Raw genomic sequence first — 72,089 nt, forward strand, 5'->3', positions numbered from 1 at the left:
ATCCATCTATTTTGGCTGTCAGATTTAAGAGCATCTGTCTCTTTCAACACTCAATTAACCGTAATGGCTGTTCAGATGCAATACTCAAATTAGCACAGTCTTTATTTCAGCAGTGTAGGATATCATTACAGTCTGTTAAACAAATTGTATGGTTTGCATCTTGCCTGCTTTCCGTGACCTGTCAGAACAGACCTGAGACCTGCTGTATATTCTGGGCCTGCAGTGAAAGGCTCTGCTGTACGTGATAAGGCTGTGAAATAATGTTCCAGCAGGAAACGCTGTGGGCCTCAGATTACTTTTCACTTGGTAGATAAACTTATAAATGCTCATGCATAACAAACACATCCTCTCTGCATCATAATGATGTGTTTGTGATTCACTAACAATAAGCCTAATAAAAATATATAGTAAACAAATGAAACAGAGTGAAATGAATGACTCTAAAAATACAATGTCATCAGTTAAAATGTAATAACATCATTACACATACACACGTATTTGTCATTTTTATTGTTTATTTTTTAATATGACTGTTTATTTTTTTAAATCACTTCTATATTTAATTTTTTTGTTATTTTAATACTTCAAGTTAAACTGTATGTGTGTGTGTATAAACAGTATGTATATACTATAATATATAATATAAATATATATATATATATATATTATAATATATATATATATATATATATATATATATATATATATATATATATATATATATATGTACATGTTATACTGTATATAAGGGTTATATTATAAAAAATATTTTTTAATCAATTTCAATTTTCAATCAACAATTGCTAGTAAATTTTTTAATTCAGTTTTGATTCCACTTTTTTTTCTTTTTTTTTTAATTCAAGAAATATTATGGTTTTGATTCCAGTTTTTTTTTATTATTTTTTATCACATTCTCATTAATGAGACTATAGAGCATGATCAGTTTCTATATTAATAGACTGAAGGAAGTGAGGTCATGGCTGTTCTGTGACTGAGCGCTTTCTCGGCTCTTCAGGGAGGACTGTGGTTGCTTTAAGGCTTGTTGTGTGATTCATGTGAAGAAGTCTTGTTTTCTAGTCTGTTATCTAGACTCTCAAATAGACCGCAGCGTCTAAAATGTCTGGAGGACTGCAGAAGAAACTTTCTTTCAAAGTTTTCAAAGTAGGAGAGTTAGACTTGGGATTTGATCTAGGACTGTTGTGTAAGTCTAACACATGATAGACCCATCTGATGACTTACTAGACTCTCTATAATTAGACTTACTAGACTGTACTATAAAATCTGAGAGTACAGTATACAGAGACCACATCATACCAACCAGATCATGCTGTGAATAAAGCTCGCTGAAAGAGCAAAACTAAAGGATAATCTCTATAAAATAGTTTTGTATCTGTATGGAATGATTTTTATCAAACCATGCTGAAAAAAAATGCATGCATTAAATACACTGTTAATTCCTATGAAATGCATTAATGCAACTATAGGTGGGCGGAGCCTGAACAGGAAGTGGCTGAAAACAAAACAAAACAAAACAAAACAAACATTGCATATATCAAAAGCATTATAAAACAAAAGTAGTGACAGAACACTTCTTCTGTATTGAGATGTATGTCTGTGTGTAATATTTTGAAAATGCAAAAATGTAGGGTGGGGTTTTGGTTCAGTGCAGCAGTAGTTGATTGGATGTTGGCATAAAATGGAGGCGGATGAACATGAGCTTGCTGGGGCGGGGCTTAAGCAGACTACATAAATGAAGAAGTCCAGTACAAGTCTGTCAGTTCACCAGAAGAGCCAGTTAAAACAACAAGGTCCAAACATTTTGAATTGGACTGTGAGTTCATCACAATAAGATTTATAACATGCATAAAAAAAAGCAAACAAACAAACAAAAAAAAAACAGAGGGGTTGAATTTTCATTTAATGCTATGATGTCAAACATAGTTGTTATATAGTGCATTAACCAATTCATAAAAAAAATATGTTACACAGTAAAGTGCAACAACTGTACACAGTATATGTCTTCTTTTATGGGAAAATGTAAGTAAAATGTGAAAGCTACTCACACATAGGCCTGTTACTTACACATACAGAGTGGTTAAGGAACATACATTAAGCCTTCTTCAGATGTGGTCAAAATCCATCCCTGAATGTGTTTCAGTAATCAGATTTTAGTAAGTGTGTCTTAATCTGACTTTAAATGAGGTCAAGTGCTGTTTGACTGTGAATGATTGTAAATGCATGTTAATTGCAGGTGTAAGAAAGCCTAGACTCTCAAATGATCCCAGATATTACAGCGTTTGCACTCACAATCCCGTGCAGAATGACTGTGGATTTCTTTCTCTTGCCAACTTCAATTCACACAAACAGCACTAACAATTCTGCTCTCCACGTTTCAATGCATTTCTTAACAGTGCATGATGTCTTCACAGTGCTCTTTCTCTGCATTTAAATTCACTTTGTTTGCTTTGTTCAGAAAAGAATGTGTTGCATGTTATCTAAAACAAGAATTGACATTGAAAGTATAATTTATTTATATAATGTTTGGATTGTTGTTGCTCAATTTATAATCAATCTAATGAATATTATTGTTATTCAGGTGTATTCGCTATTCGTTTCTCATGACCAAATATGGTAATGATTTAGGAATTGGGAATGCCCTCGTCGCTGGTCACTAATATTTGTTTTGAAACATTGAGAAGAGAAAGGAAGACCAGCGTGATCTTATGAGCAGTGAGGCATCCATGTATACAAATCCATATTGATTGTGTAAACATGTACATCCTGACACCATTGTGTTTTCATATAAATATATACCTGTGAAAATGAGAGGACATATGTATACGGTACGGTAGCCCCGTACTCAATAGGGAAGTATAGGTTTGTTTGGTGAACATCACTTCAGAAAACCAGGTCAATGTGTAGAGAAGTTCTAGGAAGGTTTATTGCACTTAATTGTGTCTACACCATGGTAAAATCATTATAATGCACAGCCTCAAGCTGCTTGTTTTTCTTATAAACTTATTATACTGAAGGATTATACTGCTCATTTGAGTTTCATAGGCAATGTCTCTGATATCATACACACCGATGAGACATTATGCTATTTTATACTGTGAGCCATCTGGCAACTGAACCATTGCATATTGTTCTTATTGGTTTTATTAAACTGTTTTATTTGTCGTTAAGCAACTTTCATGGAGCATGAAGACGGATGATGAGGAATATGCCTTGTGAGCATCAGTTAAACTCAGAGGTATTCATAAATTGATATGTGGTCTCAAAGCAGTCAGCTGCGCTCAGGTGCATCTTCCTCAAAGGAACTTCTTGCACTTACAAAAAGCACGAGCGATAAATTTAGACAAATGTAAGTACTTTTTTGTGTCCCGTTTTCTGCAGATAATTAATTTCTGCTCATCTCTGAATAATGCATATGTACCGTGGGCAGAAGGAGCACTGGCTTGTAACATATGGCTGGAACAAAGCGTATTGTTTAAGAAAAACATGAGAACTACACCATTCAGAGCCAAACAGAAAACTTCTCAGCATCTGCACCTGTAATAAATCACATTTTTCTTTAAAGTTTCAAATTTACACCAAATTTAAATATATGTGTGTATTATATATAATATATATATATATATATATATATATATATATATATATATATATATATATATATATACAATTTCCTATAGTTCTCATAGAACCCAAAATCTGGCATCGTATTCAATGAATTTTTTGTTGTCTATTCAATGATTTACTTGTCTATAAATCATCATCATCATCATCATCATCATTTTCCCTGATATAACCACAAACTTTGCTTCTTGTATTTGACATTGCTTTTTTGGGCATTTTAGTCTATTCCCCATGTACTGTACAAAACACAAAATCAACCAACCAACCAACCAACCAACCAACCAAAAAACAACAGTATTCCCTTATAAGTTTCTTTATTTATTTTATTTATGTAAATAGCCTGCATATAATATTATTCTGTGAAAATGACTTGTCATAGGTGAGTTTCCTTTAAAATGCATCTTTAAATTACTGCACCATTGTCTCTGTTGTAAATGGAGCTCTCCTCTCACCGTAAACCAGAATTTAACTGTACAGTTTTTGTAGAAAGTGTTTGAGTTTTTGAAGTCTGCATGCCTTAGAAAATACCCTGTTTAGAAAGTATGTAGAACTTGCCTTAGGGTTCATGCTTTGAAACAGTTCTTCGGACAACTTGGAAATGAAACTGACAGTCTCACGCGCGTGGCATCAAACTTGCACACAAATCAAATGTGATAGAGACGAAATACGAGTCCAGGAGCGTGGACTGGGCAAGATGCACAGAGACAATGCATGTGCGATATTTCCATTCGTCGGCGTTAATTTAGTGCACTGCAGGTTTTCAAACAGTACATCTGCCACTGCAGCGTTTGTGCTTTAGTCTGGTGCATTTTCCAGCTTCCATCTTGCATCAATTTCAAACACATGCACTTCGATATGAGGGGGGAATTGATAAGTATAGTGCATAATTATAATACAGATAAAACATACAATAGAATAGCTTAAAGAAACCAACGTCGCGGGCCTTCGCCGTGGTTAAAGACGCAAGCGTTGTGTTCGGCTCCTAAGAGTCTTTGCATTGGGATTCTATTAAAGCTGATTTGCTATGGTTAGATTAAGGGGTTTGACCTCTGGGTCATACAGTATATGGCTACTATTTTGTCCTTGAGGTACAGGGCGTTGACTGATACCATGAAAACCTGCACAACAGAGTTTATAAAGCTAAAATATGTGTAGTATGTGTAGGTGTATAAATATATATGGATTCTCATCTGTTTGTGCGTCTAACCTCGATCTACACATCAGCTCGGCTTTCTAGAGGAATCGGGGGTCGTATTGCATGGCTATTGCAAGGATATTTCTCCATGCGAGGGGAAAGAAGCTTGCCAGTCTCTACAGACTGAGTCCTTGAGTCAATTCAGAGCAGGGTTTCCCTCAAGGGTTCTTCTCCAAGCGGTTGGCAGATCCGTTGTTGGTCTCTGCAGGCTTCTCGCCGTCCTTCTCCCGCTCATCCTGTGTGGTTTGGGTGGAGAAGGGGTCTGTGTGCTGCCTGAGGTCAGGGCTAAGGAGCGGCAGGTGAGGGAGGAGTGGACTCTCTTTTAATCGAGCGGACAGTTCTTTAGCACTATAGGTTGGGGTGTTGGTCTCGTATATGTCGTGGAAGTTGTTGTAGTCGACTTCGTAGAAGCCCTTTTCCAGAGAAAGCACCGGGGTGAAGCGGTAGCCCCACAGCACTTCCGAGTCCAGGTAGGAGCTGCGTGCTTGACACGTCATGCCTGGATACGTGGAGAACAATATGGGCACAGACACGCAGACACATGCAGGTACGCACAACAACACATGAACACGTGCACACGGTTATTTACACACACACACACACACACACACACACACACACACACACACACACACACACACACACACACTCACTCACACTTACACTCACACACACACAAACACACACACAAACACACACACACAAACACACACACACAGAAATGAAAGAGGGGAGAGAAGGAGAGAAATAAATAATTTATTAGGCTCTCAGTGTTTACAGTGTTGTACAGGTCAGTTTATATTGGAGTTATGGGGCATATCAGTTCGTTAGCTGCATTTCACAATACTGAATTACTGTATGCCTTCCAATATATATATAATGGAAAGAGCTCAGAATATCAGTAAGGTGGCAGAAAACAATGTTTTTTTTATGTATCTCAGTTACCATAATTCCAATAATGTAACAATGATTTCTTCTATCTGTAATAAGTTACTTATAAAATAATTCAAATAAATAAATAAATAAATTTTATTGTTGTTATTTATTGAAATTTTATTTTTTTTTTTTTTTTTTTTGTTTATTAATATGGAATTTTGCTGGTTTATGCAAATGCAAATATGCAAGTAAGTAAGACTTGGATATATCTAATCTCAATTCCCAAGTCTTTTGCTGCATATTATTTGCATCTTCATAAATCAACACAGTAAAGGTTTAATATATATTATTTATTTATACATGTTTATACCCACCAAAAAAGACTCTACAAAAACAGGGACATTCTAATAAAGCAAGACTTCAATAAATTATATATATATATATATATATATATATATATATATATATATATATATATATATATGAATTATATATATATATATATATATATATGAATTATATATATATATATAATGATTCAATGAATAACAAATTCTCCTCATTGGTTGTTGTGTTTGCTTACAGTTTTCAGACTCTTATCCAATTGTGAGTTTGTGCCAAAGGGAGATGAATTTGTTTGTAAGGCTGAATGTTTTACATTTCCTTTTCTGAGTGGTTTTGGGTGTGTGACATTATGTAGCATGAGCTGGAAGCCAAAGGGATTACAATGATCAAACGGCATATTTCATTTTGTATTTGGTACAGTGAGTAACTATGCGTGTCTTCAGTTATTTGGACACAGGGTGATACAGAATAGTTGCCACATGACTTCAAGTTGTCATGTAAACCTGAGTTAATGTGCTGTGTGCTGCCCAGTTCCATATCCATCATGTCCATTTTTCATACACAGGATGCAATAATAAATAAATAAATAACCTCAAGATGATCATTATCTTTTCACGTGAGCAAATTATACAAATCCTCTGAAACAGCTAGAGGATGAAATGAAATTCCCCAAATTTGTATTCATGTCTTGAGTCTACTTTGTAACAGCATTTTGTGTTTTACCCTGAAAGGGATCATGGAAAATCAAAATCATGCAGTAATTTTAGTGCAGACCTGTAATTATGGAAAAGTTCTGGTTATTAATCACTGCATTTATGTTTTAGCAAAACATGAAGAATAATATGAGACTAAAATATCATGCTTATAGGTATAATAGTCAGTGGTGCCATTTATTATAGATAAAACTGTAATTACAGATTATGGAGAATTACACCATTTCAGCATTTAAAGCCAACAGCATCACAATCTACGTCAATGCTTCTTAACGGGTGTGTCACAACAGTAAATACATCTTAAAATTCAATTTTAAATGTAGGAGACTCTTAACAGATTATTTATTGTTGATGTCAAAGGTCATGTGTCCAGTCACACTTTATGCTATTGTGTTGGAAATTCATCTGTAACTTTATATAAAATAAAGCAACAAGGCAGATGGTAATATGGACAGGTTGAGCAATATCACACAAGTAGCAGTGCGATATGGCTATATATCAGCACAGCTGTGATTCGGCCATAGGTAATCACATCATCATCGAAATAATCATTGTATCACTCCGCTTGCAGTAATTCTTACAGCGAGTGTGATGGCAGATGCCCAAATCTACTATCATTTTATGTTTTTGTGTCACGGAATGTAGTTTCAAGATTTTTTTTTTTTTTTTTTGCGGACAATTAGTTCAAATATATGCTTTGTTAATAAAGATAACATCTATTTGAAAATTGGTTTAGAAATTAATTTTCGGGGATGTGAGCTTCAGGGCATCAGCGGCCATTCAGCGCTCATGAACCCGCAGAGAGAGCGGCCTCACCTCAGCCAGATGGAATTTGCCTCTGGCTCTGATGTCTCTATAGTGGTTAAACGTTAGATATAATTAGTTTTGGGTGGATTTAATGGACAGTCTTTGGTCTCATTGATCTATTATTTGTTCCAGAACAAATAGTTTTGGCTGAGAGCAAAATCTCATAACGTTATATATTTATGTAAATTTAATAATTCTCTATATTACAGTGCTGCCTTTGTACTTTTGATTGAATTACTCAGCAACTTTTATGATGGCTGTTGTTGTTTATAAAATATTATTATTCAATAAACAATATTTATATAAATAATTGTACTATTTATTAAATTGCTTATTGAGAAATGGTGTGTGTTCATGATGGTGATTTTAGTTACATTGTTCCACCATTAGATGGTGACAAGAGTCTTTTTTTATGAGATCAGTAGTAAAGAATTTTATATTGAAAAAGACTGAAACTGTTGGAAACAAGCATGTTGATTTTACTTTAAGCAACAACTTTTAAGATGTAGCCAACAAATGCAGTGAGCTATCATTTTAAATCACATTCGGTATAAGTATTGTACGACAAAGATATCGCTTTCCTCTGTGGACATTTAGACTAATGTTTTAGTGTGAATATGAGACTGAGCTGAAGAATGAATGCTGAATCAGATGGAGGTAATCTGGCTCAATCAATCTTTCTCTCATAATACTCTACTCCACATAATATTGTGAGCTTTAAATAAAGAAATTGTATAAGCTTTTAAACTGTCAAACTGATATATACAAACCCGATTCCAAAAAAGTTGGGACACTGTACAAACTTTGAATAAAAACAGAATGCAAGGATGTGGAAGTTTCAAATTTCAATATTTTATTCAGAATACAACATAGATGACATATCAAATGTTTAAACTAGTGGTGGGCATTGATTATTTTTTTTTATCTAGATTAATCTCACTGTATCTTGGAATTAATCTAGATTAATCTAGATTAAAATGGCTCAACTGAATTCTGCCGAAGGCATTCAAATTATGTTCAATAAGATGTACTTGTTAGTACTGATAGAGCTGTGCTGCACTCAAACATAGTAGTTTGACGATGACTCTTCCCCTGCGCTACATTGCTTGGCCTGGCATCTTCAAGGGATGCTTTGCGTTTAGGTGGTACTTGAGACTGGAAGAACTCCTACAGTAAACTAATTTCGCATTGCACAAGTTGCAAACAACCTTACGCCTGTTTCACACATACTCCGTCTGCAATGCCTATGCGTTGCATTTTTTTTTTTTTTACGCATCCATGTTAACGGATTCCAGCTTTCTCGCGGTTTCGGCCCGTCAGTGCGTTCCAGGAGCGGTGCGTCTATATGTTTACGTACCGAGTCTATTTTTGCTGTGCTGCATGCGCTGAATTAAATGACGCGCATTGTTCGTGGTAAAAATTAACATGGATTGACATGGAAATGCAGTAATTTCACAATAAATGTATACTAATTAAAGCCTACTGTGTTTCACACGCAACACATGGGTTTTTGGCTAGGTTTTAAAACAAGAAAAAGAGCACTTTTAGATAAACGAGGCAACATGATATAGGCCTATGCACTTTTATGGAAGCAGAAAAACAAAGTTCATTAAAGTTATATGGGGTTATTTATTATTATGATATGAATGAGGCAAAGTGATATGGGTCGACTGTTTCTATCAGTGGTGCTTTAATTTTAAATATTTGCGATATCCCAACAAGAAAAGTAGGCTAATTGTTGTGTTTAAATGTTTTGCCGCTTGCTTGAGCAGCTTATTATACAAACCTAAAGGTTATCCATGAATAATATGTTGTTTATATTTATTAAGTGTATCACTGGTCTATGATGAGTCTTTTTTTTTTTTACATGGTTTGAAATATAGAATAATGAAAAAATGTTGTGTTTGTGGACTAAACAGCCGCGGATCAGTAGCGGACTGCAAACGCGTCCTGTGTGAAAGCACAATGAGTCCGTGCTGCTTCTGCACCACATACATAACACACACGGACTGCATACACACTGCAGAAGGAGTATGTGTGAAACAGTCTTGTCGAGGTTTTTTTTGGGAAGTTTGGTAATTTCACAGTAGGCATACACGCAGGTTCGAAGACTCGTTCTCGCCCCCTACAGTGCAATTCGTCTAGGTATACATCCACGCTAAACTATCATGGTGAAAGTCATCATAGCTTGCGTAGTATAGACCCAGCTCCCAACCCAACTTTGAGAATAGATTAACGGCGATATTTCTTTTATCGCCCGATAAGAGTCTCACGTTAACGCAGCACGTTAACGCCGATAACGGCCCACCACTAGTTTAAACTGAGAAAATGTATCATTTTAAGGGAAAAATAAGTTGATTTTAAATTTAATGGCATCAACACATCTCAAAAAAGTTGGGACAAGGCCATGTTTACCACTGTGTGGCATCCCCTCTTCTTTTTATAACAGTCTGCAAATGTCTGGGGACTGAGGAGACAAGTTGCTCAAGTTTAGGAATAGGAATGTTGTCCCATTCTTGTCTCATACAGGCTTCTAGTAGCTCAACTGACTTAGGTCTTCTTTGACGCATCTTCCTTTTTATGATGTGCCAAATGTTTTCTATGGATGAAAGATCTGGACTGCAGGCTGGCCATTTCAGTACCCGGATCCTTCTTCTACGCAACCATGATGTTGTAATTGATGCAGTATGTGTTCTGGCATTGTCATGTTGAAAAATGTAAGGTCTTCTCTGTAAGATACGACGTCTGGATGGGAGCATATGTTGTTCTAGAACTTGGATATACCTTTCAGCATTGATGGTGCCTTTCCAGGTGTGTAAGCTGCCCATGCCACACACACTCATGTAACCCCATACCATCAGAGTTGCAGGCTTCTGAACTGAGTGCTGATAACAACTTGGGTTGTCCTTGTCCTCTTTAGCCCGGATGACATGGCGTCCCAGTTTTCCAAAAAGAACTTCAAATTTTGATTCGTCTGACCACAGAACAGTTTTCCATTTTGCCACAGTCCATTTTAAATGAGCCTTGGCCCAGAGAAAACACCTGCGCTTCTGGATCATGTTTAGATATGGCTTTTTTTTTTTTTTGATCTATAGAGTTCTATAGAGCTCCACTATTTTTCGCTGCACCATTGGGGGAATTGGTGATCCTCTGCCCATCTTGACTTCTGAGAGACACTGCCATTCTGAGAGACTCTTTTTATACCCAATCATGTTGCCAATTGACCTAATAAGTAGCAAATTGGTCCTCCAGCTGTTCCTTAAATGGACATTTAACTTTTCCGGCCTCTTATTGCTACCTGTCTCAACTTTTTTTAATGTGTAGCTCTCATGAAATCCAAAATGAGCCAATATCTGGCATGACATTTCAAAATGTCTCACTTTCAACATTTGATATTTTATCTATATTCTTTTGTGAATACAATATAAGTTTATGAGATTTTGTAAATTATTCCATTCCTTTTTTACTCACAATTTGTACAGTGTCCCAACTTTTTTGGAATCAGGTTTGTATATGTATATTCACACATATTAGCTAAAATGCACTTATAGTAAAAAAAAAAAATAATAATAATAATAATGTTATTGTACAAGTACTGTACATTTTTTGCTTACTTTTGTATAAACAAACTTGGCACAGTATTGGTTGACCCCTTGATGTGAAAATGGATCCTGAAGCAAAACCAAATGAAAACCACTGATCTACATTGTAGCACGGATTGAAATTGAAATGAACTCAGTTATCTGAGAATCTCTCTGACTCCCTCTGCTTTTGTGTTTTTTAGGTCAGAAATGGTGTGTGGGTTTGAGTGTAACACATTTAGCATTGCGTTATACTCTCTCTCTCTCTCTCTCTCTCTCTCTCTCTCTCTATCTCTCTCTCTCTTTCTGTATGTGTGAGTGAAAGAGAAAGACATGGAGAGGGTGTGATGATCTCAATAACCTAGTAATGGCCGGTTTCATGCACTGATGCTTTTCAAATCTATAAATAAGGGCACAACACCTCAAGGCCAGGGGTTCCTTAGTCCATTTCTGGAGAACAACGGTGACACTGAAATCTGCTGACACATATGAGTACTATCATTTCTCCTAGGATAAGAAGCACCATTATGGTAACTGCTGTGTTCCCATGCAGGAAAACCTTGCCCAATTCTCCTTGTCATTGTCAGTTTCATAATTTAGCTTTAACATACTACATTATGCATTATATGCATGTTGAATTCTTCGTCTCACTGTGCATGAGTTAGCACACTTAAAAAAGCTGTTTTATAACAAATAAAATGTAATACGCCTGGGTAATTAAACATCTTTTAAAAAAAAGTTGCAGTCCACTAATGATATGATTACCAAGCAAGCACTTATCTAATGCTTCTAGTGCAGCAAACTAGAAGTAGAACTGAAAATCACTGCCTTCAGAGGATGCCAGAATGCTCTACAGGTTTGTTTGAACTTTAAACGGAAATCCAGCACTAATAGTTAGTGTTAAAATTTAAACTGCTCGAGCACACATCAATAACCTTCAAATTGCCTCCACAGGTCCTCTTAATCAACTCACCACCTCATAAAGTTGGCCTTTAAAAATCTATATTAGTTATAGAACATTAATTTGAAGCAAGTTCTTATCTATGGGTTTGAGACTCATTAATAGCAAAATGAATGCAAAGTTAATGGACGCTACTGAAAAACACAGATAAGCCTATCTTAATGCCACCGGGCATATTTAGTAGATGCCGTTAGTTATGAGCACTCAATGGGCTGCTGTTTCAGGCATTCATCATGTTGATGGGGAGACAAGCAGGTTATTTTTCACTAATAGGGGTGCAGATCTTTGATCACTAACACCAATTGATTTTAAATCCATACTGTTAGACATTTGTGACCTGCTTTTAAACTTTCAGTGTTAACTGTACTGCATAATAGCTAGTTTGGAATAACCAATCTGTAAGCAAATCTGTGCTTCATAGACTTATTTCAGATTCACTTTGAGACTTGACTGAAAGTGTTTGATATGTGGTAAAATGGTCCGAAAAGTATTTGCATGTTTCTGAAGAGTTACTTTTACAATCAGCATTTCATTGCAATGCATTTTTCCTTCTCAGCAATTTGACTCCAATGCTTCCAAAAAAAGGCATTTTAGAAGGTAGCATAATCAAAGCGCCTTTGCTTCAGAAATGCCCGTGCTTTATGATTCTGCCCATGTAGTCAGATCACTAGCTTTTGGAACAGAGTGGATCAAATATGTTTGCATGTCATGTTCTTGCCCAGTAGGAATCTTTCATTAGGGAAAAGCTGTTGTTCATGATTATATCACTCAAGATCAGGCATTTCAAAAATTAAAACTGCTTTTGTTGCAACAATTAAATGATGCAAATTACATTTGATTAACCATCATCAGAGTCTCATCACGTTCATGCAAATTGCAAGTAGTACTCAAGAGACTTAATATAGAACTTCTGACCCTCAGTACTGGAAAAATAATAGACTAGACCAATGTGGCTATCCATCATACCTGACACATGCCAGGGCTAAATTAAAACATTGCTATACTCTACAAATTAGACATCAGGTTGTTTGTGACCTTACTGCACTCATGACGTCATTATCGCTCTACTGCACATCAAAAGGAAGCCATCAACACTCATTAGCAAGTGGGAGTAGACTTCGATCTGAGAGAGGCCGGCAAGGCTATTTGTAGGTTTATCCTGGCCTGTAGAACCCTAATCTATACCTGGTCATGTGTCAAAGGCGTAATTTACAAGGCTTTAGTAGATCAAATGCATCATAGCCCATAGCTATTGACATGTGCTTGCGTATGCATATCTCCACAGTGGAAAACATTTCAAAGTGATAGGAAGGTTGAGGAGACTGCTGATATGTCATATGGCATCTAGGGCACAGAGCACAAGGTTAGTGTAAGATTCAATTCTCTCCATTAGGTCCTTGGATGCTTCAGTCATGTTTGTGGTACAAAAAGTTCTAAAGTTGTGTTTTTTTTTTTTTTTTTTTGCATTATATGTGAAGAAAATTTCATCATATAATGCTTTTCACCTTTTCTTTGTTGAGTCCTCATTGGTATTCACTGCAAAACAAGCACAAAACAGGATGCCTTCACAGGGAAGCATGTATAATGAATTGGATTTAGATTAGCAGTGCAAGTTCTCTTTGGAAAAACGCCCAATAAATAATTTGAATTGCAAACATTCACCTGAGATATCTGATAAACCATGGGAAATGTTTCAGCCTCGGAATAAATCGACAATTAGTGTAGACACTTTAGACAATGGAGGACTCTTTATTCCCTCAACAGCCCTGAAGGAGAATCCCAGAAGGAGATCTACTTGAATCAATATTGCACACAGAGTTTTGCAAGGTCAACCATATCTAGATAATCAATTCACTTTCATTTATTCAGATCGCATATTTGCTGCTAAAGCACAGGTATCACACTAGTATCGGTTAACTTTGTACAGACTGTGCTTAAATGTATTTGCATTTAATTATGTAAAGTAGACTATGACTAGTTTTTAAGATAATGGACTAAAAATTAGATGCAGATTGAACAAACTGTTACAGTAAATCAACATCAACGGCGTTATTAATAATCAATTTGAATGGCACACCACCCTGGGCTCTCTGTTGTTATGGATTGTGTATTAGTCCAAATGTCTTGAGGTATAATACCAAAACTGTGTTCTCAAAGACATTTTAAAAACAGTTCTTTCATTGAACTGCCTGACCGTTATTGAGTTTCACTGACCTGAGAACTGGAACAATGTTAATTAAAATGAAGAGTGGAAAAATAAACTTTTTTTTGCTCCAATAAGCTTTCCAAAGGATCCCCTCCAGCAGAGTGGAACATACCCGGAGTGCTTTCATCACCTTTCACCTCTTTCCACAACTCCAGCCTGGACAGGTTTGCAAGGACATGGCTAGCCAGACAACAATAGGCTCTCAAGCCCACCTTGACTCATGTGTTGGAAAAATAGCCTTAGCATCAATATTGAAACATTTATCTTCTTGTCAGTTCTTGAATGTTATTTCTTGTAGTCAACATGCTCAGGGAAGGGATGACTCAGCACTGTCAGAAAATGAATAATGTGTTGCAGTTTTGTATATTTAAATGACTGACCTCTAAGTCTCTCGCTTGCCACAAAAAAATCATGGAAAATTCATTGAGGTCAACTGCTCTACAGAGCTTGGCAGTTAATGCGCAACTTGCTCCTTGAAGCCATTGTGAAAGACTGATAGTTTCTATGGTTAATGCAAAGCTTTAAACTGTCATTTCTTACTCATGGACACTATGACACTTTCAGGTCAACAGTTGAATTGCTTGATGTCAAGGAGAACATACCTGTCGCTTCGACCATGCCCTCCAAGATGACCACAATCTCAAACTCTTCCTTCTCCATCTGTGCTCGGGACATCTCCCAGAAAGGACTCTTCTCATTGATCTCGTGGGAGATAATGAGAGGTGATACCAGGAAGAGGCGATCGTCTCCTGTGTCAAAGCCAATGTTGATGTCCGTCTGGTTGAGCGGTATGAACTCGCCCTCCTTTGTCTGCTGTGAACGAATGAGCTTGGCACGGATTGACGCTTCCACAATGTGCGAATTCCGCAGGTCACCCACTCTGAACATCAGGCACATCTTGTTGTCCCTCACCGAGATGACAGCCTTGTGGGAGAACATCAGTGTCTCTGCTCGGTTCTTAGGCTGCGAGATCTTTACGAACATGCAGCCCACCATCATGGCATTTACAATGGACCCCAAGATGGCCTGCACCAGTAGAAGTATAATCCCTTCTGGGCACTTCTCCGTGATGACACGATACCCGTAGCCAATGGTTGTCTCGGTTTCGATGGAAAAGAGAAAAGCTGAGACAAAGCTGTTGAGGTTTTCAACACAAGGTGTCCAGCCCTCTTCATCTGCGTGTAGAAGATCTCCTCGTATTAGCGCAATAAGCCACCACAAAAACCCAAAGAAGAGCCAGTTGACCACGTAGACCAAGGTAAAAATGAAGAAACTGAGGCGCCAACGTAAGTCAACCAGTGTTGTGAAGAGGTCGCTGAGATAACGATAGGTCTCTTGAACGTTTCCGTGATGAACATTGCACTTGCCGTCTTTCTGTACGTAGCGCTGGCGGGGTTTCCTAACAGGATCAGAGATGAGGTGGGTGCGATCTGTGGGGATTTGTGCTTCCCTCAGGTGCTTGGGGAGTTTTTTCACCTGCTGTAAGGAGGTAGAGAGAAAAGGAAGAAATTTGGTTACAAGATCAGTGTGACAGAAGCTCTGTCTTCTTGGATAAGGACTCAATTCAAAATTATGATGATGATGAGAAAATGGTTTACAGTATCAGCAAGTCTGAACCTGTAGACCTGTATTAAGCATCAGTGTTAGGGAGGCTGCTAGGGAAGCATAATACAAGCAGGATGTGATGTTTCCCACAGGTCCTCTGTTGTTGCAATCTAGTCCCATCAGAATCATTCAACATATTTCGCAAGCCAGATCAATAGCTTCCATCTGCCTCTTCTATCTCTTCACTAAGCTGCTGTAAGCCAGACAATAACAGTTTGGATGGCACAGTTGCCAACATCAAGAAGAGGTATGTTCACACTGTTCCCTTCTAACAATGGAAGTGCTCTGATATCTTTGCAACTGTTATGACATTGTCACAGTACGTCTCAGCACGTACAGGGGTGAGCGTGATTTCAACAAGTACAACATGTTCCTGGATCAACATCTTTGTTGATCCTGGAACAACATTCCAGGCAACCAATCAGAATTTAGATATAACTTTTCAGGAAATATCTGTTTTAGCCTTACAGTGTTAGGTGCTTGTACACCCTTGTTAATCTGCTATAATTTCCCACTGATTTTAGGAATAAATTATGGGTAGGGTTAGGTTTAAGGGTAGGGATTGGGTTATGTCTATATTTTTGGACAGTAATGTTGATCCAGGATCATCAAAAGATGTTGATCCAGTTGGCAAAGTCACGGCGACCCATGTTACAGGACATGTAGATTACTGCAACGTAAGAGTACTGGTGGGCTTTTCTTTTTTCTATTGCTTTTTTTTTCTCTCCCATGACTCTCTATCTTGGCCCTAGTCCATTTCTGATACCTTGTTCTACACCATCTCCATGGGACACTTTCCCCATTACCTTCCTCTTCCCCATGGGACACTGGCAAGCCCAGATAAGAATCTTTGCCCACTCCCAAGTCCATAACACAGTGCCCTCCACATGAGACAAGGACATATTGGCACATTGTCTTTCCATTTGTGGAAGATTGTGCTTGGTTGTTAATTGAAACCTGGTATCAAGTTAAAGTGATGGCAGTCAATTATAGGCAAGCCTTAAAGTTCTTATGAGAAACTGGAGCACAAGGAGACCCCCGCTGCGTACACACCGGCGCCCCCAACACCCCCCCCCCCCATTTTCTGTCAGTTAAAGCCAAATATTGGGCAAAAAATAAAACCAATACTACAAAAAACAAATATCTTTATCCAGTATTTGGTGTGCCTCCAGATTTGTTCTTCAAGTTAGCTATTCAGTATTCCTCATCATTCAAGTCAAAAATATGCATTTAGCATATATTATATGTTTAAATAAATCATTTCAATTTATACATTTAAAAAAACTATACATAGCATATTCACTTTTATAAATATATAAGTATAGTATCTAGTTATTGCACAGCTCCCTGAAATACTTGACTGAGCATTGTGTCATAAGTTGTTTTATATAATGAGCCTTACATAATATATTGATGACTATACAATGTCCTGGTTTTCAATGAGAATGTAAGCAGAACACACAAAAAAGGTTTGATTAAAAATGGTATTTAAAGTTACAATTATTGTCTGAATTTCAGTTAATTAAGCACTTTACATCATCACCCATTGGTTTAGGGTTAGGGTTCCTTTAGTTTTAACTTCCCACATTATGATTTATATGAAGGCCTGCTGTTTTGATGGATAAATGATTAAAAAATATTTTAAAAATGAAATAAATACAATAGAAATACATTTCTCCTTATTATTGCATATTCTAAATTCTCAAGTGTAGGTGTTCTATTCCATGGTAACAGTAGATATTAATTGAACAATACTGAAGTTGAAAGTGATAGTGGAGACTACTGACCTCTCTTGGAGTCACTCCTATCTCCATGTCGTGGTCCATGTGGACGCGAGAATCTCCTGCCATCCTCAGCTTCGACTGCAAACCTGAAATTCAGATAAATAACACAAAAGAATAACAACCTAATCGCTCTTACTTACTGTATAGCAAATAACCATGCTATGATTTTAAATATGTTTCACTTTTAATGAGCAGTGAAAACTACTGAGTGCACCTTTAATGAATGCTCATTCAATGAACCTTGGGATTTGCCACTCTAAGCCTTGATACATTACCCTTATCCCATTCAGATGGATAAACGTCATTACATGGATTTATTGTGCCCTATAGGAATACTGAATGGTTTGTTTTAGGATTACCACTGTTTACAGATTCACACGAGGAAACAAGACACATTCAAAATCAGGGTTAATCTGATCAGCTAATGTCTCACCCTCTCTCAATTAGGTGAGTAAACATATTTATCGTGTCAAACACCACGGGAAAAGCGGTTCACCATGCTTGTCTGATTTTCTAATGGGCAAACAGAAAAACTAAACATGACTGCTCAGGTTCTCACATTAAATAGAGTGTCATTTTAAATATGACTTGACATGACTTCGAGATGGAATAAAAGTACACACACAGACACCTTTGGGGGAACATCTTCGATGGTTACTTGAAGGATTAATTCAAAGCTCACAGGGGAGATGTACTTTCTGAGTGTGCGGATTGAGTTTAATTTGTGCCTAAAACAGACTGGCAGTCTCAGCTGTTCACCGTTCCCTAAAGACTAACTGCATCAGCACCATCACGCCACGAAAGCTGCTGCTGTCTCCGTCATCCAGTCAAACTCTCCCTCATGCACACAGAAGAAACGCCAACCTGGGTGAGCACCTCTGCATGCTCCTCGCTGCCTCTGGCAGCTCACTATCTCCATTCTGACACATTTAGTGTTCACCTGTCAAATCTTTTGAGCCGGGCTCTGTGCAGATAGGGCCTGAAAAGAAAGTACTGCTGTAGCGTAGGCTCAGTTTCAAAACCTACTGAGCTGTCTTGCTGTTTACAGCATCCAAACTGAAATGGAACCTCATAAGTAACCGATTTGGAAAGGTAGAGTTAGGGCAGCAACTCTGAGTCAAACAAATAGCCTTGAGTCTGCCGTTAGCATATCGCTAAGCTAACAATATGACAGAGACATGCAAATATACTAGAATTGGAAATAGTCTATTTTAATGAAAATGGTAAATAATTTATTGAACATTTCTGCATTTAGAAGAGTGGCAATAAAGAGACTTTATCAACTCTTGTCTATATATATATATATATATATATATATAAAAATGATGTTTAAAAATACAATTGCATTTAAAAATAATGTAAAACTAAATGTTGATGGTGCCTTATCAGGATCCCTACATGCCCTTGATTTTGGAGCAGGGCTGTAGGCTTACTGTACCTATGTTTTGTTTCCATTAACACGTCTTTGTTATGGAAAACTGGATTTTGGTTAGTTTAACTTTTAGATGTTATGACATGGTGCATTAAGCAATGATTCAGCTCCAGATCCTGGTCACTCCCACACTGCACCTGTGCTCCTGTCGGTAATGTCACACAGCTTCATCTATGCTAATCACTTACATAAGGTGCCTAATGACAGTGAAAAACTCCCATGATCCCCAACAGCCCATCTGCAAGTCAAGCTAGCCACTTCCACTCCTTAATTCTTCTGAAAGCTGTTTAGGATAATAGTTAAATAATTTTCAGACAAATAATGTCGGATTCTCCTCTGAAATATAGAGTGTGTAAAAGAAAGAGAGTAAAAACCAGAAAGAGAAAGTACAGCCTATTTAGGGGGATATTTTACAAACCCTCCACTGGTTTTTCCAAAAGAGACCTTAAAATAGGTATTGATCAGCTAGGAGAGTAAATCAATGTAGAGTAATCAGGTGAACTGATGAACCCCGGGAGCAAATTACCACAAATACTGGTGCATATTTCCCTTCCATGCCTTGTAATGGCCACACACGTTTTCAGCGCAGAGAAAATAACCCTCACGGTTGGGGGGTGAGATAATCAGCGCCGTGTAGAGCTAAACACACAAAACCTGGCGCTGTATTGGGCAACAGCTGATCTCTGATTAATTAGTGCATCCTAGGAAGAATCCCTGTTGCAAAACAGCTAAACTCAATTTGTACTTGACAACAGTAGTGAAAATTATACAGGAATTGGAGACCGGACTCACTGGAGATTCGAGTCCTTTGTTTGACCCTCGTTCTTATTTGTCTAATTCCACTCTACTGCAGTGACATCACTCATCCCTATTTGCACGGCCCTGCTTGCACGCAGATGGCACGTCAGAGCCGCCATCCACTCAGGAATACAGTGTTGACTGACAGGTCTGCAGCGAAAGGGCACACTGACGTGACCCGCATCCGAGATGCACATGGAGAATACATCACAGACAGACGGCAGGCCTCCACAATGTCCCCTCCTCTGCCATTTCCACATTTTATGACAAAACGGTCCCTGTGCAACTCCATATGAATTTGATGGTTGCACGCCAGTGAGGTGAGCAGAGCCAGAGTAGAGTCTGTTCCCTCATGCTTATCTTGCTATTCTGAAGAGGTAACAAGCTCCTTATCAAGCTTTTAGAGTAGCATGCTTTTTGTGGTTTTGGAGTCTTGTTGCAAGCCGGACAGGGGATGAGAGAGAGAGAGAGAGAGAGAGAGAGAGAGAGAGAGAGAGAGGCTTATATTCAATGATTCTGGTTTTGGTGACAAACAGTTTGTCAATGATTTCATCAATACTTCTGTGCAATTATTTATTTATTTTTTATTTATTTTTATTTTTATTTTATTTTTTTATTTTTTTTTGGGGGGGGGGTACATAATAAATAAACATAAAACAATATAAGTTATGCACTATAAATTGTGTAAATTATGCATTTACTGTTATTGATTTTTAACAGCAGAAATACATACACCCTAACAATAAATTGGAAGTGAATCAAACTGAAAAGAGACAAAGATGATAAATAATTCTACACCAGAACCAATGTAACATTTTATTAATTATAAAATACTAATAACAAAAAATATAATGAGTTTTATGAGCCTTAAGTACAACACATTTGAGTGCTGTGCACCTACATATTTAATAAATTCAATAAAAAGAACAGAATCACTCAAGTCATTAATTTGTGAATCAGCAATGGGGATTTGTTTTTCTCTAAAAAGAACCAGTTCAAATGAGTTATTTGTTAAAGAATCAGACTACACTGGTCACACTGAGAACTGACTCATAAGAGTCATACACTAGGGTGACTTACAGTACTGCGGCACATGTTTTTTTAACTCACTAGAAAGAACTGACTGAATCATTTGTTCGGGAATCATAATTTCTGCATGATTCAACAGTGGTAATCATTTGAGTATTCTTATACGATGTGCTGTCCGAATGAATGGATCAATGCATGCATGAGAACTGTTAACAGAACATAATTCTGGCACAATATATTTGAAATCAAATCAAATCAAAGTTTATTTATAGAGCACTTTTTTTTAAAACAACCATTGTTTTCCAAAGTGCTGCACAAGCATAATAAAAGTAAAACCATTTTACACATACGAAAAATAACAAACAATAACACTAACCAAATACATAAAAACAGCTCTCAAACTGAGTTAAATGCCCAAGTGTAAAAATAAGTTTTAAGACTGGATTTAAAAACAGTAAATGTTTGGGCCAGCCTAACATTTGGAGGCAAGTTATTCCAAAGCTTTGGGGCTGCAACAGTAAAAGCCCGGTCACCCCTTCTTTTCAGTCTTGTTTGAGGTACAACCAAAAGTAAGCGGCCAGCGGAACTAAGTGCTCTCGATGGAATGTACAGCTGTATTAAAATACAGCAAATCTAAGTCAAGGGGGTCACAGGTGTTGCCAGGTCTAAATATCATGACTTCTGTTTTTTTCTTCATTGAACTTTAAAACATTTGAAGGCATCCAGGCCCTAACCTCCTCAAGAAAGTCCAACAATGGTGCTATAGAGTTTGCATCTTTCAGTTTCAAAGGGAGATAAAGTTGTGTATCGTCTGCATCACAATGAAGTGAGATGCCAAATTTCCTAAAAATGGACCCTAATGGAAGTACATATAATGAAAATAAAATAGGACCAAGAATGAAACCCTGAGGGACACCACACGAGAGGGATGCAGAGGATGACATAAAATCCCCAAAATGGACTGAAAAACTTCTGTCAGATAAATAAGATCTAAACCACTCCAATGCAGTTCCCCTAACTCCAACGCAATGCTCCAATCGAGAAATCAGGATGTTATGGTCTACAGTGTCAAGTGCAGCCGTAAGATCCAGGAGATGAGGACAGCATAATCACATGAGTCAGTAGATAGTAACAGGTCATTATAAACTTTCAACAGGGCTGTTTCTGTGCTGTGGAGTGATTTAAAACCAGACTGCAATGCTTCCTGCAAACCATGTTGACTTAAAAATTATTTTAATAGTGTTGAACACAGGCATCAAGTTTTTACATTAACGTGTGGCTGTCAGACTGCTTTAATTGCACTGCAAAAATGCTGCTGGATAATTTGTCGACATCAGCCTCTATTCAAAGTGAAAGGTGATCTCTTTCCCTTGCGTAAGACACCACAGGCGTGCACTTGTATCAGTACTAATTAGTGTTTCAATGGTACCATTTTGCTTGGAGGATTCAGCTCGGAGATCCTCGCTCATGCTCTCACCCCAACATCATTGCCTCTTAGAGCAGATCAGTGCAGCGATCAGGGAGACACTTCATTTGCTAGACTTGCAGATTTCTCATCAGACTGCAGAGCTGTTAAACCCCCCCGCCCCCTAAACAAATAGCTGGTTTATCGCAAAGAGAGACATTTCCTGCAATGTCTGGGGATTGACCCACGTGTTTTGTCAACACACTGCAGTACCAGTGATGTCCAACAACTCTATCTACTCAAACACAAGGGAGAGTAATGACTGGTGGGGGAGGAATACAGCTCATGCTGCAGCAATGCATTTTACTACTCAGATACGAGTCCATTCATCCATGTCCTGCAGTCAGGGTCACGATTTTCGCTCTCTTCCCTTTTTCTTTTGTAGGAGTAAGTGATTCTGAAGAGTCATCAAAACAAACTGTACAAGCCAGACTTTTGAATGGAGAAGACATACTGTAGTAGAAAGCTTTCTCCTTAGACTTTCCATTTCTGCACACAGCCATTGCAGTGTTCACTGCTGCCTACACTCTGAACAAGGCTTCTGTGGAAGCTGAAAAGTTAAAAATACAATAGTTTATCTGGAATGCCCTGCAACATCATGGTGAATTTATAATAAACTGTATGTGTCTTTTTCATAGATGGCACTAGCCATGAAACTGCACATGCATTATTTGAATAAAAACAGGCAGGACAAACTGGGGGAACACATCTAATTGGAATTACTATTATTATTATTAGTAGTAGTAGTGATAGTTCTATTATAGAAATCTAAGTCATTATTATCATTAGTTACTGGGCAACTGTCATGTAACACTCTACTAGTCAACACTGATTTTTGCTCACATCTGGCACTTGGGGAGCGTTAATTTTCAGCCCTGGTTTTATACCTATGAACAACTGAAAAAAGCACACCTGGAAATAATAAAGCTGAATCAAAATCCGAACACATCACTCACTCTCACCATATTTATTTTAGTTAATTTGGTGTGCAAGGCCTGATGGGTAAATTTCCCTCTGCACTCCCTATGAAATACCAACCTACACTCTTTACTGATGCCGTTTGCATATGCACTTTACATATACACTTTCTACTTAAAGGCATAGCTCAGCGAAGGATGTAAAAGCTGTCATAATTTACTCTTCCTCATGTCCTTCAGAACCCACATGATTTACTTTATTCTGCTTAACATAAAATGAAAGATTTTGAAGGCAGTTCACCATGTTTTTCCATGCAATTACCATGCACGGGAACTGAAGCTGTCAAGCTTTAAAAGGGTGCCATGCCAGTATTATAAAAGTCGTCCAGTTGACTTGTGTGCTGCAAGTTTCCAAAAGAACAAAAGATAAGTGTATGTGGAGCAGACTAATGGACAGATTTACTAAACAGGGCAAACTAGTGTGAAAGCGCAATTTCAAAACAGTGCAGATAGGTGGGTGATTTACTGACAATGTGCAAATTAAAGAACACAGATGCAACATCTCATTTCCATTACGACCAACGCTATCTACCAAGCATAGCGCAAATTAGTGTAAAAATACGTTCAGATTCAGATAATGTGTTCCAAAATTCCCAATAAATTTATATGCATGGAAAATATCTTCTTGTTCTACCAGGCGCTCTCTGTTCTCTGCGGTACATCTTCTTAGCAACAACAAGTGCAGTCATTTCAAGTGCAAAATAGTTGAAGACATGCTTTTTTTGGGTGTTAAATAATGCCTTAAATACCAGTAATTTGATGAGCGGAAACGTTAGTAAAATTATTAATTTTAATATACTCTCCTCCCATAAATTTTATGTCTGAAAAGAAAACTCCTAGAAATGCGTATTCAATAATATAATGTGCAAAAATAACTGTGTCCATGCCTTTTCAGCGATAATTTTACTATACTACACGTTTTTAGTAAATCTTGACAGTACTATTTTAACGCCAAAAGACGGTTTGCGCTGGCACAAGCTGTTAGTATGACTGGTCCTAAGTCATTATTTAGTGCAAAATATAGTACCCAAGCCAGGGACAACTTTTATGATACTATTGTACTCTTGTGAAGTTTGATAGCATTCGTTTTAGTTGCAAGGAAAAGAACAATGGCACAATTTTCAAAATTTCATCTGCATTCAACAGAAAAAAAAGAAAAAGAAAAATAAAGTCATATGTATAGGGAATGAAATGCGGGTGAACAAATCATGATAAATTGTATATTTTTGGGTGCACTCTCCATCCCAAACTAGAGGGACTTTAGGTGCCCTGTAACAATTAAATCACAATATATAAAGTTGAAATAAATTAATTGAACCTGAAACGGAAAAATTTAAAATTTAATTTGTTTACCTGCGTGTCGTGTTACCATTTATGGAAATTAGAGAACCGCAAACATTCAATTAAAGCATTAGGGTCTACTTATGAGAGATTGGAATATACAGTACCCTCCGTTTGGACACTTCGTCAGTGCCATCGCTGCAGCATCGTCTCTGGTGTGAGTGTGAATGTGTGCGGACGTGCATGTATGCACAGCAGAGAGAGCTGTATCTGAAACTGTTATGACACTTTGAGGTTAGTCAGGGCAAATGAGTTAAAATGCCCCTGGAACGAACAGCATCCAGCGCGGCTCGCTGCCAGCACTGCATTCACTCGCCTGCGTGTGTGTTCAGGCGTGGAGGTGTGTATGAGCGTCCCTATCGCTCTGAATGACACCAAGCCTTCAAGCAGACATCCTGTCCACACTAAGGACAATTAGCCTAATGAAAGCAGTGCGTCTCGTCCTATCAGTGACAGGAATAGCAGCGGCTGAAACTAAGCTGGCCGCTGTCTTTGGAGCGCTGGCACCGTGACCTTCCTCGCAGGCCTACACCAACACAAGTGATGCTTCAGGAAGTTCAGATGGATGGCCAAATCACACCCACTCCAGAAGGCTTTATAGGGTGTGTGTGAATGCATACATCCCTGGTCCAGTGACACTCACTCAAGAGCGCTAACAAGGCTGGGCACTCTAGGCGGTCCTTACTGGATGTGTGCGTGTGTGTTTGCGGGGGGTGGGTTGTGTTAAGTAGAGAACAAGCTCTTCAACACTCTCTCCTGTGTTTATCAGATGGCCTGTCAGCTCCCTGAAGTGATTTGCAGCATCGAGTCTGCCAAAGCGAGCGCCGCGTCAAACTGCCCTAATTAGCTTTCCGGAATCACTGAATCACTGCCTCAACATGACCACTTAAAACACCTTAAGTCGGGGTCTGTCAATAAAGCGGAGCACAAATGGAAAATGCTAAATCCTTTTTCTTTGGGGTACACTTATAATCCAGTGATAATGGACTCTGATCTCTGGGGAATCTCTGGGAAATCATCAAAATGTCAGCACGCGGGAGATGATGATGATTGGCGCAGGAGAATCGAGCGCGTTCACTTGCAGGCAGATCCTCCTGTAGACAGGCCATCTGTTCTGCACAAACACACTGAAATCTGAGTTCACTATACTGGAAATTAAAACCCTTATTCTCTTTTTTCTGAACTGAGCAAGGAGGTCTTAAATACCTACAAGATGCCATTCATTTGCATTTTCATTCATGGGTCAACAACAAACAAGCGTCTACAATAAAGGAAAAATTTAGAATATACAATAATGTTCTGTTTGTTAACATTGGCCAACTACAATAGTTAACATGAACTAACAAGGAAAAATAACTGCATTAACCAACATCAGAGAACCATAAACATGTGAATGTGTTGTTAAATTACTGATTCATTAGTTTACTACTATATTTATCATAAACTAAACTAAACTATAAAAAAAAAAAAAAACTAAAAAAAAAAAAACTATATATATATATATATATATATATATATATATATATATATATATATATATATATATATATATATATATATATATATATATATATATATATATATATATATAATTATTATTATTATTTTTGATTTATAGTATTGATTTTTAGATTGGTTTTGATGATTTTTTTAGATATAAAATAAATAAATAAATAAATTAACATTTACAGTAATGACTTTAAGAATGGAAACGGACCTGAGCTGACTATAAATGAACAGCTGTATTTTATTAACTAACTTTGACAAAGATTAATAAATACTGCAAAAATTAAATTGCTCACTGTTGGTTAATTATAGTTTCACATTAACTAGCAATAACTAAGGGGACTTATTGTAAAGTGTTACTGATTTTAATTATTTATTTAACAAATCTAATTTACTCACTGCACACTAAAGGTTTAATATTTAGAAAAAAAAAATTATTAATTTATAAATGTCTTTAAAAAAGGCTAAATTGATATTATAAAGATTTGATCTCATTTACTGATTTTCAGTGAATTTTCACAGGCAAAATCCATTAATTTCAATGGGAACCCACAATGGGGAATTTGTGTGAAAGCAAAAGATTTCCTCACACATATTTCACATATACATAAACCCAAATAAAACAGTTACTGAATAAGCATGTGTCCCAAACTCCTGAAACATTGGTGTCTCATATTATAAAGCAGTCAATGCAATTTTGGTAAAGAAATCAATCATATCTGCATGTGTGTGGAAATATTCAGATGTAACTCCTTTTGTAATCATTAAGATTTTTTCCCCAGTAACTGTAACAGATTACAGTTACAATTAATTTGTAATTAAAATACGTAATCCCGTTACATGTAAATAGTTACTCCCTAACACTGAACGCTACACTATTGAAAAGAGACAATGGAGCTCATACTAATGGAGCTAATGTGACTGCACTGTTAGAAGCTTATTGACCTTGACACACTATCTGCATGTTTCTTGCACCACATAACTTTGAAAATGTTTGCACATAAAAAAAAAAATAGATCAAACTCATCTGAACAAAAAAAGTTCAATTGTAGTTGCTTGACTGATGCAAGTACAATTACAAAAAGCACTTAAGGCCAGGTGGAATGATGCTTTTCTGTCTTTGAAAGCATCACAGAATGAAAGTCTGACATTTCTACTATTGCAGCAGTGACCTGAGTATATAGTGCTGCATCGATCTGACATTGATCACTTTCTTGACTTCTGAATGACAGATGCAAACTCTCTCTCTCTCTCACACACACACACACACACACACACACTGCAGTTTTTCACATTTCTTGTCTCTTTGCTGAACAGCCAAAGACTGGCTGGATGCTACTAAAACAAAGCAGCTGAAAATCTTTTGATGGTGTTTTTTGTAATATTTCTCCAAGGACATACTTTCATGCTTATAAATCAATACATGCTATATTTAGCAAAGGCACGAGCTTGTTTTCTTTCAGATAAACATCAGATGTTCTCTGATTTGTTTGCATAAGTGTGCCGGTGGCATTGTGTGTATGCACCTCAATGCAAAAGCAAGGCCTGAATGTAACTACAAATCTGCCATTTAGCCACGCCTCTCGTTCCTTCATCTTCCCTTTTCATTATCTGTTATGTTGGCTTTTATTGCACACTGTCAGTTTCACACAGACACCCGCACACACGGCCCGTAAGGCCTGCTGTGTTTATGAAGCAGAAGGTGAAGGAACGATTCTCCATTGCAGCGTGTGTTTTACGAGTGCTAGTTTAAAGGATGTGGCAGTATTACTTCCCACTGTGTTGCTAGTGTCAGCTCTATATGTCACAGAACGGTAGCCGCGTTTGGTGACAGGCTGGAGAGTAAAAAGAAGATCTACATTCAAATGTGATGCTGCGTTCACGTATTTGGGAATTATCATAACTCAGAGATTCATTGCTGAGCTCTTCACATCCTTAGACTCACAAATGATTTGTTTCTATGGCAACACTCGTAACACCGAAAGGCTTCAAAATAACTAATCACACAATTAATTCTCTGTAAATGAATACCTTGATATTCCATTGCGAAATATTGAAGAACAAACAGTGTACAAGCAGTGGTTATAATAGCTTTAACTGTTGGAGCTGCTGTTGTTTGGGTGTTTTACATACAAATCCAAGTTGACATGCCTGCAAAGATGTGCATGGTTAATATCCATAAACTCATGATTTCTGTACATTTATTTGAACTGTTTTTTATGGGTAATATATTATTTTATTTTGTAAAGTCTTAAAGGTCTTGTGTGTTCTTCTTGTTTCTTAAGTACAGTATTTAATGCATTATCAAGATGGTTTCTTGTTCTTGTTTTTTTATCATAACATCACAATTAGGCAGAAGTATATAAATTATATAAATAAAAAATACATGAGTGAATATTAAATGATTTCATTATTTTGGTTTGAGTGCCAATTTTTTTTTTTTTTTTATTTATTTTATTTTTATTGATTTTTTTTTTTTAATGTCTAATATTGAGTAATATGAGTAATATTTGCTAAAATTCTCAAACACTAGCAAAATATTCCAGGTGTTTTATTTTTATTTATTTATTTTTTTCAAATCAAAATATAGGCAAATGTTGTTTTGGAAGTTTATTAAGTAAATAAATATATAATTAAATAAGATGAATTTATATATATATATTTTGTTTATAGAAATTGTTTATCTTCAATATCAATGTCCATCCCTTTAATCTTTGTAATATCTTATTAACAATAGGTAGTTCCTCAAAGACATCATCTCTCAGGAAGTGACATCAGCTGATGGGAAAACAACAGAACAAACATTAGTAAGTACAATGAATTATGAATTTGGATATTTATAGTGGTATTAGTTGATATAAATGCAAACAAATCTGTTCAGTTAGATTTTTAGATTACAATATTATTAGATTACAATATTAATATTACAACATTTTTTGATTTAACTTTAGTTCTTTATTTACATGGTAGACATCATGTTTTTCTCACCAGGTTTAAAATATAAAGCTAAAAAAAATGTATTACCTTAAATCGTAACAAAATAGTTTAATATTTATAAAATACAATTTGTATTAATATATTAATTTTTACAACAAAAAAAAATTTAAGTGTAAAGTACACAGCATAACATGAATGACCCAGCATAAGATTTAATCTCAGACCTGTCCTTTAAACCGCTAGACACATACTCTCACAGCATACAGATCAATGCAGCAGGAAATGAAATTCCTCTCCAGCCGCAGCTGACATGACAATACTCTGAATGTATTAGACTGAAGTTTTATGTAATTACAACCAAGCAGATGGATTACACTCGAGAACTTTTCTGTTTGGATCTTACCTAACACCATACAAATGGAACATGCACTTTGGGAGCAAATGAGGTGCAACTTACTTCCATCTGATGCACATCCACACGCACATCCACGCAAACACAGTTATGTGTGCACATCTTACAAAATCTATTTATTTCAAGGTAACCCATTATCAAATTATGTGAGGGGACTTCACATCATGAGATCAACTAATCATTGAGTTTTCAAAAACCCTTAGCCTACAGAATTATTGCTTGTGCCAAACCATGACTTCAGAGAAGTGTTGCATGAGTTTTCTATGCTCAATTTGCTTAATATGTCCAGTGTTTAAGTGATAGCTCAACCAAACATTTAAATTCTGTCATCATGTCAAACTTTTGTCATTGTCCATGCAATTACAATTATTCAAGCTTCAAAAAGAACACAAAAGTATAATAGAAACAGTCCATATGACATGCGTACAATACAAGTCATGCAATAACTCTGTGTAAGAAACTAAATACAATTGAATTCCACATGAATTGTAATTGTATTGACAATAGCAACAACAGCCTTCTAAATGTCTCTTTTTATATTCCATGGATGAATTAAGGTTTGAGGGAGTAAATAATTTGCATTTTGGCTAAAGGATCCTTTTAGTAAATCACAATGATTCGTAATTTCTGTTGCTCCATGTGATAGAATTGGCAGTAAGTAATTGAGAAAGGCCTTTGGTGTGACGCAGCTGTTTTGCTCAGAGTTAAGGGAATTGTTATGAAGTTAAAGGAGTCAAAGGTCACTTCATCAGAATCAACTGTGCCATGGCGACCAGAGACTTTAATGAAGTGTCTATTCTGATAAACACTGACAATTCTGCAAATGGATTAGCCTGAACGCTTCTTATGTTTGCCTGCATTTAGATGCTTAGATGTGTGCGTGTGTGTGGGTCAGCCTTTGCATGTATTGTAGGGAACAAATATCCCCACAAGGATAGCAAAACCTGAAATCACCTCTATTATGAGCAACAGCCAACAATCACCACGAGGAAAACAGCTTAATAAACATACTACATAATATCTCAGGGAAAATCTAAAAGCCTGATAGTTTAAATTAAGCGTAGGGTTAGAGGATGCAAAATATCATTGGCTCTGTATTGTGAATGCATTTGCATAATGTTGTGTTTTAGTGGCAACTGCATGTATATTTAAACATGACATGACTGCAGGGAAAGTGAAACCGTACAGCACATTTCTCACATTTGCTATTACGTATGCAAGTTGCAAGCAAACTCTATGAAAAATTCACAGTCTCACACTCATTCCCTCTCCTTGAAGCAACAATCGAGCTGGCTTTTATTATCTTCCCCTTTATCGAGCAGCCACTGCTTTGTTCCCTGCTTTTCAGCACAGAGTTATCTGGAGACTCAAAGTGTGACAGGACCAGAGAGGCTAGGAGGAGGAAAATCTCTCTATGTGAGCGGTTTGTAGCTGCAGCCCCAGGCGAGAGAACTAATACCCCTATAACGAAGAATATGAAAGAATCGATATGACTCCCATCAACACCAGCGACTTTCCTCTCTGAAAGTGTGCACCCAAAACCATTCGGTTACCTCAAACGCATCTCCATGTGAAAGCACGTGCAAACTCTCTCTTGCACACACGTGCATGCACACACATGCAATCGGCAGGTTCGTGAAACTCCTGCAATGCACTAAAACACGTGTCCCCAGGGATGCTGGCAAAAACGCCACCTTACATGCTAGAAGGCATTTTAGATCCATGGCATCCTGGACAAGGAGCATACGCTTGCTGCCTCAATGGGACAAGGGTCGCCTATTGGGTAATACTGCGATCCCCACCAGCTCTCTGTCCCTCTCAGCATGCTCCTTCTCAAGAGGGACAAATGATATTAAGACCCATTCAATAGTGACCGCGTGACACAATCGCATTGAGCCGGGTAACGGATATTCTAGCTCCTGTTCCTCCCTCTCTTCTGACTTACCTTCATTCGAGCGCAGAGGTAGCTGTGTAGTGTCAAGGGAAGCATGTTAGGGCAGCTGCGCTCTGTTCTGACTCCAGCTCTGATGTGCTCATCTCAGCTGCCTCACTGACTTTGTTCACACAGCACTCCACCACCTTCTTACCTCGCTCTCCTGGAGGATGCGAGCGAGTGAGAGAAAGAGAGAGGGAGGGATGTGAAAGTGAGCATGAGAGGATGTTTCCTCCCCCACAGCCCCCTGCTCCTCTGTCTCCCCTCGCAGGATTTGTCCTTTCCGTACTTGCGTGTGTGTCGAAGCATCCTAGCGCACAACGAGTTGATTCTGCGGGCTGAGGTTTACGCAACTGCGCAAAAACACTCGACGAGAGAGAGAAAGAATCCTACTAGACGTGCCGGATAATCAATTTCTCTCATTTTTTGGCTAAAGAACAGCCTGAGGGTGTGATACACCACAGTGCAGTAGGAAAACTGGAAGATACTGTACGTACAGAAGCAGAGAGGAGGCACAGGGGGACTGAGTGAGATAAAGTTGGACATTTGCTTGTTGCCCCTCTGCAAGGTCGTCAGAACGGTGAGCAGATGTTTCGGGAGCACTACATCAAGGTTAAACATGTGGCAGTCTACCCACACACTTCCAACATGCGAATAAACTCTGATTTATGACTTTGCAGTCTCCCCACACACAGACGCACATGTCGTAATACGCATCATCTGCCCTACGGCAGTAGATTCTGCGACTTCTATTGGATCTGTTGACTCCCAGCCCACGTTTCAGTGTAGGCAAGATATTGGATTGACTTTTGGGCCATACATAGGATTAATATCAGTTTATTGTTCCCTGTCAGATTCATATGGGCTAATTCAGATAGGGCCGAGATGGAACCTGTGGACAAACCCATTTAAGGGCCCAAACCTTTAGCCCAAATTGTGCATACTTTGAACCCACCATGAAATGTTGATGGAGAATGTCAAACCAACAAGTCCAGTATTAGATCATGGTGGGCATTAGCGTAAAGGGCATCGCAATGGTGCAGGCAGGCCCAAAACCTATGTGTGGGCCCCCTCTTGAATTATCATCTATCCACCCTTAAGAAGGAGCATGCTGAGAGGGATTGTGGGGACACAGGATTACCCCATCGGCGACCCCTGTCCAACTGAGATGACAAGCATCTGCTCCCTATCCACAATGCCATGGATCTAAAGTGCCTTCCAACATGCAAATAAACTCTGATTTATGACTCTGCAGTCTCCCACACACAAATGCATGCAGTCGCACATGTTGTAATGTACATCATAAGCCCAACAGCAGTAGATTCTGTGGCTTCTTTTGGATCTTTTCACTCCCAGCCCACGCTTCAGTGTAGGCACGATGTGGGCTTGAGGTTTGGGTCCCAAATGGGATCCATATCAATTAATTGTCCCCTGTCAGATTCTATAAGAGATTCATATGGGCTAATTCAGATAGAGCCGACATGGAGCCCATGGACAAACCCATTTGGGGGCCCAAACCTTAAGTCCAAATTGTGCCTACTTTGGACCCACCATAAAATGTTGGCTGAGATTGTCAAACCAATGAGTCCAGTATAGATTATGGTGGCCATTTGTGTAAAGGACATCCCGTTTGTGTAGGGGGTGCCAAAACCTATGCATGGGCCCCCTCCTGACTTATCATCTATCCCCATTGAGAAGGAACATGCTGAGAGGGACAGAGAACTGGCAGAGATTGCAGGGTTACCCTATCGGTGACCCCTGTCCCAGCAAGTGTCTGCTTCTTATCCATGATGCCATGAATCTAAAAATGATTCAAACATGCAAATAAACTCTGATTTATGACTCTGCAGTCTCCCCACACACAAACACATACAGTCACACATGCCGTAGTACACATCTGCCCAAAGGCAATAGATTCTGTGGCTTTTATTAGACTTATTGACTCTGAGCCCACATTTCAGTGTAGGCACAATATGGGATTGAAGTTTGGGCCCAAAATGGGTTTATACACGGGAGTCAGTGAATTATCCTCAGTCAGATTAATTTGGGCTAATTCAAATAGAGCCGACATGGATTCCATGGAAAAGCCCAAACCCCAAGACTTTATCATGCCCACAATGGGCACACAATGTAAAATCAATGAGTTTAGTATTGGATCACAATGGTCACTGGCTTAAAGAGTGTCCCTCTAGTGCTGTGGCCCCTTATAAAACTTATATGTGGGCCTGGTCTTGACTATCCTGACTTAATTTGTGCTGTTCTAGTCTTCATAGAAGCAGCAGATATTCAGTTTTCACACTTTTCAATGCTGCACACACTCACATTAATGTATTTACACAGGAATCCAATTGCGGAAAACAATACATCACATCCTTGAATGTGGTTCATTGATTCATGTGCACAGTGGACCCAATATACAATGTGCACTGATTGTGTGGCAGTATAAAAGAGCCTGTGATTTGTAGAAATATTTGTAATATCCCTTGTGAAACAGATTTACACTTTTGTCTTCTTTAAAAAGAGCATTTTTTTATTGTTTTCAGACACCTAATTGCATGTTATTAATTTAATTGAAGATGCATGATAGCATATATTTATACTAAATGCAATTGTTTGGATGTTTTTGACCAAGCTTAGTATCTTTCATTTTATAATTACTTCTATTGTCTAAAGTTACTGCTGAATGTACTGACAAGCATGGTATAATGCACTTTCTGTTGAAACTTGTATGTCTTGTATTTAAATATATTTGTAAATGCACATTCGCAATGATACAGTTGCACTTGATATATTTAAGTTTAAAAGTAATATATACATATAAAAAAAGTAAAAAAAACAAACAAACAACAACAACAACAAAAAAAAAACACTACAGTTAAGCTAATAGGCTAAGTACTTTTTATGTGCTTTAGTGTTTAGGTAATCAGCACATCAAAATAAGTGCATTTCTTTAAAACATGACCAAATATTATCAAAATGTAATATTTAAAAGGCATTTTAAAGTAAAACCTTTCATTTCGATTATTTTAAAGTGCAATTTTTGTGTACTTAAGTGTGTTAAGAAACATAGTCGTGGAAGTGTCTCTCTTTAGGTACACTTAAAGGCCCTTTTTTCACTCACTGTGAGCTGACTTGTCTAGTTTAATTGTCAATTGTATGCTTTAAGAAGCAGTATTATATAATATATAATAGCATAATCTCTGTGTCTATGAGCAAGGATGGTAAAATGTAGGTTGCATACTTTAGAGGATTATGTGCGAATCGAGCAGCTGCCTTTGAAGTGAATGAGAACGCTAACAGACAATTATAGGCCTCCAAGCGCTGGTAGGGATGCTCGAACCAACAGAGCAATGTTATAGTGCATATTTAGCATTATATACTTAAGTAAGCACACTTACAGTGTTTTGTGTGTGCGTCACATGTAAGAGTCTTGTAAACTCAAAATAGTTTTCTGTTTTGATCAGCAGCTATGCTTTGAGAACAATCAGTGGATCAAGACACAACACAGTGCTTCATTTATATATCTCTCTTTTAATGTGTGATAAAGCATTACTTGATGCTGCATCAATCAGCTGACCCTGTAATTGCAAAATCAATAAACATTTTCAACGGGCTATCAATCCTCTAAGTGTAATCAAGAGCTTGGTCCTTCGTTATTCCAAGCTTGTTATTTATTTATTTATTTATTTTCCTCACTGAATCACTAAGAGACTTGAGAGGAAGGTTATAGAGATGTGAGAACAGAGGAAATAAAGACACTAGATCAATGCAGTATGTCATAAATCTTTAATTCTTAATTCCAGTAGGTTAGGACAGGCCAGTTTTAATCAATGCAATATCTATCAGTGTGTAAATTATGTTTAAAAAATGTGAAGTGCTGTTGAAACATTCCGTAATATGTAGAAATAAAGCAATTTAGTAAATGTACTTTTCAAGAATGATCCAGCTTTTGGTTTCATTCACATTCTGACCAGTGTCTCTCTTTCTTTCTGTTTTGGTTGTCCAGTATAAATTAGCATGAATTGACCCCATCAGAGAGATAATAAAATAATAAAGACAAAACATACAAAGGGCAACAAGAACAATCAGGACAAGATGATAGAGACAGAATGGAGAGCGAGAGAGAGAGAGAGAGAGAGAGAGAGAGAGAGAGAGAGAGAGCGAGAGAGAGAGAGAGAGAAGCGTTGTCCTGTAGCAGTCTGTCAGTAATTTGTTTTGCTCTGATCACTAAATGTGAAACAAAAGGCTTTAAACACTTATTTTCAGAGAATACCTTTATTTAGCACAACTTTTGCCTTTTCGTTTTTATATTCATGCATTTAAAACCTTATAAAACATAGAAAATCTTTCCCAGGCTTGTTAATTTTAATATAATTTTTCTTTTGCACATTTGATTATTAATTTTATTAATAATAATAATAATAATAATAATTATTATTATTATTATTATTATTATTCAAAATATTTTCTTTGAGGGGTATAGTTAAGGTGAATCATACAGTGAAATCACTAAAATCAAATACATATTTTACTTTGTTTCTGTGTAAATATAAATTCAAACAAGAACATGATATTACCTGAATGTAATTGCATATACAGTATAGATATCAGATAGACAGACAAACAAACAAACGATAAATAAATACATACATAAAAATGGACACGTATGGAAATCAGGAATATTAAACTATACAAACTATACATATAATAAAATAGCAAAATTAAATAATGCCTTCAAATTATCAAAGGTATAGCTGAGAATTTCGTGGAATGTAAAATGAGAAAACCACTTTAGGAGCCCAAAAATAATGCACATATGCAGCTTCATTTTGTGTAACTGTGGGGATTTGGCTCCCCGAGGATTCAATTAGCTGTGAGCATAAGGTGATGATTGAAACAGGAGAATGTAAATTAGTTAAGACCTCCTGCTGGGGTGAATACAGTCAGGGTTAATCTTTTTTCTTGACTTACAAAATAATACTTCGTCAAGGTGTCAGCGATTAGACGCTGGAGGATTTCACTGGGGAACGGGAGCAGTGCAGGGAGACCAAGTGTCCAGAAAGTGATTTGCTGATGCCATACTGAGCACTATTCTATGCCTGCATAGAAGAAGAGATATTGTTCACAGTGCTGAATATGTGAAGTAGAAAATGTAGACAAAACAAGGCCTTCGGCCAATACGGGCAGTTAACTTCTTGGGTGCCACAATAGTGAATTACAGAATCGGTTAAATGCCTGATTTTATTTCACTCTGGTGTTTCAGAGTACAGAGGAAAAGATGATAGTGAGCAGCATGTGGACCATGAATATCGATGAAGCCATCAAGACTGCTGATGTTAAAGATATTTTTAATAGTTTTTTTTTTCTAAAGAAATCAATAGTACTTCATCTCATGTGTACTAACATGTCCAGATGAAATGAAAGCTCCAGGCATGAAAAAAAAAAAAAAAGCATAAATGATCAAATCTCACACTATTTTGCGGTTTGTTTGTTTATAACTTGTAAGTTCGCATCACCCTGATTCCCATCAAAAAGCCAGAAGGATTTTTCGTTTATCGTAGAGATGGTTGTTTATTATCAGCCATCTGGTCCGGATGTTTAGTGAGGGTGTTTCTGGTTCCAAGTATGGAAGTAAAATGCAATATATGTTGAATATTCAGCAGCTGAGCAAGCAAAGCTGTGAAAATGTATATTAGGAGCTTTAGTGGGAGAAGGGAAAATGTAACTGTTGAAGCAGAAGAATGATACACGTCCACTGAAATATTCAAATTATTGGCTGAATGATTTGGGGAGACATACCACTGCCGTCTTGAGAGTGCAGGCTTCAAAGTGTAGCTATGTGCCAGACAGTCTGTTAGATCGTTTTGAGCTGTTTTCCAGCAGGAGTTTGTCTGAAGGAATCTTTGCTATTGAAATACCATTTGAATGCAGAAAATGGAGTGTAAATGCCGGGAGTCTGTGGGAAGCCTCAGGTATAAGTGCTTGGAAGTGCTCACTTTTATTATTATTTCTTCTGCTTCTATGTATAAAGTATCCCAGGCTTCAAAAACTATTGTTGGTTATGTAATAAGTGGTTTTAAGCAGGAAGACTGTTGCAGACATCGTATTGAAGCAATGAACTCAATATCACCAGACTGCTCATTTAATTTGTATATACTGTGTGGGCTGGGTGTCTGTTTTTGGTCCATTTGTCTGCTTGTTATTTTGTATATAGACAGGCAGAAGCGATGCTAGTGGTCAGGACCTTGTCTTTCACTCCCACACACCACATAAGGAAGAAAATCACCTTATTTGTGTAGCAGATCTGTACAGATCAAATAGCATTAATTGGGCAAATGCATGACATAGCACTAAATTACACGAATAGTTTGTTAGTGAGAAAGTGAAAGTGAAAGTGACGTGACATTCAGCCAAGTATGGTGACCCATACTCAGAATTAGTGCTCTGCATTTAACCCATCCGAAGTGCACACACACAGAGCAGTGAACACACACACACACTGTGAACACACACCCGGAGCAGTGGGCAGCCATTTTATGCTGCGGCCCCCGGGGAGCAGTTGGGGGTTCGATGCCTTGCTCAAGGGCACCTAAGTCATGGTATTGAAGGTGGAGAGAGAACTGTACATGCACTCCCCCACCCACAATTCCTGCCGGCCCGGGACTCGAACTCACAACCCTTCGATTGGGAGTCCGACTCTCTAACCATTAGGCCACGACTCCCCCTCAAAATTTAAATGTATGGCTGATCTAGTTGGAAATGCATGTGGAATATCACAATATGGGGAAATTGGTGGGTAAAAAAAATCCAGTGAATTTGTCTTCAGTGGCTCAAGTTCAGCCTGTAGCTCATTTCTCCAAGTGTCCCAAGTAGACATTGCTTGATGAGAATATTTTGCTAAAGCTTTTTTCGGCAGTCGCTCAGAGCACTTTACTGAAAAGATGATGTATGGTCCTCAGCCTGAACCTGATACAGTTTTTAAGACTTGTTGAACTAGAAACAACCTTTAAAAAACCTTTATGAAAGGAATTGCAGATGACATTTATTTCACATATTTAATAGAAGGTTTCTTTTCTTTTTTTTTTTTTTTAGTACACAAGCACCTCATTTTGGAATTACAGCAGAGTGAAGGGTGAAAATTGGTAATAAGTATTTATTGATTGATTCATTGATTGATTGAGACAATACATATTATGTAACATTTTAGTGAGTTTCTCCTAAAACCAGATTATGCTCATATTTAATATTTTCTGCACAATTAGCAAAGTTAAATACTTTGTGTAATGTATGATGGTAACACACGCACGCACGCACGCACGCACGCACACACACACACACACACACACACACACACACATATATCACACATATATATATATATATATATATATATATATATATATTAGGGCTGTCAGTTTAACGTGTTAATTAATTATGAAAAAAATTACCTAGTTAAAATATTTTAATGCAGTTAATGCACCCCCACCCCCCAGACCTGTACGTCATCTTACATTTCATACAGTTTACTGTTGACAAATGTGATGCAGGGCAACAACTACATAAATGCAGATATGCCCTAAAATTCAAGATATTGGTGCAAAAAACGCCCCTGTATAATTTTCCCCTCATATTTACAGCATATCATACTGTATCACACAAGCAGGGAGAGCAGTATCACATGAGTGCTGATTTTGTCCTGAATATCACATCTGAATATGATTTTATGCAACAGTTCAGTAAATAAGTTGATATCGTGCTATATTTTAAACACAATATTATGCGTTTTTGCACAATTTTGCAGAAAACATATTACCTTTAAAGCCATAGCAGAATTGTTGTGCCTCTCCGAGCAACACAGCAGTGTTTCATTTCTGAACAAATTGTGTGAACCCATGATTCAAAGCCCCGTTCATAAAGAGCTACATGTACTTCTTTCCTGAATGATTTCGCAGTTTGAATGAATCAAAAAGGCATTTGTAGAAAAAAATAAAAAATAAATGTGTGTGTGTGTATTTTATTAGACTTTTTTTTTTTTTAGGTTTTTTGTTGTTGTTAACTATAATAACCTTGAACTTGACAATAAACATTACAGACATGCACATGAACAATTACCTCATATGTATATGTCTGAAAAGGACTAATGTCGTTAATCTCTTTGTTAGTTTTTCCATGCATAGTAAATGGGAAAGTTTGCCTCATATTTAATGTTAAAACATACTCTTTTGGGTCATGCTGTGTATTTTTTTTTTTCCTCATCAAAAGGAAAATGCATCATATTTAATGTTATAACATACCCTTCAAACCCCATTGTTTAGTATTTTCATTAATGGACTGTTTGTTTTTGTCATGTTTATTGCACTTGCACTTTTACTGCTGAACTCTTTGATCTGTTTGCTGTGAAATAAAAACATAAAACATAATTTCAAAGGGTCCTTCATAAGGTCTCTGTGCAACACACTTTTGGCAAAGCTGACCGGATTGACCTCAGGTTGAGCGGCTGCGAAGGCCAGCATGAAGTACTACCAGAGATCATGGAGCAGGTGGAGGAGAGCAAGTGTCACGGTGCTACGGTGACGAGTCGAGGATCACGGAGACGAGGGTGAGTCACAAATAACAGTCTTTAATAATCCAAACACAGGGCAGGCAGGAACACACATGTAGACCATATGTAGTATAGACGAAATAACGTTAACACTGAACAAAGGAACAGACAACACTTTAAATACAAGACTAAACGAGGGAAAATGACGAGACGCACCTGAACCACATGAACTCACGTTCCAAAGACAAAAGATAAATAAATTGTGCAACAATCGAAAAACAATTGAAAGTGGAGTCATCGATGTGAAGAACAGTTTTGTGATTGTCACTACTTACAGTGACATCAAATGTATTGTTTTTATCCCACAGCAAAATGATGTAAACACAACACTTCAGAGGACAAATGTAAATAAAATGGAGATTCAAATAAACATTGAAAAATAATCACTAAAAATAGTCAAAAAAACACTTGACACAAGGGTTTCAAAGGCGTGACATCAGTGATGCACATTTTCCTATTGAGGTGCATAAAGGGAAAAATAAATAAATAACACAGGCCACAAGGGAATGTTTGAACATCAAATACAATGTGCATTTTCCTACTGACGATGCAAAGTAAAAACTAACAGAGGGATTTACATCTTTGTTTGAAAAAGTCTGGGTCATGAGAAGCAGTCAGGTTTGAGTTTTAAACAACATATCTCAAACATCCCACAGAGCAGCAAGGAGTTCATTTCTAAAAAAATTAAAAAAATTAAAAAAAATTTTTAAAATAAAACGAATATGGCATGGTTGCAACCGTGTTTAATGGACTGCATGAATTTATTTATCTCAAACAGTGGAGTGTTATACAAGTGATTCTGAAATTATGGGTTTGAATATAGAGAGTACATGGACTGATTAATGTGTTGATCTTGAATGCAATGTATTGAAAGTTATTTTGGATAAATGTGTCTGCTGAACACACAAAAACTTTATCCCCACACTGAAACAGGGCAGTGGTAGCAAGTCCTTGATTTTTAAGCAGGCACTGGGTTGAGGGGCAGATGGATGAAGCCAATGGGCAATTCTTGAGAAAACCAATTTCAGACTGCAAAAGATTTGAGACTAGTGTTCAATTTCAGGGTGACAACGACAATAAAACATACTGCCAAAGCTGCACAACAATTCACATGTCTCAGAAAGGCCTAATCAAAGAATCTTTGAGAATCTGTGGCAAGGCACAAATTAGTGTTTACAAACTGTCCCTATTTGAACTGAAAGAGCTGGAGCAATTCATCTCTGAGCAATTTAAATAAATAGCAATTTTGCCAAGGGGAATGGATAAGAATCCAATCCCGAATATATATAAATATATTTTTAAATATATTTCCAAATATAAAAAATGATATATATATATATATATATATATAATATATATATATTTAGTTTTAAAAATGTACTTATGCAAGATATTTGCTTTCAATATACTTTTTGGTATGTTTTGTACTACTAAAATATATTTTAAATCACATTTTTTAAGTTAAAAAAAATACTTTGCCTTTCATATATTTCAATCCAAGAAAATATATTAACATGTCACATGAAGTTTTGTTAGTAATTTAATAATTATGTATTTTTATTAATGTATAAATAAATAAATAAAAATAGAACAAAGAAGATGTCAAGGAACATACTTTACACATTTAATTTAATTTAATTTAATAATTTATTTGATATATACATACATTATTATTTTTTTTTTATCTCTAGCAGGCTATTCCATCAACATTAGGTTACAGACTGTTTTTATATATATATATATATATATATATATATATATATATATATATATATATATATATATTGTTGTATGTAAGTTGAAAGTAAATATATTTCCAATTATATATTACCATGTATATCCTATATATGGACCTGACTGTATTAATTAATTAATTAATTATTTTTTTTATTATTATTATCTTCTGTGTTAGAATTAATTTACAGGGCCATAGTTTGCAATTCTTGAGCTCGGTACAAAACCGTCATGACAGACAAATCTCGATTACATCCACAGCCTGAGTGTAAAGCACTGAGTGTTATTGTCACCTGACTGACATGTGATTTTCTCTTTTATCCTTCCTAACAGGAATATGTGCATCATAGCTGATGACAACAAAAGCTTGTAGGCTGGGTGAGTTCTGTTCATTTTTGTCCTTGTTAGAAGGAAAAACAAGCATGATATTTGATGTTATAACATGCCCTTGAAAAATTCAGTTGTTTTGTGTTCACTGCAGCGCTCGCTTGCAGTGTTGAACTAGTTTGCAAGGTTTATTGTAATCACCATTTCTTTAACATTTCACTTCTGTACAGTTTATTATTTTGTAAAAAATGAAAAGCACACCACAGTGTTGTCTCCAATACATCATTAGTGGTTTCAGTGTGTTCCCCGAGTACTGAGGTGGAAAATACTAAGAATTACCATAATTATGAGCTGCAAACATTGAAGTTGCAATTGAACAGCCCTTCTTATCATAAATACAACTGAGAACTTCAGGAATAATCTGCTATTTTAGTATATAAATATACATTAGGTGCCATTGTCCTCTGTATGATGAGACATGAGTATATATATATATATATATATATACATACTATTGTAGTTTTTTGCTAATATTTAGAATTTATATTAAATTTCATAATTTTTTGTATTTATTTAAATATTACTTAAAATTTTCTGTTTTAGTTACAGTAATTTTGTTGTTCTTGTTGTTTATTATTATTATTATTATTATTATTATTATTATTATTATTATTATTATTATTATTAAACATGTCTCTAAAGTTTTATTATTATATTTTTAGTTTAGTTTATTTAGTTTTAGTTTATTTTTTTAAATGATGAGATGCTGTGGCAATTATAGCTGTAATATTTTATTTTATTTTATTTTATTTTATTTTATTTTATTTTATTTTAATGTTTTAATAGTCAGTTAATGTTCATATTATTTCCAATAATGAAAGTGTCTTTTTTTTTAAATAACCAAACCTATGTGACTTTCTTTCTTCTATGCAACATTAATGAAAGTCATAAATATTCTGTAGGAAGAATATATTCTGAGATTGTGTGTGTGTGTGTGTGTGTGTGTGTGTGTGTGTGTGTGTGTGTGTGTGTGTGTGTGTGTGTGTGTGTGTGTGTGTGTGTGTGTGTGTGTGTTAAAACATGAGGGTGAGTAAATGATGAAGGAATATTCATTATTGGCTAAACTGTTCCTTTAAGTATATTTTATTTGCTCAACTGTACATGACAACAGTACTGATGAATGTATAGTCAGGCTACATATGCGCTGTTCGATAGTTCAGTGCACTTTACTCACCCGCTGAGCTGAGTTTCATAATAAATCACACTGGACTGTTTCATTTTAGCTTGAAGTGGTGTTCAGCGCCCACATATGAGAGTATAACATCAACGCTCGAAATGTGGATCAGTTCTTCACAATAGCTGTGCGTTTGGCAGACTATCCAGACTTCACAGTTAAATTCAGGCCTGATAACAGAGGTTTCATTTGCATCACTGAAGTCTTGATGAAGCTGATTATTCTTGGGTACAACATGTGTTTGTGTTCTTGCTCAGCAGCGGCACCTTTCAGAAAGCAGTGGAACTGCAACGGTTTCACTTGCAGGTGCCGTAAATATTCTTAAAGGACTTAGAGGTGATGTTTCAATACATGAGACGTGGAGCAGAAAATCAGGCTATTTCTCAGATGCTTTCCTTCTTGAGACAAACAAGGAGCTGTTGGCTAAAACACAGCCACTGTTTGCCAGCAGTCCTTGGCCTTGTCTATGCTGACAGCTTTCTGCTGGCTAGACACCAGCTCTGACGGCCGTGTTTATCAAGCCAAAGAGAATCTAAACAGGATCTGGCACATTATGAAGTACTATGTATCTATTTTATGAACTCTTTGTACTCTCAGAAAGTGAGTGAATAAAAAAGAGGCTTGGAATGCAGAATCAGCTCATTCTAGATGAAGAAGGAAACGACAAAGTATACGACCAGCTGATTGAAGTTTGTTTTCTCGTCTCTGAAGAAAGGTGAGTTGCAGTTTTTAGCTGCAATTTTTCTCTCCACAGCTGAGATGCCAGATTTGTTAAATCTGTAAGTCAGAAAAAAGAAACAAAATAGAAGAAAGCTACAAGCTACACATCATTTAAACTAGTTCAGCGACACTCAAACCAAAAAGTAGTAAACTACTACATCGAAACCAACCAATGAGTGAAAATTCAAATCAGTCTGAATTATTATTATTTTTTAATCAGTTTGATTGTAAAGAAGACCAACATTTTAGGAGGCTTTTACAAAACACCATTTTCAAAAAAAAAAAAACCCTTTTTAATGTCTTTTTTTATTATTATTATTCAAAACACCACAACACTGGCATTCTCGGGGCGTGAACATTTTTGAAACGGGTTTCTATGAGCATGTTTTTGAGAACGATACCATTATTGTGGTGCAAACTCCTTAAACCTGAAATTGTAGAAATGGTGCCATCATTCATGTGTATTACATTTTGAGTCTAATGTTCAAAGTGTTTCTTTACAAAGTGACATTGCCAACTACTGGCCTGGCATGCATAATACAGCTTTTTTAGTCAGTTTTGCAGATCTTGTTCCCCTGATGTCAAGTCAAGGTTGGTTTATGAAGTAAATCAGGTTTTTGCCGGTATTTAAATAGAAACCATGACCGTGCAAAGACCATGAATGATAATGACTTCCAGGACTTGAAGTAAATGATACACAAAATGTATTAGTGAAATATTTAATAAAAAACTTATTAAATAGATTCTAGCTTAGAAAATAATGATAGTGATGTTTGGCTCCAAATGCTGCTCAAAAGCTACATCGACTATTGGATTTAGAAATCAAAAAGCAGGCAACAAAAGCAGAAAATATGGGTGGGAGTGTCGCCTGGAGCGTGCAACTCATTTGAGTCATTCAATGGAACTAAGTTGGTCATTAACGTTCACACTTCAGTAATGAAATTCACCCTCGGCCACCTGGCACAGGTGATTATATCATTATGATCGCAGAAGGGTGAAGAGAAACTTCACTTTGCCACCTCGACTGAGAAGTCAACGCTTCTGTGAATTGTTTGAATGAGGGAAAAGTTAAAAAAGTCAGGCATTTTTTCCATTTTCGAGTTTGTTCCTTTATATGTGACATTTTATACGTTGTGAGTTTTTCAAAAAAAGCGTGTCCTGCTGGCCGATTAATGCATTTCATTTCAAAAGTAGAAAACATCCAGGTCATAGAGACTCAGCATTTTCTTAACAGAATGACAGCAGTTTTGTTGTAGAAATTGGATTTGAGACTTACAGCTGTTGCCAAATACACAAATGAGTTCACATCGCAGCAGAAAAGTCAGTGTGGAAAAACTTCTTCCTTGGATCAGTGGTCTTGAATGGCAGCCTAAGGCAACATTTCGTGGTTTGGTATTATTGAAAAGCTTATTATGGATTTTCCATTGAAAGCGTCACTGAAGTAAATTTGGCCTTCGGCATGTCAAAGCGCACGAAGGTATTGAACTGAATGAAGATTAAATCCGAATGACTGGCAGGAGAACCAGGGTACCATATATATGCTATGAGTTCATGCTGCGCACCTGAAAGATCAAGATCAGTTTATTTTACTCTTCAGAATTTAGATCTAAACAGTTGAATAGTGTGAACGTCTTATAAAGAGTCTTTTAGACTCTAATACTTTGTAATTTGGTCACTTTAGGTGAAACATTTTCCCAGTTCTTCCTAAACTAATTTTCCTAATAAGATAGAATACTGATGCAAAACAACAAAAACTGTGGTAATACTTTAGAAACATTGCTCTGTGTTTGTGCTCAAGGCTCTTTGAACTCTAAAACACCATTGCTTTAAATTGATTCAGTTAACCAGTAAACACAAGGCCAATTTGAAATCCAATCATAAAAGAAAACAGCGCTGTGATGATAAATGGACACTCACAACTACATGAAAATCAGAGCATTTAGCATTGCTTTGAATGTCTAAAGTGTTTCTTGCTAGTTGAAGTTCACTCAAAAAAAAAATTGTTTCTTAAAATAAATAAATAATAAAATAAAATAAATAAATAAAAATGTCATTTCAACATCAGTGGAGCACAAAAGAAGAGCTTTTTAGAAATGAAATCCAATGAAATCACCAAAACTGGTTACTAACATTCTTCAAAGTATGTTCTTTTGTGTTGCACTAAAAAAACAAAGTCACATTGGTTTGGAATGACATGGGAGTGAGTAAACAATGACAGAATTTACATTTTTGCATAAACTATCCTTTTAAGTAACGTAATTTAGTAATTTAAATGATCATCACAACTAATCAAAGCCTCGTTGATACTCAAACCAACAGCACAATGGTGAGTGTGATATTGCTCAAGTATAAAAGTTCATTAAAGAGTGGCATTTTTTCATCTACCATTTATTATGTGTTCACACCAAAAGCAAAGCGAATATTTGCATCATGTAGCTACTCGCTCAAGATTACTCACCGGAAGTTTTTACGTTACTCGCATGAATGAAGAACCTAAAAACAATAAGAACCATTTTTTGAACTGGACGTGATAAGCTTTTCGTTCGCTGGTTGGCTTTTTCAACTTTAAAATTATTATTTTTTTAACTTGCGCAAAAGACACAATTAAGGTGAACATAGCATGTTCGCGGCAAACGCATCGCCCAATTTGCATCGCGCAATGCGAATTTGCGTCTCTTCCCTGACTTTGTATGAAATCTGTTTGCGCAAATAATAAAATTTGATTTTGTTGTGCACACAGCATTAGAAACCTGAATTTTTTTGACTTGATATTGACAAGTTATTTTGTCTGTTTAGTTCCAAATGACGCAGTAAAAACTATTGTCTCAATTATTATCCGTTTTGAGGAATTAACTTTTGTGTAAAATAATATGCAACAGAAATGATAAATTATGTGATTTGATTGTTAAAACAACAAATGATGATTTCCAGGAAGGAATTTCAGATGATTTCAACAGCCCTGATTACACTAGTCCCTCATTTCAATGACAAAAGACGCTATCAGTGTCAGCAGACTTGTAGAATCGGTCTCTGTGGAAAGAGAAAGGCTTTGAGCTCTCAGGTGAAACTGCTGTCATTTTCACTGATTGTCCAAAGAACAAAAGATCTGAACACCAGTCAGTCCTGGGCTTCATCATCTTCTGTGTCATATAACAGAAGACTGACATCTTTTCAAAATCCTTCAGCGACTAACATCTGATTTGCATTTCTAGAAGAAATCTGACTGATTGTGAATGCAATGGTTTCAGTTCATTCTAGACTTTAAACTAAAGCAAACTTCTGCACAATGCTCAGCAAAATTTAAAGCGTGTTTCTAGCACACATACATTAATGAATGTTCGGATTGACACTGAAACGTACATTCCTCGTCATTTACTAACAAATGAATGTCTTGCATTGGGACTGTGTCTGAATATTAGTCTCTGGGTAACACTTCATTTTAAAGACCAAGTCTCACTCTTAACTAGCATGCATATTGCCTCTTTATTAATGCTTATAAAGCAGATATTAATATCTTTTTCTGCATGACTGTATTTCAGATCCCCAAATCCTAACTAAACTTAACAACTAATAATAAGCATCAAATTAGTAGTTCATTGAAGCAAAAGTCATATTAATAGTTAGTTAATAGTGAGAATTGAAGCTTAAAATAACAGTAAGCTGAATAGTTTGAAATAGTTTTAAGTGTCTTCCAAAACATACAAAACTGCAAATACGCACAGCAGATATTCTTCTATAGATCCCCAAATCAAAACCACTCGAGTCACAGCAAAGCGTGCCCTTTGACCTTTGAGGTTTGCAGCCTGCTGTTGACCCGAAACATTGACAGAAGACTGATTTATCACTGCAAGCATAGTTTAATATAACACGAGCATCGCTGCTGACGAATATTTATGGCAAAGCAATAAGTGCTAAGTGATTTTGTGGGGGTACCTTTAACAGTCCAGCGGTTACAGCGTGTCGTGCGGGAGTGTGTGCGTGTGTTGATAAGTACTTCCGTCTTGAGTAAATGCACCCTGCACGCTCCCCTTGCGAAAACCTTGTTTGTGTATACATAAACACATAAGGGTAAACACAGCATCACTGTGTGAGTAGGAGGGAAGCCTATAAAAGGGAAGAGTCGGGCATGAGTTGTCAGAGACACCTGGCTAGTAAGAGAGAGAAAGAGAGAGCAGCAGAGTGTGAAAGAGTTAAGGAGGGACACAACTTATTAATGAGTAACACACACATGTTGATTTCCAATTTCCTGCTGTAGCTCACATTTAAAAGACGGGAAAGAGCAGAAGGAAACACACAAGCAAGTGAACCGGAGAGTGAGTGGAGTTTTGGCACCTCGACTTCTGTAGCAGGTAAGCTGAACATCTCTACATCTGTGATGCTTTCTTACGTCTGCAGTGTAAATCTCTGCTCATCTCATGTGCAGTCTGGTTCGCTCATCAGCACCGATATCCCTCATGGTATTTTGGGAACATTAAATTCATAAATCTGCACAGCAGATGATTGGTGGTGGATGGGAACTGCGGGTTCCTCTGGCTGAGCTGAACAGTCGCTATTCTGTGCTGTAATTGAGCTTCGGAACAGAGTTGATGTGTATTCTAATAGACTCTGCATTAAACATTAATCACACTCTAGAGATGAAACAAATGGATCTGGAGCGAACCGAGCAGCACTCAGCCACTCATAAACGACAGCTGACTGCTATGCCATGCTTGCATTTATCAACAGTGTTGGGCAAGCTAAAATGTAATCAAATTACTGATTACTCCTTCTAAAAGTAATCAAGTTACTGTTTTGATAACTTTAATTCAAATTAGTTGCATTACTAGGCTAGTTACGTTACTTTTTTCTCCATGAAATTTTTGAAATCTCAGCATATATAATCTCAGCGATAAATATTTGTTATTAAAACATCAACATTCACAGAACACTGTTATTTTTAACTAAAGCAAGCGGCTGCTGCGTGCATGGTTTATATGGCAGAATGCCAGCAAAGAGCCTGCATTTATAATCTCTAAAAGACATCATCGCAGTCTCACAAATCTCTGTTATAACACAATAAATATATGCATAATGAATATTTCATGTTTACAATTCATGTGTTCTAATGAGAGGATTCGTGAGCACGCAGATTTCAGCACCGCATTGCTCAACGCTGCAAACACGTGTAAGAGCCTAAACAGAAACTCTGCATACTCCTGCACCTGTTAATCGTTTAGATTGCATATTAGTTCATGTTGGTTTTGTGCAGTAGATGAATAACAATTTATTTGTTTTAGATAGTTTATGTTTAGATATTTCTATTTTCCGGGAGTCCCGTGGATCATTTTATGAAACATTCAAAATGTGACAAGTAAAGTAGCATGATTGTAAAGCAAAGCCTGCAGAGAAACCACAGGTGTGTCGAACACAGTAAGGTGCAAGATGAAACTTAGGGCACCTTAGGGCTTATTGACTGAACTGATTTGCATTTGTATGCATAGCTCATGGGCGTCGCTACGCCATTTTTAGGAGGGGCTATAGCCCCTCCGCCCCCACAAAAAAATGACTACTCAGCCCCCCTACAATTTTGCAATGAGATAAAGAGGGAGTTTTCAGGAGTGATGATATTACTGCGCCGAGGTCGAAGTGCTGCGAAGTGCTCTTCCGCCATACATTCTAGTTATTATTATTATCCGCTTAGGAAATCTCCATTGTTTATTTTGTGTCACCACACTTACTCATGTAACCGTCTTGAAATAGGGAAAACATGGAAGTGTTTGGTAGCTTCTAAATTCATCCCTGTTTGGATCCTAAGGAATTACTGGTGCTAAGCTAAAGGCTAGCATATTGGCACTGCGCTTGAGTGCACGCACTGAGACTGGAGAGGTATGTATCAACTCATCTAAGTTGAGGGAAGAATATAGTGGAATATTAAAAAACGGTGGCGTTTTCCTTTAAAGTAGCCCAATTCCACAGGAAAACCGCGGACAATGGCAACACTGTGACGGATATTGTCTACAACGGACGCGAGCGCTGTTTTGGCGCGAGCACGACAGCTTGAATTAGTCTAATTTGTCTCGGTCTCCCTGCTGCACTAATAGTAGTAAGACTTTCCTCTGTGTATACATATCTTTACAAAAACAATTTTAGCTGTATTATTTGTGTCCTCTTCAAAAATTGATATTGAGAAATTTTATGTTAATTGTCCCCCTTCGACATTTAGATGAAATTTACGACCCTGTCTTTTCACACAGGACGCGGAAAGCACTGCGCGGCTGTGAAACCCATTCATTTCAATGGCCTGCGGTTAGTTGCTGCGCACGCGCAGTGGAGCGCCCCAGCGGCGGGTCAGAATTCAAAATAGTGTAATTTTTATGTTGTGTGTTTAACGATAGATTGTTATAATATCTGCATATGCGCAGTTCTGTGCTTTGTCGTAAATACAGTTACCAAATATCAATCGGTATACTGTAGCTTCAGTTTTCGCTGCGTTCACACAGGTGTTCCTTCAGTGAAAATGAAGCACACATAACGCATACTTCATAAAACGATCATATTTGCCATTTTCATTTGAAAATGTAGGTTTCAGCGTAATACATTTTCCAGTGCATGTGGCAAAGAGGTTTGCATACTTGAGCTAAGGGAAGAGGTTTGTACTAGAAATGCAAACAGTAAAATTTTGTGTGTACAGTAAACGGTTTATACGTGTGTGTGTGTGTGTGTGTGTGTGTGTGCGAGAGAGAGAGAGAGAGATCATGAAGACTTGTATTTGGCTTATTCGGTTATATGTTATACCTATTTATGCAATACAGTGGAATACTGCTCTTTTTGGTATATAAATGTCAGATTTGCCAATGGCTAATAAACAATAACACGCTCACTCATGCATTGATTCTTGCACTGAGCACAGCTGTAACTACTTTCAAATGAACTCTCCTAATGTCCTAGAGAGAAAAAAATACACGGAATATACTTGTTCAGTCTGACATTTGTGATGTAACAATAAAGAGCCTCAGCAACTAATAACATTGCAACTCTAATGTGTTTCTCGAAGTTACTGGCAATGTTATTTGAAAAGGCACGGATTCTAAAGAATTGTTTACTGTGTCCAAAATGTGAAATCAGCTCAGGTGTTTATGCACGTACGGTATGTGGACAGATTTGGCTATCTTGTCTCATGCATAACAATAGGCAGTGTTTATCCCTAAATACTTCAGTCTGTTGGACAACATGTTCTCTGTGGCTGCAGCCGAGAGTTTCCGGTGTGCTGTTTTGTTATGCATTGGGTCTTGGTTTGGTTCTAACAAATATCTCTTCACTCTCTTCCCAGACAGACCCTCAAAATGACTCGTTCCTTGAGAGAGGTGGTGAAGGAGTACATATCAGAGCGGCGAGTTCGCAAATACCGCCTGGTGACCAAAGACGGCCGCTGCAACATCGAGTTTGGCAACGTGATGCACCGAAACCACTTCGCCTACGTCCTGGACATATGGACCACCTTCGTCGAGACCCGATGGCGGTTTGTCATCTTCAATTTTGTGGCGTCCTTCACCCTCAGCTGGTTCATCTTCGGCCTCCTCTGGTACTGGATCGCCAGAGACCACGGTGACCTAAAGTGGCAGAATCCACCCGAGAATCACACGGCCTGCGTCTACAGCGTCAACACACTGACTTACGCCTTTCTCTACTCGCTGGAGACCCAAACCACCATCGGATACGGAAACCTGTACGTCACTGACGTCTGTGCTGGAGCTGTGGCTCTGATCATAATTCAGAGTCTCATCGGCACCATAATCAACTGCTTCTGGTGCGGCGTGGTTATGGCAAAAATCGCTCTTCCCAAGAAGAGAGCCAAGACCATAACCTTCACCGACCAGGCAGTTATCTGCCCTAAAAAGGGCACCCTTTGCCTTCAGATCCGAGTGGCCAACCTGCGCAAGACCTTGATGATCGGTAGCCAGATTTACGGCAAGCTCCTGAGGACCACAGTCACCCCCGAAGGTGAGACCGTCATCTTGGACCAGGTCAGCATTGACTTCATGGTGGACGCCGGCAAGGACGGCCTGTTTTTTGTGTGTCCTTTGACCCTTTACCACGTCATCGACAAAACCAGCCCGTTCTTTGACATGGCGGTGGACACTCTGCATCAGCATGAGTTTGAGCTTGTGGTGTTTTTTGACGGCACGGCCGAGTCCACCAGCTCGTCCTGCCAGGTCAGGACTTCCTACATCCCTCAGGAGATCATGTGGGGCTACGACTTCCTCCCGATCATCTCCCGCAGCAAAGAGGGAAAGTACCGCGTGGACTTCTCCAACTTCGCCAAGCAGGTGCCCGTACCGACCGCTCATTGCGCATACTGCTACCACAACGAGGCGGGACACCATCACCACGTCAGCGGCATTGAGAACCAGGGCTTCGAGGTGATCGACATTGAGGCGCCCAACGTCACCAAAATGTAAAGCTTTCTGACTGACATGTACAGAGCGACATTGCAAGGTCTTGCACTATACTAGAAACACTGGACACAAATGCTTTTTGTCTCTCATAGTGAGCACAAGAGGCAAGACGAGTGTTTTATCTCTAGAAATTCCTCTATCTACCCACTGAAAAATGAAGTGCAGTGGCCATTTTTTATTTTCTGGAATGTAGTTATGATTTTACAGAGCAGCTAGTCTTCAAAACTCTTTGTTCTGACAATATCAGAAATATAAGAGTGTAAATTGTCCTTGAGGTTAAATTAGAACTGTCTTCTGTTACAGGGTCATTGGGAGTGAGAGGATGAACTGAAAGTTCCTTCATATGAGATTAACTTTTATTAATCGGTCTATGTATAAAAGTCTACGATGAACTGATTTCAAATTCCATTGAACCAGCAGATGCTTTCACGCTCTGAATCACTCTGGGATTGTGTATTTCTTTGTAAATTAGTAGATATTGTTAATATTGCATTATTGTATAAATGTCATTTGCATTTTGTATCTATCATTTTGTTAAAAACATTTTTTTTATAAAAAATAAAAAAAATACAATTGGAATTTGTGGATTAGGATTGAAAATGGCTTTGTTGAAATCAAACATCATTTTTTAGTATTCAGTTAAAAATGACCACATGAGGGCGCACAAGACAAAGAAATAGATGGCAAACCGTCAGCTTGACATATTTTTACACACACACACACACACACACACACACACACACACACACAGATTGACATATTTTTAAAAAACACACACACACACCAAGAGTTTGTCTATATATATATATATATATATATATATATATATATATATATATATATATATATATATATATATATATATATATATATATATATATATACACATACATACATACATATACATACACACACGTCAAAAACTGTTATAAGATAATGGAATATATATATATGCAATCAATTCCTCAGCAGGGCCCCAGTGTGAATCCTGTAGGAAAGTCTCATCATACACAGCCAAACAAAGCAGTCAGTGTCACAGCATCTTTGCTCTTAGCATCACTGACTACTTGGAAATTTATAAAGCTCGTAAAGCATAAGCGTGGAGAGTTGTGCGTAAGGCAGGGTGGTGCGTGATGGAGCACTGCTGTCTGAGGCTGTGGCCCGCTGACTCACTACATGACACATCAAATAATAAAGTGTATTAGACGTGGGATGGAGATAATGCCCGAAGAGCTCTCACTGCCAAACACTTAGAAGTAATACATCTTACCTTAGACTATCCATGTGTTTGCAATCCTTCAGCCCTGACATTACATCACTGATTTCTTTATTTCTTTTATTATTTTATGTTATTCGTCTCAGAATTTCCAGGGAGATTTTTTATGATCTAGTCTTTCCCTTACCAAAAACAGTAGATCAAAATCCAAACAAATGAATACTCACCAGATTTAATGTCATCGTGATCCTCAGATGTGCCTACGATTGTTTATGATCAACCAGTACTGGATTAGATGAAATATCATGTAGTCTAGACCTTAAGATTCATAAACAGTTATGATGCCAGGCACAGATTTTCCTATTCATCTGTTTACAAGAGTGATTGTATATTTAACAGCTGAGATAAAGATGACATTATTTCTATGTGTTCATATGAACTCAGCGTAAACATGTTTAGTTTAGCGGTTTAGAACACCACCCTTTTTTAACAAAAAAATCGTTTCAAATTATGCACTGCCCAAATGACACACCGGAAAAAAAAGTTATATGGAGAGATTTTTAATGTAAAAACATTTATTTTGTCACATTTTTACCTATACGACAGACCCTTTTACAAAAGGTAATACTTAATAAATTGCAGAAACAACAAAATTAACAAAAAAAAAGATTAATTGCAATATTTCATATATATATTTATATAGTAATAATTTTCATATCCAAATACTTGCATATATAAAATAGCACAATTCCTTCATATCTGAGAGTGATCCCTTAAAGAGATAAAGAGATGAAGAGCTGGGGATTTTCAGTCAGCTTATACAAAATACACAAGGGGAAACACTTGTATAACACTGTCTGGACACTTTTCTTTTGGCACAGTAACATGATTTGGCTTTAAGGCATTGTTATGGCACTTTGGGAACCATTACTTATGTAGAACAGATTGTCTCTAAGCACGATTGGTAAGGCATTTGCTTTTAAGGAATGAAAATATCAACTAAGTATCAAAATAACCTTCTTATTTCCAAGACCAAGAACTTTAGAAAAAGCATTTTCTGCAAAATACAAGAAAACATTCATAAACTTATTGCCTATATGTACAGATACAAAACACCTACGTAGTACAAACTACCTTCAGTAACTGATAAAAAAGTTTGCATTTTGACCGAGGTCAACTCGTATTAACGTATGATTCTTAACACTGTCACATATGAAAATAGCTCTGCATAATTTATACAGTAAGATGCTTTTAATGCCTAGTTGACCTTTGATCAAAAAAAAAAAAAAAAATACTAGCAAATAGGTCTGACAAACGCACAGCGTTCGCGAATCTCTGGTTTCAACGTCTCGTGCTGCTGTTTCAACGGTCTTTTTCTTTCGAAGAGGTACTTCGTGTGATGCCCACATTCATTCAGTCCATCTCACGTGAACTCAACACTTTGGCAGTTTTGAGATGAAATCGAGTGGATTTTCACTGGCCAATGAAACGGGACACCATGCGTCAGAAACGTAAAGCAGGCTTCAATCCTTCCACATCGACGCCATCTGCATAGAGGAGTGCTAAAGATGAGTAAGAGAGTTTAGCTTGAGCCAGCTAGCCTGAGAAGCTCCTAATAAACAATCAGACGCCACGTCCTCCAGCGAGCAGGAGAAACGGCGCCTGAATGCCAACATTTTTTCCAGTTGCCAGATTTGCTTTAGAAGAGAGAGTTTCAGTCACGACTTGAGAAGATAAACTCGTGTAACCGAGACGGTTTTCGATAAAATCCAAAGGGAAGCGGGGACTAGGTCCAAAAATATAAACACTGGGTTCACAATTGCATTAAACACACAGGGTGAGTTTACAGTGATTCTTTTCTCAGTCGTTCAGCGACTTATACATACTAGAGGTGGTCTTTATTTGCTAGAAGGGATTCTGCAGCTTTCGGATGTAGAAAGGCACAAGAAACATGCACACGCTCTCCAAAACAAACACCAACCCTACGTCCTCCAATAAGTAGTACTCCATTTGAAAGAGGATCAGCCATTTTTTGGTCCGTTTTGCTCTACTTTCTCTTTCTTTTCCAGCTTCTTTCAACGTTGCTTCCTTCTGCTAACTTTCCAGGCACAGTCCCTCCAGTTGTAGCTTGCTTTTTTGTCTTCGCTTCGAGTGCAGTTCAAGTTTTGGCGTACGGGCAGCGGGGTGAAAGGTGAAGGTTTTAGTAGTAACTGCCAAGGTGGGGAGGGTTGTGAGTTACGTGTTTGCTGGTGTGACTCGGCATGCTGGGATTGGGATAAATCCCTCCTGTCTGAGAGCTCCAGTATGGGTTGGTGTGCCCAAAGAAATTGGAGGATGTGACGGGCATAGAGGGAGGATGGGGCGAAACGAAGTTGACCTTCTGCTGGTGAGCGTGGTAGCTTTGCACATAGGGCAGGTCGGTTGGGTATTTGTACATGGTGGACTCGGTGGGATGGGGCTGCAGGGCTTGAGCGATGCCGTGGAAGTCAAACTTGTAGGCGTAGCGCTTGCCGTGCACTTTGGTCATGATGTTTTTGTCGTAGTAGTAGCGCAGGGCGCGGCTCAGTTTGTCGTAGTTCATGTTGGGCTTGCTCTTGCGCTCGCCCCAGCGACGCGCTACTTCGTCGGGGTCCGTCATCTTGAACTCTCCGTTGGTCCCTTCCCAGGTGATGCAGCCGGCGTTGGCGCTGTCCGAGAGGAGCTCGAGCAGGAACTGCCACAGCTGGATCTGACCTGAACCTGGACAAACACACAGACAGAGTGTTTTACTAGCGACCCACAAGCCTTCATGCAGCTCAAACAGTAAGCATGGCAACGCCAAGGTCATGGGTTCGATTCCCAGGCAAAATAAGAACTGATAAAATGCGTACTATGCATACAATGCAAGTCGCTTTGGATAAAAGCATCTGCCGAATGAACAAATGTAATGTAAAATTTAAATAGAGATTTATATATATATGTACTCATGTACTGTACTTACAGTGTACTTATAGTGAACCTACCTAAGAAAGTACTGGTAATATGAGGTAACTACATGGGGTAGGGGTAGGTTTAGGGGTAGTACCTAGTTATTACCTTGTAATTGTAATTACTATAATAAGTACATGCTATGTACATGAGCAACAGGACTGGAAAATAAAGTGCTACCAAAAAAAAAAAAAAAATAGATATTGTTTGAAGTTGTAAATAACATTATAAGAGTATGTTTTATGAGAAAATATTTACAGGTTTTAATTAAAAAAAATCACATTTAATTCTAAATGTTACTTGCTGTTTCTTGGTAATTATTTGTGGAATTCTAGCAATTTCTATAGTGTTATTATACTATAATTGATATATTGTTATTAAAGTTTTTTATTAATATTTTGAATTATATATATATATATATATATATATATATATATATATATATATATATATATATATATATATATTAGGTTTTTTGTGATCTTATTGTGCTTTTTTCATTTTTATTAGTAGTTTTTTTTAATGTCTATATTGCATATCTTTATCTATATTTTAATAATTTCAAGTTAAACTAAAATAAAATGAGATACCTTGTCAACTAGCTGAAACAAAACTGTATTATATATTTATTTTTTTTATTTTCTTATATTTCAGATAAGCTTATATATATATATATATATATATATATATATATATATATATATATATATATATATATATATATATATATATATATTAAAAAATTGTTTATTTTATTTTAGGTTTTAGTTGTAGCTTGTTTTTGAGTGAAAATTGCTTCAAAATAAATCACACCATTTTTTCACTGTATATTTCTTTTGCAGTGATTTAACATTAATAACAAATGTTTATTTATTTATTTATTTATTTTCTTAGGAAAAACTAAAAAAAAAAAAATACCCATTTTCGTTCACATTTAAAATAAGTGATTTTAAAGCTTTGCTAAAGTTTAATGTTTTAGTGTTTTATTTTTAAATTTTATTTTTAAAAAATAATTAGTGGCCATAACATGAATATAATCTGCATCATCATTTTCTTAAATGCAATGTAGCTCAGAAACAGTAATCCTCCATGTTGTTACCTGGGTTGGCAAGTCGACTGCTAGTCGGTCCTAATATTTGGTAAGGATCTGAAAGAAAAGAGAAATTAATCTCTGAACTGGATGAATATCACAATTTGAAAGTCTTGAACTTGCTCTCCAGTAGCTGAATTATTAATGAAAAATATTACTATTGCAAAACCACAAAGAGTTCAACTCCCAGAAAATGAATAAATAAAAACATACTGCAAATGCACTTGCCAAATGCATAAATATGAGCTGTTTTTGAAGGCGTGCGTGTGCTCGTGGCAGAGCGCTGCTGCTTACCGGGCTGAGGCCGAGCCTGTTCAGTGTTCTTGGACACGTTCTGGGACACAACTGTAGGAGAGCCTGAGAAATGGAAAGAAAGAGCGCGACAGAAAGAAGGAGAGAGAGGAAAAAAATTAAGCACATTCGTCTGGGCGAGCAGACGCACAAGTCTTCATCCAAAGAAAACACGGGCAATAGCTGACCCAACTGCTAAGCACTTAATGGGCCTCTTCAGTGTCCCAAACCTAAAGACCAGCCATCAGCTGACTCTCAGTATTACTGTCCAGATTAAAGCCTCAGAATCAAACACACTGTCTGAGCACTTAAATCAAGACTCCAGATGGGTGTTTGACACTCACCTTTCCCGCTGTGCATGTTGTTTGACCAGCCTGCCCTCCGTACAGCATCATAAGACGCATCTGGAGAGAAGAGTAAACAATATGAGGGATTTTCCTAACCTGCTATTGTTTTTCCAAAAGCCCAGTAAGCCTTTGGAAAATGTGTTAATGTTCCTGAGAAATCTGATTTGGACTGATTATAGCGGTTTACATCCCACTCAAAGTCCTTGCTGAAGGAGCTTTTTTCTTCACGTTCAGTTTGTTTAAGAAACTCTCTCAAACTGTCTGTGTGTCTGAGACAATGGAGATGCGCTAGAGCTGTTTTATATTTATACAGAATATCTGTTTGGATGTAAAATTATTATGATGATCTGATTGAGTCTGTTTTTAGAGATCTCACAGAAACACAGTGTGCAAGCACATTCTGAGCACCAGGGAACATAACAGACTGGGAAGGTTTTATTTATTTCTTTTTTAACCAGCAAACAAATACGATATCAATCTTCTGGCCTTTGTGGTAACTAAACTAGACTAAATAAACTAAACTAATAATAATAATAATAATTGCAAATATTTTGAATAAAAATAAACTTAAACCAAACTAAACAAAATAAAAATAATTATTTGAATGCAAAACTGTTGTGGTACACATCAGGGTTATTATCATCAAAACTAAAACTTAACTTAAAACTTAAAAATAGTAATAAAAAATTAAAAGTTAACAATAAAAATATGATACCAGTAAATGATTATAGAAAATATATTAATAAAACATAATTCAAAATATTTCCAAAAAACTATATTTTATCAATGATAATTATATAACACTTGAACTGCGTTGCTATTTAATCTGTTTTATTAACAAGTTCCATTATTATTATTATTATTATTATTATTATTATTATTATTATTATTATTATTATTATTTTACTTTATTTATATTTATTTTATTTTAATAATAGTTTATAATATTTTAGTTATTATTAATTATTCTTTTTATAGTTTGTGCAATCCTGTCAGCGGTTGTTAATTTAGAATGAATGAATGAATGAATGAATGAATGAATGAATGAATGAATGAATGAATATCCTGTTGAACAAAATGACAAAAAATGTCTTCTAAAGCGGTAATCTGAGAAGCATGTGTGCTTCCTGTAAGGGTGTTTTTATTCTATCTCTGGAAAGGCATCTGTATCAGTCTCCTAGGAAAATGGCCAGAGACTCCTTCATTCTCAAACATAGGCTACTCTTAAAACATTCCCATCATGCCTTGCGGCACTGCAGTGATCCCTCTTTCCTGAACGGAAATTAAGCAATGACTGGCACTAATCAAGTCTCTCTATGCTCTAGATGGACGTTTGGCCTTGGTTACGGAGTGAGTGTTTCCTCTAGGGCTTACATGGGCTCTGTGCACGACCATATGAGAGCGGATCGGCTCAAACCGCCAGAGACGGCCAAAAAATGCTGGTCTGCTGCTAGTATACTGAAGTTATGTCTTTGAAAGTAACCTTTGTGGTATGACAGTCCTTAGAGTTAAAGCTTTAGTTCACAACTCCAGCTGGACGGAGCCGAAGCGTTTGCAATGGTGACATAACACCGCCCTCTTCTGGTCACTGCACTGGAAATCTCATCCAAGCTTTGGGTGGAACTACAAGACATTAACCTCTGGAGACAAAGAAAATGTTTGGTTTGGAAAGTGCTGATAAAACTACATGGCCCACGTTTCAAAATCGAAACAGGATCTGCAGCCAGCGTTTCTCAGCAAAAGCAGAATCCAAGAGAAAGGAAGATGATAATCTCGAAACGCAGAGAGTGAGAAAGAGCAGGACTTTCACTGCTCCTGCTTAACATTAAATCCACAGCCCAACCTGACTGAGAAGAGCTTATTCATTAAATACTGTGTTCAGCACATTCTAAAATAGTTTCAGCTGCGATCTGTTCTGAGGCTTTTTAACTTTAACCAGATCAAAAGAATGAGTCACCAAAAATGTCTCAAATTTTTAAGAAAATTCCACACAGACATTTCCACACAATGACAGATTCGAATGACCATATCAAGCTCGAAAAGTAAAAAGTAACAAATAAAATTAATAAATGTATGAATAAAATGAATGAAGTATTAAAATATTTAAAAAAAAATTAAAAGTATTAAAAATAAATTAATTAATAAGGAAATAAATAAATGAATAAATGAATTAGAAAATAAATAAACAGTAAATAAAATAAAATAAAATAAAAGATAATAAAAGATAATTTCATACAGAAATTTTCACACAATGACAGTTTGTAAACCATCAAAAAAAAAAAAAAAAAAAAAAAAAAATAGGCTTAAAATGTGGTCTAGGCTAATATAGTTTTAAATGATCTGTTCTGATCCATTGTAACTTTATCTAGATTAAAGGAATAATAATAATAATAATAATAATAATAATAATAATAATAAAAATGTAAAGACCAAATCAAGCTAAAAAGTTAATAGATAGACAGACATAAAACATAAAAGTGTCCTAGATGACTCTTGGACTATATTTCATGTCTTCTGAAGTCATACAAATGCTTTGTCTTTAAAATATTTTGCTGTCAATGACACTTGGTCACAAGACACGCAAGAATGAGTGACGTTTAATTTCACTGACATCTAATCTGTGACACTCACCATAAAATACCATTAAAGATGTGTAAAGATTCCTCAAAAAAATAAAAAAATAATTAAATAAATAAATAAAAACTTCTGTGTTAGAAGGGAGAAAACAGCATATGGGTTTTAACAACATAATAAGAAAATAAAGAAGTTTGATTTCATTTGCCTTGAAGGCACGTTAGATTTGTTTTCACTATAAATATTGAATCTGTAATAGTCATTTATCAGAGCAGCATGCCCTACACATCTAGGCACTGAATTCAGGTGATATCTGGGAAACGTTGCTTTCCATTTAACATTATTCTATCATTCCTGGTCCTCAAACGCTCACTCTTTCTCTGTTACGATCTTCCATCCTTCAGTCTCTCAGTGTCTGTCAGATCTGATCTGGAGCCGGGCCGGAGAGAAGAGAAAACGAGAGAGAGAGAGAGAGTCCTGAGAGAGTTACGTTTCCTGCCTGCCGAGTCTCTCACACAACCTCTCTTTGTTTTACTGGCTTTTTTTCCCTCGTTTTTTCATCCCCCTCCACCATGAAAAAACACGCAGCAGCCAGGAGAGAAGAAGAGGGGTCAGGACGCGACGAGGAGAACAGAGAGAGATGGAGAGCAGACCATACACATCATCGGAATTCGCAAAGAAAACAGCGGCGGTGGCCCTCGCTACTGTCTGATGGACGGATACGAGCAGATCTTGGCTTTCGGAGCGGCGAGGCCCGTGTCCCTAATTCAATCACATCAGAGCTCAACTTCGAAACAAGAGACAGACGTGCGTCTGGGATATGGATAGAACGGAGCGGTCCTGCTTCATTTGCTTCACTAATGCGTGCTTTAGGAGAGTGTGATGTTCTCTGCCATGAATAAGAGGGGACGCAGTGTATGGGTGCAGAAGGTGCATGGGTTTCGTGTTGTTGGTGTGCTGTGTTTGGGTGTGGCGTCTCCTAAAGAGACCAGACTGCTGCTCTCTAGTCAAAACAAGACTCTCGCCCAGCCAGCCGTCTAGACTAGCTCAGTTTTTAAACAGTGCCCGAAAAGTCCAATGTATGTGGCCATTTTGAACCAAACCAAAGTCTATATGCGATTTTACTTTATGTCCAAGAGGCTGTTTATACAGAAAGCACTCTTCAAATGTATGCTTGAAAGAATAGAAGAGAAAAAGCAGTGCGACTCATAGGCTCTGTTCCAAAATCCAGTGAGGTGCCCTGCTCTCTACGGCCTACAGACAGCTGCCTTCTAAGTCAGCATCCCAAATCAAACAGAAACCTCATAAAGGAGTGATTTCAGAAGCTATTTAGACTGTAAGTGCTTTACGGAGCTAACATGGCAATGCTCAGATTAAAATAAACACAAATAATAAGCAGTTCAATTAATTAAATAATGAAGAAGTAATGAAATAAATTATTACTATTATATATAGTTTGGGGATTTTTATTTATTTATTTATTTTTAAATGCTAATAATACTTTTTTTAACAGTAAAAAAAAAAAAAAAAAACTTGAACTTTATATTCTTTAAAAATATTCTGAGAAAAAAAATATATATATAGTGTCATCATGTGACACTGAAGACTGGAGATATGATGCTGAAAATTCAGCTTTTAATCACAGAAATAAATTACATTTTACTATATATTCTCACGGAAAACAAATTTTTAAAATTTTTAATTGTAACAATATTTAACAGTATTACTGTGTTTTCGATCACATAAATAAGCCTGGGTGAAAAAAACAAAACAAAAAACAAACCAACCAACCAAAAGAACTTCTGTCAAAAACATAAGAAAAGAATAAAACAATAAAAAAATATTTTTTGAATTTTTTTATGTGTAATGTGAATACACATAATTGCACAATTATATTACAATATAATTATATATATATATTATAAAATAAAATAAAATTTATATATAAAATTATTATCATGTGGCCAAAATAAGTTACCTTAGAGGGGAGCATAATCAAAATAATGTATCTTAAAAGGCAACAAACAGACCCATTTACACAAAACAGAAGATCAGCGAAGATCAGTGAAATATGGCATTTACTTCTTTAAGTGGAGTATTAATCAGTATCAATCTTTAACTACCCGTGAGAAATTGTCTTAGAAAAAAATAAAATAAAATAAATGGCCTGAAATGAAAGGGCAAGTGAAAATAAATCCAGCCCATAAATCTCGCTATCAAACGTTTAATCTTCAGCTGATAAATGTAGACCTGTTCAATGGCCACTTTTTTGACGACTTTACCATTTTTATGCCTTGCATTAAAAGCACAGCTCCAGGGAAGGTTTGTGGATCACTAAATTTCAAATTCAGAGATATTTAAGCATTATACAAAGGATGCTGAAGAAGTTTTCTCATCGAGCGATGCACTTAGTGCTCTACTGTGACTGACAGCTGTGAGAAGAGGGTCAAAGGTCTCACGGCCGTCTCAGCATTATCTTATCTTCAGGCTCAGTGTACTAATGACTCTGATATGTGTATAGAACAGGTGTTCTGACTCCTGGCTTTCATCAGGCCAGCTCTGCTCTCAGCACTATCAGTGTTATCACAGCCCTCTGCTTTCTGAAGAGGGAAAGCCCAAAGTGGTCCGTTCTCCAGAGAGACTGTCAAACGTTTACTTAAATGGTTATGGTTTATGGAAACCGATTTCCTTGATGAGTTTGAGAGCCTGATTTCATTTGGATGTGTATCTTGTGTTATCATTGGAAAGTACACAAGTAAATTACGTAAATGAGTCACAGCAATCGTTGTCTATCATCTCTGTGCTCAAATCTGAAAATCAACGGCACATAAGCCATCCAAAACCTTTGGGTGACACGATTATAAAACGTAGTAGCTTTTTCATGAATATTAATCCTCTGGTGTCATGTATTTCATATGCAATCGACCCAGTAGCTTATCCAAAATTCGGCAGCTTGGTTATTAACTAGAACTAAAGTTAAAAACATATCTTTTTATCTCACCTTTTAATTTTTTTTGCTATGGATTGTTTATAATAAATTGTCTGTCATATGTTTTAGTATTTAATGCTAGGCATGTTGTAGTTAACTACTTTATATCTTTTATGTTTGTTTTTGTAGTATTTTATATTAGATGTGTCAGTTGTACTGTACTTATGATGCAAAACACCTTTTCAATGCTTGAATGTTCAATAACGCCTCTAAATCACTGTTATTAAGGCACACGTGTCTTCCATTAACATCTCAGTTCAGTTCTGCTGTATTGTTCCCAGAGACACCTGTCTCTCTGCTCTTTCTCTGTGTGTGTCCCTGTCTCTCTTTCCTGCACGTGGCTTTTGTCTTGCTAATTGTCTCTCTGCTCTGAGAGCCTGTGCTGTCCATGCTCAGGTGGAGATTGAATGGTTGATGCTTTTTATTTGCGGCACACAAAGAGAGCACCTGCTGGGCGCTTCGCTTCGGCCCCGAGGCCTGGTCTGATACACACTAGAAAAAGAAGGAGAGAAGGGACAGGGGCCAACTAAACACTGCCTAACGCCATTATTTTGATGAAATAATAAGACTCACTTCCTCATGTCATATCCATATGCATTGTTCATCTAATGTGCCTTTTGTGTTTCAGAATTAGTAATTCACATATGGGACCATGAGGATTTCAAGTGAAATTGTACTAACGCATTTGTATTTGCAGAACAAATGAAAATATTGCTGGAGCAAGATAAAAAATTATTTTGAGGACAATTGGTTTGTCATACCGTCTTTGGCAGCCAAGCGAGGAGACTGGTCAGTATGAGATGGCGTGTTGTATGATATTGATGAGCTGCCTGGAACACACACACACAAAATTATATTATAATAATAAAGATGTAATAAATTTAGTGAGGTTAAAAAAAAAATCAGTCAGTAAAAAACAAAAACAAATACACTTACATTCAATATACATTCTCTGGCAAGACTTCAAATTTAGCTTTATATAAATGTAAATGCAATAATATACTATATATTGTAATAATATATAAACAAATTTCTATTCTATTCTTGAAAATTAAGTTATTATTAAACGCAATGGAGCTAAAAATCAGACAACAGAACAAAAATAAATACACATAAATTGAATACACTTTCTCTTGCAAGATTATAGTTCAGCTTTATATAATTTAACTTGTTAAAATGTTAAATATATATATATATATATATATATATATATATATATATATATATATATATATATATATATATAATTACAATAATATACATGTATTATATAATATTATTACATAATAATATAAGAAACTTTTCTTTTTTAAATATTAATTATAAAATTTTATACAGATGCACTTGTATGAAATGTAACTTACATGAATGTATTACATAAATGACATATAAAGTGTATTATTATTATTGCTGTTGTTAAAAATAATAATAATAATAAGAAGAAGTTAAACTTTCATTATATTCTATGTATTCTATGCTGTTGCATAAATAACATAACTTTAGAATTTTAAACACATTTTTTGGGCCATTCAATTTTAGATTAGATCGCTTTTTTAAATTAAAATCAATGGGATTTTTTTTTTTTTTTTTTTTTTTTTTTTTTTTTTAGTTTATACTTACTATGTAATTACACCGTAACAAGTAAACTAAGTGCATATTCCATAACAAGGCACTTCATCAAGCAATAACCGTTTGTCACTGATTCTCAGCATTCATTTCTCTTCACACAAGCTGCTCAGTTTTGTCATTACAATCCAAACACAATCTACACTTTGCACAGAGAGAGGCATTCATGTGCAGTCAGAGAGTGTTTCCAGTGAGCACGCTCTTAATTTTAGCTCCTTTAACTCATAAATCAGAGCAAAGGAAAACAGAAGGAAAACTGCACTGGCAAAACATGAGTCTTCCTATGGATGGAGGGCTGATGGTTATAGCAGTGGGACCCTCTGTTTTTCTGAATGAGGAAAGGGAAGGGATGACATTTGGCATTTCTTTGTTCTTTGATCAGCTCAGAGAAGATAGCAGGGTGTTTTAATAAACGTGTGAGTGTGTTTAAGTATGTTTTATGGAGGAGGAGAGAGCATCAAACACATATTTTAACCTCCAGGCCCCTGAACCCCTCAAAGCGAAGCCTTTGGGGCCACAGAACAGGGCAGTCTTTGTGTGGGGTGCGATCCCTACACAGCAATCAAAGACTGCTGCTCCCATACAAAAATAACCCCCACACATCCATGTGGAAGAGAGAGAGGAACTTGTATAGAAAAAACCAGCATGAAAAAAACAGCAAGGGCTGAAGTGAAGGAAAGTTCTGTACATCCTTGTTAAGCAGCAGCTGAGTTTTATGTGTGCAGTTGTACATGTGCTAATGTGTTTGTGATCCATGTTGCTCCCCGATGCATTTGAATTTGAATCTATTTATACTGAAAAAAGTAAGCGTGAAATTTTGAAGCAGAAATACTGATTTTTTTTTTTTGCAAAATGTACACTGATAATCATTTTTTAACAACTTCAGTAAATGTATTAATTCAAATAATCTATCTATTGTTCTATCGTTCTATCATTCCTTCTGTAAAGTCAAACCACATCATTTGTTTTTCCAGTCAAAAATTAGTAACATGAAATTTAACCCATTTTAAATCTGATTTTTAATCTAAATCCAGGTTCTTTGATCCATTTTTCCATTTATTTTCAAGTTTCTTTCTTTCTTTCTTTCTTTCTTTCTTTCTTTCTTTCTTTCTTTCTTTCTTTCTTTCTTTCTTTCTTTCTTTCTTTCCTTCCTTCCTTCCTTATTCCCTTCCATTTTCAACTTTTAAAGTTACATTTTTCTTTTCTACTAAAATAATACAGTCCTATGAATTTCTTCGAAAAGTCATTTTACATGTAGTTCTTTACATTCAAATTCAAATTTCAACTCTGCACCCCAGTTTTTCCCCCATTATTTTACATCGTTCTTTAAGAATTCTATCTTTCTTTTATTCTGTCTGTAAACTTTCAACACTTTCAAACAAGCAAAATTGCATTTGTGTTTGCTACCTCAATTCTAATTTGTCAAAAAGCACTCTTAATTCAGTTAGTTTATTTTTCACATTTTTTGTTGTTGTTGTTGTTAATGTTTTTATATATATATATATATATATATATATATATATATATATATATATATATATATATATATATATGTGTATGTATGTATGTATGTATGTATACACTATTTATATATAGTTCTACACAGTATGTTGTATATATTGTTCCATTGTTCTCTGTATTTTGTCTTTTTCTAGTCAAAATTAGTCATATTAATGTCTTTGATTTCTGACTTCATGTGCCTAATTCTTTGGGTTGCTTTGCACCAAATTTAGGAATTAAAGTAGACTTTTAAAAAATTATTAATTCAGCTCTGAATTTAGCTCAAGCCTATTATGAATATCATGAGGTTTCCATGCCATTAAAAATTGAATAATTAGTAAGTAATAAAATAAAATAATAATAATAATAATAAAATAAAAGTAATATTTTTCCCCCTGAATTTCAGCCTTATAATGAGATAATGACATGTCTGTCTTTATTATTACATCCACCAGACAGTTAATTGAACATCCACCAGACATTTAATTGAATTCAGAAACGGAAAACACGTTCATCACAGAAGAGCTGCAAGTGATTCAAGATGACGTCCCATACACTCTCAGAAAAAAAGGTACAAAAGCTATCACTGGGGCGGTACCTTTTCAAAAGGCACACCTTTGTACCTAAACAGTCCATATTGGTACCTTATAAGTACATATTAGTACCTAGAGTGTACAGATAAGTACAAAAGTGTACCTTTTTAAAAAGGTACTGCCCCAGTGACAGCTTTTGTACCTTTTTTTCTGAGTGTATATATGTGTGAGTATATATACACATACAGTGGCTTATTTCTGTGCATATCCAATGTTACTCCTAGAACCTTTTTTAACAAAGACACACTCATACACACACCTTTCCAGTCTGTACAGTGTGTGTATGTTGAGATAAAGGCATCAGTTCAGCTCCGCTCCCCTTCTGCAATGAAATTCCAACAAATTCTCAAATTGCAGCCAAATTGAAAGCAGACTGGCAAGTGGGCGGCAATCACTAATAAAATCTGAATAACTGACCAACAGCAAAGTCAAAACAAAACCTCGTCTAGCTCCATCGAGATCCAGCAGCAGTACCTATTCACCAGCTCTGCATCTTCGGCTCGTTCTGATGCGTGTGTGTGTGTGTATTTGTGTTCTGTATGAGTCAGGGTTTGCTTGCAGTTTGTCCAGAGGCGGGACTCGACCCTGCCCTGCTCTGCTGTGTATAAGCAACGACACGGAGGAATGTTAATCAGACTCTATGTAAACACCACAGCATGTACACAGATGTGTATGAAATGATTACGCTGCTGACTGTCACACTGGCAAACAGCGAGCCGATGAATGCGTGTGTGTTTGTGTGTGTGTGAGTGTGTTTGCCGATCCAGGCCCAGTGTGTGAGCAGAACCAGAGGGCTTGTGATTGTGTTTGTTTGTGTTACGAGAGGAAAGAGATCATCTTTGGTTTCAGACCCTGAACCCCGGGGCTCTAAAGAAATCAGTCTAGAAAACATATGGACCTACATACATGTACACACATGTAAACTACATAAAACATGGTCCTCTTAAAGAGACAGTTCACCTAAAAAAAAAAAAAAATGTTCATTCTGTTATTTACTCACCCTCATGTTGTAGTTTATATTTTCAGAATGTTTCAACTTTTTGCTCATAAATAAGATTTTAATTTTAACAGTAAAAACCTGTTAATTGGCTAACGGTGAGTTCCCTAACTCTAAAAATGGAAATATTTCTAATGGATCATTTCATGTAATTTTACAGTAAAATACATTTAAATGTGCAGCTTTTTGGAAAAGAACAATTCATCTTATAATTTACAGTAGGAAAAAAATCTAACTTGAAATTTCCAGAATTGCCTGTTTGATAGCTCACATTTGATTATTTATTTATTTATTTAAATTACATACATTTAACGTTGATTTATCTCTTAACCACCTGTGTTCTTAAGGTGGTTGTCAATATACAAGAAAATCATTATTTCCGTTATTATTATTATTATTATTATTATTATTATTATTATTATTATTATTATCTGGTGTATTATTATTATTATTATTATTATTATTATTATTATTATTATTATTATTATTATCATCTGGTGTATTATTATTATTATTATTATTATTATTATCATCATCTGGTGTATTATTATTATTATTATTATTATTATTATTATTATTATTATTATTATTATTATTATTATATTATTATTATCACATGGCGATAAATAACTTATTTTGAAGAGTGTGAAACTTTGAATTGCTGCTTCCATATATATATATATATATATATATATATATATATATATATATATATATATATATATATATATATATATATATATATATATATATATATTTTTTTTTTTTTTTTTTTTTTTTTAATATATATATTTTTTTTCAATGTAAATTTCCCAGATTTTTTTTTTACTTATTTTTTTTTTTTTTTTTTTTTTTTTTATGTAATTTTAATTTATGAAAATGAAAATTGTAAATCAATGGGTTGCTTTGGACCTTTTTTACTGGACCATTGTCATTAATTTTATGGAAAAACACTGAGACATTTTTGAAGATATCTCCTTTTGTGTTCCAGAAAGAAATAAAAAAAAAAGTATTCCAATAATATGAGGGCGAGTAAATGAATTTAGTTGGGAGAACTATGCCTTTAAATTCACAAACAGGTAAAAGGAACACAAATGTCTTCTGACTGAGAGTGAGTAGCCTCTGGTAGATCGGACCATTGCTCTTATTAATATTTGATTTTGACTCGGGACTTGTTCCAAGGCAATACAAATGGTGGAGCGAAGGATTACGAACCATTTCTTCTGTTTCCAAAACACACAGGCTTAATCAAAGAAAGAGCGGAAGGCAGATCCACAATGCCCGGCGCGTAAGCTCTGACTCAGACCCGGGGCAATCGCCCCTAATGAAAACTCCAAAACCGAGTTCTCTTAAGAAAAAAGAAAAAAAAAACACCTGACAGCACGCAGACAGGCCGGGCTCTGCCCTGCGACTCACAATGGCTCTCTGTTATACTCCGAGTCTGTATGCAGGCCCACAGCCTGGCCACCAGCACAAAACCGTTGACACCCACGGAATAAAGTTCCCATTACCTCACAGCAGAATCCATCACTATTTTTTAAGGAGGAGCGTTTTAACCACTCAGCCCTGCTGTCATAATGTTTGGATGGGCCAGCTGCTCTCACCCTCACAGCAAATTGCATCTAAATGCGACCCTTCAGAGAATGCATAACTCTGTTTACCGACGCGATTCTCGTGCAAACAATTCACACACAGATGTGGCGTGTCCTCCCGACAGTTCGCTTATAGATGGCACTGATGTTTTAAAGTGGATGAGTGGACTTAGTTTTCGCCAAAGCCGTGGGATTCTAGCCAAAACATGCAGGGAAATAACATAAAAAATCCTTTGGAAGAGAAATAGGGCAAGATGCCTCTGTTGTAAATTAGGGATAAACTTTCCCGTGCAGTGTGTAGGCAGAGGCCTCGCTGGCCGTCTCCTGAGGCCATGCACCTGGGCTTCATCTCTATAAGTCTGGGGCCGAGAGCGCTCAGGGGGAGATGCTCTGGACGGGATGGTTACTGAAATTCATTATCATTGCGACTCTGCCAAACCAAATGCATCCAGTAAAAGTCAAGCAGGTGGACCGAGACAGGAGCCATCCCTACTAAAGCCTTCGAATGGAATAAAAAGTGAACGTAATGTGCAAACTATTAAAAAGTATGTTATAAAATATTGCTGTAAACTTGATCTCAGTGTGGTTTGAGTGACTGTGCCACAATGACAGCAGCCATGTGGAATAAACTAGGCTCCATTTCTTGCATGGATAGTCAAGCATTAAACAGTTGCAATTACTTCCAAACATTTTACTGTTGTGGTACCATTATTACAAGCTTTTCTAAATAGTTGGGGAACTATTTATTGGTCAGTTGCTTGGCACCTCATAAATAGTCATAAACAAAATATAAACACTGCTCTAGAATGTCTTTGGGGTGATTTTTTGATTAAATTACAATTAAGTCATTAATGCATTCTGTCATGAGACAGCAACTAGTGTGAGATCAGTTCTTACATAATTTATTTATGTCTTAGGTACACAAGATGTCCTTTCAAAAGTACACTTTTTACCCCTAAAGGGTGCTTATTAATACCTTAAACGTACATATTATTGCCTTTCGAAAGGGTACACTCTCATAAAAAAGGTACAAAAGCTGTCACTGGAACAGTACATTTTCAAAAGATACACCTTAATACCTTATTTACACCCAAAAAATTGCATTTTAGTCCCCACAAGGTACATGCTTGTACCTAGAGTGTACATAATAGTACATAAATGGTGCATATTATTGGCTACCATTCAGAGACAGCTTTATTTTATTTCCACAGCTTTTGCATAATTTCTATTCTGAGGGTGTGACAAAAATACGAAAATATTAGGGTTGCAATATACTCTGACGTCATAAAGCAAGGCATAGAAAAGCAGTATGTTACACAGTCGAAGGCACAAAAACACTAAGAGAATGGCAGCAAAAGTGAAAGACCCAAATTAGCCAATCTCAAAGGAATACTTACTTTCCCTGAGGTAATTGAGATGTGAGAGCAGGACATCCGTGTTGTAGATGCTGGTAAGTCTCATGAAGTCCTCTTTGCTCATCTTGCAAAGTTCTTTTCCATCTGTGTTGTGGAACATGGCTGTGTCGATCTCCTGAAGACCATACTCTTTAATGGCCCAGTCTAACCATTGCCGCACATGGTCTGGAGACCAGAGAGAAGGGTCTGAAATGGAAATAAAGCCACAAATTAGCTGGAGACTCAAGGTTTAGATAGCTTACAAGCCGTTATCTTTGTGAGCAGGTCTTTTATTGTCATTTACAGAAACATTCAGTAT

The 72,089-nt window shown here is 36.6% G+C and overlaps 3 protein-coding genes across 11 annotated transcripts in view; 1 reads left to right on the forward strand and 2 right to left on the reverse strand.

Moving 5' to 3' along the window:
- Nucleotides 1-3,944: 3,944 nt before the first annotated feature.
- Nucleotides 3,945-31,876, reverse strand: LOC109061868 (G protein-activated inward rectifier potassium channel 4-like). The gene is made up of 4 exons (XM_042743525.1): nucleotides 31,555-31,876; nucleotides 17,716-17,798; nucleotides 14,926-15,802; nucleotides 3,945-5,333 (listed from the first exon to the last, which is right to left on the reverse strand). The coding sequence occupies exons 2-4, from the start codon at nucleotides 17,776-17,778 to the stop codon at nucleotides 4,993-4,995; spliced, it is 1,281 nt and encodes a 426-aa protein (XP_042599459.1). The 5' UTR covers nucleotides 17,779-17,798; nucleotides 31,555-31,876; the 3' UTR covers nucleotides 3,945-4,992.
- Nucleotides 31,877-44,038: 12,162 nt separating this feature from the next.
- Nucleotides 44,039-53,128, forward strand: LOC109074219 (ATP-sensitive inward rectifier potassium channel 1-like). Of its 2 annotated transcripts, XM_019090279.2 has the most exons (3): nucleotides 44,039-44,154; nucleotides 48,415-48,508; nucleotides 51,469-53,127. In XM_019090279.2, exon 3 carries the CDS (start codon nucleotides 51,482-51,484, stop codon nucleotides 52,595-52,597), a length of 1,116 nt encoding a protein of 371 aa, XP_018945824.1. In that variant the 5' UTR covers nucleotides 44,039-44,154; nucleotides 48,415-48,508; nucleotides 51,469-51,481; the 3' UTR covers nucleotides 52,598-53,127. The 2 variants fall into 2 exon arrangements, with proteins under 2 accessions (XP_018945824.1, XP_042599711.1); XM_042743777.1 differs by lacking the exons at nucleotides 44,039-44,154; nucleotides 48,415-48,508 and adding an exon at nucleotides 49,219-50,024 and having other exon boundaries at nucleotides 51,469-53,128.
- A 2,373-nt stretch (nucleotides 53,129-55,501) lies between these two features.
- The window catches only part of LOC109052463 (Friend leukemia integration 1 transcription factor-like), a 28,623-nt gene continuing 12,035 nt past the window's right edge, over nucleotides 55,502-72,089 (reverse strand). For 7 of the 8 annotated variants that reach the window (XM_042743432.1, XM_042743429.1, XM_042743431.1 and 4 more), the window contains 6 exons: nucleotides 71,774-71,977; nucleotides 64,830-64,898; nucleotides 58,503-58,562; nucleotides 58,162-58,224; nucleotides 57,877-57,924; nucleotides 55,502-56,549 (listed from right to left, as the gene is read on the reverse strand). In XM_042743432.1, the coding sequence (XP_042599366.1) occupies nucleotides 56,011-56,549; nucleotides 57,877-57,924; nucleotides 58,162-58,224; nucleotides 58,503-58,562; nucleotides 64,830-64,898; nucleotides 71,774-71,977 (983 nt within the window). In that variant the 3' untranslated portion in view covers nucleotides 55,502-56,010. The remainder of the gene's footprint in view (nucleotides 56,550-57,876; nucleotides 57,925-58,161; nucleotides 58,225-58,502; nucleotides 58,563-64,829; nucleotides 64,899-71,773; nucleotides 71,978-72,089) is intronic. The other variant, XM_042743435.1, reaches the window with a different exon arrangement.

The sequence above is a fragment of the Cyprinus carpio genome, chromosome B18, assembly GCF_018340385.1.
Source record: "Cyprinus carpio isolate SPL01 chromosome B18, ASM1834038v1, whole genome shotgun sequence".
NCBI classification, from domain to species: domain Eukaryota; kingdom Metazoa; phylum Chordata; class Actinopteri; order Cypriniformes; family Cyprinidae; genus Cyprinus; species Cyprinus carpio.

What these genes read in the sequence shown, in the direction of transcription:
- LOC109061868 (XM_042743525.1), bottom strand. Translation starts at nt 17,778, where the DNA reads ATGGCAGGAGATTCTCGCGTCCACATGGACCACGACATGGAGATAGGA. An exon ending in TAGGAGTGACTCCAAGAGAG is followed by an intron (nt 15,803 to 17,715) that starts GTCAGTAGTCTC and finishes ACCTCCTTACAG; the next exon opens with CAGGTGAAAAAACTCCCCAA. An exon ending in GGGCATGGTCGAAGCGACAG is followed by an intron (nt 5,334 to 14,925) that starts GTATGTTCTCCT and finishes CCACGTATCCAG; the next exon opens with GCATGACGTGTCAAGCACGC.
- LOC109074219 (XM_019090279.2), top strand. Translation starts at nt 51,482, where the DNA reads ATGACTCGTTCCTTGAGAGAGGTGGTGAAGGAGTACATATCAGAGCGG.